This window comes from Hyperolius riggenbachi, chromosome 2 (assembly GCF_040937935.1).
Source record: "Hyperolius riggenbachi isolate aHypRig1 chromosome 2, aHypRig1.pri, whole genome shotgun sequence".
Taxonomy (NCBI): domain Eukaryota; kingdom Metazoa; phylum Chordata; class Amphibia; order Anura; family Hyperoliidae; genus Hyperolius; species Hyperolius riggenbachi.
The window spans coordinates 91,816,701-91,888,789 of NC_090647.1; the positions used below are offsets into that span (position 1 = coordinate 91,816,701).

Sequence of the window (72,089 nt, forward strand, 5' to 3'; positions counted from 1 at the left end):
GGTGTCGAAAAAAAACAGATCTAGATTGTTTTGTTGTGATAAGTAGTCATAAAGTTAAAGGCGAATGAATGGAAGGAGCACTGACAGGTGAAAATTACTCTGGTTTTTTTTAAGGGGAAAAACCCCTGGAGGTGTAGTGGTTAAGGGGAAGGTTCAAGCAAAATAAATGAGTTTCACTTACTTGAGGCTTCTACCAGCCCCATGCAGCCATCCTGTGCCCTCGTAGTCACTCACTGCTGCTCCAGTCCCCCGCTGGCAGCTTGCCGACCTCCGAGGTCGGCTGGCTGCATTGCGTACATTTTTACGCATTCCCGCTAGTGCAGGAACATTAGCACATACATTTTTACGCATTACTGGTTCAATGCGTAAAAATGTACGCATTGAACCAGTAATGCGTAAAAATGTATCTGTTAATGTTCCTGCACTAGCGGGAATGCGTAAAAATGTACGCAATGCGGCCAGCCGACTACCAGCGGGGGACTGGAGCAGCAGTGAATGACTACGAGGGCACAGGATGGCTGCATGGGGCTGGTAGAAGCCCCAGGTAAGTGAAACTCATTTTTTTATTTTGCTTGAACCGGGTGTTAGGGTGAGAATGTCCTACCAACATAACAATGTCCTCCAATCCTGGCTGCCGCTCACAATTCCAGTCAGTCACAGCCAGTCAGATAATTCCTGTTTATCTCGCCTAAATGCATAGTGTCAGGTGATTGGGGGGGGTTCCCTTGGCTGGCCATTGTGGAGAGCTTGCTGATAGACCCTTACAGTTCAGTGTACCTCTTTCCTGGCACAATGTGAAGCACTTTGCACTGCAATGCTACATTAATTACAACCCTCATAACTATGCCCCACCTGTTCTTTCATGCATAGACCTAAATCTGTACTTTTGTAAAGCACAATACAAGCTAGGGAGAATAGCTACCGAAAAGGCTGATTCCTCACAGATTTGGCTGATCCTCCTCACAACTATCCTCAATAATAAAACCTAACGGTCTCTGCGTCCCATCCCTGCGCTTCCTGTTTGTGTGTGTGTGTGTGTGTCCCGTGTTTTGCACTACTGCGCATGTGCAGGGAGGGACACGGTGAGCTGAGGGAGGACAGGCCGGTGCGCAGCGTGTGCGAGGGCGACGCATGCGCGGTGACTGCGGCGGTCATGGGGAGAGGGAGGGGATTCAACAAAGACCTAGAGCCCATTTTAAAACAGGCTTAGGTCTACTAGTTACCAAATAAAATCAGAAAGTGCAATTTTCTGCCTATTTTCACTCCTATTACCAATACAATCCCCTTATTATATACAATTAAAAGCTCTGTATCCAGTATAAAGATCAGTAACTTTACAAAGGCATGATTGTGTGGAGATGCTGGAATGTGTAGTTACCTCATGGATGTTGGAGTGCAGCAGAATTGGTGAAGCAGCATGTCATCAGTTTGATCAGATGAAAGATTTACTGTCAAACGTTCCTGATTTGCTGGTCATTCCCTGCTTTAGCCTACACAGAAGCCGGACATGATCGCCACCTGCCAATCAGAGCCTTACAAATCTATTACGTGACAAAACTGATCACATGCTTTTCCATGAGTTCTGCTACATTGGAGCAACTGTCCTGGGGCTCTCTATCTCCTGGTTGATTAGATCGTTCCCTGGTGGTAATGCAAGGCAGTGTTCTTCTTCAGAACTTTAATAAGGCTTTTCTGCATGAAGGACGCTGTGAAACGTCACATTGTGATCATAGTCCTCTTTCATTCGCTGGATCTTTTCTCTGGGCACGCCATGGCTATTCCTTCTACAATTACAGATAAAATTATTATGCAAATAAAAGCATTGTATAGGTTTCTAAATCACTTTCTTACTTGTAAAGTATATCTTAGCGATAGTACATTTTAAAAATGGGCGGGCAGGGGGGAGCAGGCATGTGTAGGAAGCACTCCTCATGCACACTTCTCCCCCATTCTCTCCCACCTCCTGTTATTTTCTAAAGGCCCCCCAAGCTAGGCCAGGACAGTGAGTAGTGCGCAGGCGCTGCCCAGCAACATGGGCCCTTGATCGCGCACCAATGGCTGGGATCGATGTGTGCATGATGTCACAACTACGTAGTGCACATGCGCAGGGCGCTACCCGCCATGGGGGGGGGGGGGGCAATTAAAGACCCGTGTTGCTAGGCAGCGCATGCGCACTACTCACCGCACTATCGGACCTGGGAAAGTAGCTTGGAAGGGCTTTAGAAGATAAAAAGGAGCGGAAGAGAATGTGGGGAGCAGTGGGCATGAGGAGTGCTTCCTACACATGCCTGCTCCCCCTGTTTTTTTTTTAAATTTACTATCGCTAAGGTATCTTATAAGTCAGTGATGGCTAACCTTGGCACTCCAGCTGTGACAAAACTACAAATCCCATCATGCTTCTGCCTCCCCGAGTTACGCTTAGAGCTGTCATATTATTGCAATGCCTCATGGGATTTGTAGTTCGACCACAGCTGGACTGCCAAGGTTAGCCATCACTGCTATAATACAATGTCTCCTTCATTGGTAAAAAATACAGTGGAATTGATTTTACATTGTGAGGTGGCTCACTTGGCCTTACTAAAAGCCTGATGTGTTCTAGAATGAAGACAAATGACCTACCTTGTTAGTTCCCTGACATTGAACTTCCAGTGTGTGTTGGGCTCCATGAATATGACCTGATAAGCATTCTCTAGTGCCTGTAAACCAAGGAGGATGGGAGATGTCACATCATGTGCCATTAACGTGAACAATATCTTTGAGCAGACTGGACCACTGATATTCATGGCGTTTGTATGACAGATGTAGCTTACAGGGTCCATTTTCCCGGGTATTTGCGATAACAGAATAACTTATTTCAGTGATGCGCCACGCTAATAGTCTAGGGGACAGTGCTCCCCTGATTGCTGTGCACTGCCTGCGCTTGTCAAAATTACCATCTTTTTGTGCACAGGCCCAATATGGCATTAAAAGGAACCCGAGGTATGAGACCTATGGAGCTGCCATGTTTCTTTCCTTTTATCCACTTCCCACTCCCCAGGACGAATATCTACGTCCCTGCTAAATTCTTATACAGCTCTCGGGGGTGTAGATACTTGTCCCTAGCCGCTGCGCACTCCCGCGCTCGCTGCTGATCGTTAGAGGGTAGATAAATGACCCATTCATTGATTTAAGTCCCCGTGTCAATGATTGCCGCCATCAATGAGATGCCTGCAGTCATTGTAACAAAGTTACACTTATACGCATTACTTCCTGTTCGCGTACTATTAGTTCATGGCAGGAAGAAAATGTGGGAGGACATCTTGGTCCATATGCAATTCACTTTTTCTCCTGAGTTTTCTCCTAGGTGATATTTTTAAATTTGTCAATAAAATGCATTTTAAGCCACCATCAAGCAAGAAAATGCTCAAAATATTTTTGATAGTCCTTTTCCATTTACATTGTGGTACTTTTTTAGTTGAAAATGCTGGAAAGTAATATTAATTTAAACATGAAAAATTATCTCCTCGGAGAAAATTCAGGTGAAAAAATGAATTGCATATGGGCCCTTGTGTGAAAAGAACAAACGACTGGGTCTCAACCTGGATTTATGAAATTATAGCATGATTTATTAGTACCACAGCCACTAGATTTACTAAAAAAAATCAAGCTATAATTGCATAAATCCAGGTTGAGACCCAGTTGTTTGTTCTTATCACATTGGATTTTGACACCTGCTGCCAGGCCCGGATTTACATCACTGGAGCCTATAGGCACAGATGTCCTGGCATGCTAAATTTCACCCTCCAGAAACCCACAAACCCCCGCTGAACTGCACCACAAGTGTGCTGGCTGACCCAGCTGTTACTTCTCCCTTATATGTCATATGTAGCTACAGGTGCCCCTTAGCATTAGGTAGCCAGCTAGTGGTGCCCCCAACTGAAGCGAGATGTCAGTTGAATGCCAAGAGCCAGGTGACTTAAACTAATTTACGCTTTGCTCAGGACTCTTCATAGGGAAGGAGGGAGGCGCTAGGGGAGGGGACTGAGCCGCCCCTCCATCATCAGGCGCCTGTAGGCGCGTGCCTACAGTGCCTTATGGTAAATCCAGCCCTGCCTGCTGCTGGGATCCGGGTGTTGGCTGGTTGACTCCCTGGTTGAAAAAAGATTTGTGGTCTGAGTGATTGGGCAAATCCATTTTCTGAGGACATCTTGTGGCCAAATAGTAAAATTACACCTACATACATTTCAATAAAAAGACCTACACAATTTAAAATTAACTCTTACCTCCCACACACTCCCGTAAATGCCCAAATAAAAATTTTGCATTAAAAAAACAAAACAAATAGTTACTTTCAGGATTGATTTTTTTTTAATATGTATGTCAAGAGGGTATATAACTTATTTTTTAAATTATGGGCTTGTAATAAGTGATGGATGCAAAACTGAAAAAATGCACCTTTATTTCCAAATAAAATATTGGCGCCATACATTGTACTAGGGAAATATTTTAAATGTTGCAATAACTGGGATCCAGAAAAGTGAGGTGAGGAGCACCTTAGCACAAAGTGGTGTGCCACGACCCCGTCCCAGTGTCTCTTGGGACCACTGCAATCCAAAGTATAGAAGGGTCGGCACCACCAAGTAGTAGATATAGCTCTTTTTTCCAGCAGTAACAGACGCTGTTTCGGGCTGACAAGCCCTTTATCAAACAGTGATGTGCTGTTGGTTACCATGGATGTTGAAAGCCTCTACACCTCCATCCCTCATGATGGGGGTGTAGAGGCTGTAGATTGGTACCTCATGATGGAGGCCGATCTTACAGTAGAACAACGGAGGTTTGCAATTACATTGTTGGAAATTGTGTTGAAGTTTAATTATTTTTCCTATGCAGGAACATTCTATATGCAGAAACGGGGCACTGCTATAGGCTTGAATGTGGCCCCCTCCTACGCAAATTTGTACATGGGGCTTTATGAAGAAGCCTTCGTGTACACGAATTCACTTTTTTACCGGCATGCCTTGTGCTGGCTACGTTTTATTGATGACATCTTTTGCGTATGGAGGGGGCCACAGAGCAGCTTGCAGGAGTTTGTTGCACAGCTCCACAGCTCCTGTCCGCAGGTGCGTCTCACTGTCCATGCTGACAAGACCAGCGTTCCTTTTTTGGACGTTATGGTCTCCCTTGGTGACTCTGGGCTAGTGACAGATCTGCATGTGAAAGGCACGGATCGGAATTCGGTGTTTCACTTTTGCAGCTTTCACCCCATGGGCACCAAGGAGAGTATACCACACAGTCAACTTTCTCGTGTGTCTAGAATTGTCAGCGATGGACCTACCAGAGAGGCACACGGCCGGGAGATGGTGGAGAAATTTAAGACACAGGGTTATCCAGACCGTTGTTTTAGACCCAGGGCCAAACGTGGTATGGGGGGTGTGAGTGTCAGATTACATTTTGTCTCCACGTATAATGTTTGCAGTGATGCTATTACTCATAGCATCCGCAAACATTGGCATGTTTTAACCACCCTGGCGTTCTGATTAAATCGCCAGGGTGGCTGCGGGAGGGTTTTTTTTAAATAAAAAAAAAACTATTTCATGCAGCCAACTGAAAGTTGGCTGCATGAAAGCCCACTAGAGGGCGCTCCGGAGGCGATCTTCCGATCGCCTCCGGCGCCCAGAATAAACAAGGAAGGCCGCAATGAGCGGCCTTCCTTGTTTTGCTTATATCGTCGCCATAGCGACGAGCGGAGTGACGTCATCGACGTCAGCCGACGTCCTGACGTCAGCCGCCTCCGATCCAGCCCTTAGCGCTGGCCGGAACTTTTTGTTCCGGCTGCGCAGGGCTCAGGCGGCTAGGGGGGCCCTCTTTCGCCGCTGCTCGCGGCGGATCGCCGCAGAGCGGCGGCGATCAGGCAGCACACGCGGCTGGCAAAGTGCCGGCTGCGTGTGCTGCTTTTTATTTGACAAAAATCGGCCCAGCAGGGCCTGAGCGGCAGCCTCTGGCGGTGTTGGACGAGCTGAGCTCGTCCAGACCGCTCAGCAGGTTAAGAGATGGGTTACCTGCGGTGCCTGAGTTTAGGTACCCTCCTCTCATGTCTTCCAAACGTGCTCCCACCATCCGTGATAAGATTACGGCGGCTATCCCCATGCGTTCGGGTGTGGGTCGGCGTGGCATGTATCCATTCCTCAGCTGCCATATGTGTAATAACGTTATTAGAGGCAAAACGTTTTCTCACCCCTCCCTTTGTACTCCTTTGCAGATTAACAGGATTTACAATTGTGATTCTACGTATGTTGTCTACATGCTTAAATGCCCATCCGGTCTTTCCTATATTGGTAAGATGACTCAGCGTCTTAAGGACCGCATATCATCGCATAAATCCAACATCCGTAATCCCCAATGTACCCTTACGGTGGCAGAACATTTTCATAATTTCCGACATGCGGTTTCCCAACTTAGGGTCACTGTCATCGATGGGGTATCTGCTGGCTTTAGGGGTGGGAGTCGGGATAAAGAACTGTTGCGTAAGGAGGTTTATTGGATACGTAGACTAGGTACTATGGGTCCAGGGGGTCTTAGCAAGGAATATGATCTTAGATTTTGCTTGTAGGTGAGAGTTGTACATTATGCTGGTCTCTAACATCTGTTTTCTTTCTTTATACTTTATATTTTAACAGGTGCTCTTGCCTTATTTTAATGTCGACACGGGAGGACCTGCTGGGAATCTGAGTTTTATGTATTTACATGTGAACTTTTTGTTTTGTTCACATGTTTATTAATGATGCCCGTAGTTAGGATTTGTACTTGATACTTTATATATCTGTTTCCTCTGTTTATATGGGCGTTGCTATGATGCCGCATGCCCTTCTGTACATGTGGAGGCATATGTTCTCTTACTTTATGTGGGCGGTGCGGCGTTGTCATGACGCCGCATGCCCCTCTATACGCGTGGAGACAACCTGTGATCTTCCAGCTTAGACGCACGTAATGTTATCGTGACGTCATGCGGGGCGGCGCTGACAGACACTTGTGATGATTGGCCAGTGTCAGTTACAGCACGCTGTGAGGTTTGCTCCATGCGTCTTCATGTTAGATTGGACGGCGGAGATTGTCTCCTATGATTGGCCGGCGGCTTTCAGCTGCTGTGATTGGGCATATTGAGTTACAGCATACGGTGTAGTTACTTCCTGGTATCTACGCGGTTTCTTCGCTCTTGGTGAGTGTTTTATGTCATTTCTAAAGTTCCCCATCAGGTCCTTCTGTGTTGCCACCCATTTTGTGGGTGGGTATATAAGGCAATAACTGGGACACATGGGCAAATAAAATGTGTGTGTTTTATCCACAGTAGAATGTTTTTTATTTTAAAACTATGGCCAAAATCTGAGAGATTTTTTTCCTTTTTTTAATTATTATTCCCATTAAAATGCAGTTAGAATAAAATAATCTCTAGTAAAAAGTACCATCCAAAGAAAGCCTAATCGGTGGTGAAAAAAAAAGCTATAGATCATTTCAGTGTGATAAGTACTGATAAGGTTATTGCCAGATGAATGGATAGTACAGGAAGAGTTAAAAAAAAAACTTCATTTATCCATGCAAAAGAGCTTCACTGGGCTATTCCACCCACTGGGTTGAATACAGTCCTGTTTTCTGAAGCACTTACACAGCCAAGAAACAGTGAGAGGCAGCTTGAGATATGGTTTTACTGCAGGAAAGTTCAAAGGGCCATTATTTCTGCTTTTTTTTATAGCTTAACTACTTGATGACTGAGGGTTTTTTCCCCTTGTGGACCAGAGCAATTTTCACCTGTCAGCGCTCCTCCCTTTCTTTCGCCAATAACTTAATTATTACTAATCACAGCGTAATGATCTATATCTTGTTTTTCTCGCCACCAATTAGGCTTTCTTTGGGAGGTACAGTATGCCAAGAATTATTTTATCCTAAATGCATTTTAACATGAATAATAAGAAAAAAAAAGAAGAAAAAATGCATTATTTTTCAGTTTTTGGCCATTATAGTGTAAAATAACAGTCTACTGTGGATAAAAACCACAAATTTTATTTGCCAGTTTGTCCCAGTTATTGCAACGTTTAAAAAATGTCCCTAGTACAATTTATGGCGCCAATATTTTATTTGGAAATAAAGGTGCATTTTTTTCAGTTTTGCGTCCATCACTAATTACAAGCCCATAAGTTAAAAATTAATAGTAATATAGTGCCTTGACATACATTTTTAAAAAGTTCAGTCCCTAAGGTAACTACTTATATTTTTATTTATATATAAAGTTTGGGTACTGTGGGAGGGAAATAGTTAATGATAAAACTCAGTGTGGGGATTTTTATTAAACAAAAATGAATTTTGATGTAATATACTATTTGGCCACAAGATGTCCTCAGTCATTATTTCCTGCGGTCCCATTCATTAACTTCCCCTGTAACGGCGGTGCGTGGGCGAACGAGTGTCGACTGCACGCCGCTGCAGACGTGTATTCACGGCCCTGGTGCATCCTGTTAAGTTTGCAGGGCCATGAATATACTGCATGGCGTGCAACAAGTAGTTAAAAGACAGAGTTGAAAAACTGTGACAGAATGATGCAATCTTCTAACAAAAAAAAAGCTATATAGCTGAAAATAACTTTTTTTTTCTTTGTTACTAATGTTCTATTCATTATCTGTACTACACATACAATTCATGGGGCTTGATTCACAAAGCCGTGCAAACTGTTTAGCACGGGTGTGCTAAACAGTTAGCATGTGAAGTGCCGTTCGTGGACTTTTGCGCGCGCAAAGTGCCGCGATTCGCGCGATCACGGACTTTTGCGCGCGCAATTTCGCGCGATTTGCGTGCTAAACAGTTTGCACGGCTTTGTGAATCAAGCCCATTATATCCTAAGGGTTTTTTTCGCTTCAGGTTTGCTTTAACCATCCTATAATTTGGTGCTTGAGACAAGCGGTAAGTGTGAACACTGATGGAAAGCTAAGAATCAGTCAGTATACTGTAACTTTGGAGCTGTAATCATTGCAGAAATGATGTGCTCTAAATATGTTCACTACAATTCACAGTTGCTAGAGACTTGTGGTAAGATTACAGCAATGTGAAGTAGGTCATGTGACATTTAGGCCTCATTCACACTTTATGCGCTTTTTTTTCAGCTCATAAACAGATACATGTTGCTGAAAAAAGCGCACAGAAGCACACTGGTGTAAATGAGCCCTTATGGATTGTCTGCCAGCTGTGCATGAACAATTTAGAAATTATCTGAATTGTGTACTCATAGGGCTTGATTCACTAAGACAAATAACATGCCTTATCCGAGTCAACGCGCCTTATCAGAGATAACACGCCTTATCAAAGTGAACACACCTTGTCAGAGTAGCATAGCGAGCGCTACGAACCTTATGCCTGCTAATTGGCAATGACGAGAGCTCCACCCGTCCTGCCCTGAGCCCCTGCGGGTTTGTAGAGCTCGCTATGCTACTCTGGAAAGGCATGCTAACTTTGATAAGGCCTGTTAACTCTGATAAGGCTGTGACGCTCACACGGTTCCCGAGAAAACCGTGTGTGCGCCATTTACATCACAAACGCAAGTTCTATTGCAAAATAGTAAAAATGTCATTTTTTTTTTTAAATCAACTTTTTTTCTTCCCTACTCCCTGGCTGCCAGCAATCCCTGATAACTTCCAATTATGGAACCTCTCACCTAAGTGTGAAATCTGTTCTCAAGCATTCCTGGAAAGTATATGGCTCATCCATCAGATGAAGTCAGATATGCGCTTGACAGAACCAATTTAAAGGAGAGAGAGCTGGGACTACTTGGCACCGATCTCAGCAGGGAAGCTGACACTCAGCTCTGCTTTCTCAGCTTCAAAGACCCCCAGCTGAGTTCTTCAGTTAGAACTGACCTGCTGTAAACCTCTAATCCACAGACTTCTGTATTTGTAATATTTCTGGTGTTACCAAGATACCAGGTCCTTCAAATTTGCAGAGTGTGTTGGACTTCACGTGACACTGGTGATTTTCAACCATCTGGATCTTCCAGAACCAATACTATAAAGGGTGGAAGTAACAAACGGTGTTATTTGTCCCCCATGTTCCTCATGTATAGTATCAAATGAATTGCAAAATTATGCTGAGTGTGAAAATGCATTCTGTTTCCTGGTGTGACCTACGGGCACGGAGAAAGCGGGCAAAATATGAATTGGGCCAAAATCTCTCCCTGTCTAAAGGGGCACTGCCCTATTCCAATCTCACAAGGCCGGACTTGTACGTGTCATGACCCCTCCCATCTGCAGTGAGGATTAATAACCCAATGACACAGCTGTCCGAGGTCCAAAGTCCTCTATCTGAAATCTTTGTCTAATAACATCGGACAGCCAGCTGGACACTGGCAAAGCACTTGGATTATTTCTCACAAAGGCGTGGCAATCGCCATCTTGGACTTTCCGCCAAAGACTTGAGATTGCCGCATGGACTACCAATAATGGTATATGAACTGTACATTAAGATATTCTGTTTCTTTTCATCTCCACTCTCTATCAAACCAATCTTTTCTGCCGGACAGGCATATTTACCTGTGGGCTAAAGTATGCTGTGTGTATGTAGTTTTAGAATAAAACTAACGATTTTATCGTTCAGTCTTGTGCCTGTTCTGGTCATCTGATTGCTGCTACAACGAATCTGCCCTCTGGAGAATCATACTACCGCATTGTTTTATTATTTTCTTAAATTGTTGATTTGCTAGCTAGGTTGTAAATAAGTTTCTTCCTTCTAGGATTAGCTAGTACCCGATTTCCTGTGCAAAATCGATAACTTTAGTTTATCGATTGGACATACAATTGAGATTGCATCATATATGAACCCAGTAACCTTTCTTTAAGTGTCACACTGCTCACAGTCTTTAAGCCTTCAGAAGTGACTATTCCCCGAACGGTGACTGGAGCATGCTGAATGTGATTGGGCTGGCTACCATATTATAATAGCGTTGGGGTCTCTTCGCCCTAGCAAATCGGAGAGTGGTGGCAGTGAAATTACCAGATTTCCAGCATGAAATAGATATTTTTAGTTTACAGATTGTACATGTATGGGCACCTCCAACCAATCTTAACTGTTTACTATGCACACAGTGAATCTGCCTCCAGAAGTGCATGAGACCTGCATGGCAACAGTGGCCTAGTAATACGGGATTGGTGAGTGATTGTCACATTACATATTGTCGGCAGCTGCGCGATCAATCTTCATTGTCAGTCTGCTCACCGTACTTCCTGCTAATGCTAACGGGAGCAGATTAGACAGGATTGGCACGCTCTGTCACCTTACTACCTTCTTCTGAGGATCCAGCAACCGGTCTTTTAATTCCTGGTGGTAAGCCCGAGCTGAGCTCGGGCTATGCCGCGCAGGAAAATATCTCAGCCCCTGGTGGGGTAATTTGCTCCATTTAAAATGCTGTACGCGCAGCTAGCACTTTGCTAGCCGCGCGTACAGCTTGATCGCCGCCGCTCTGCGGCGATCGCCTGTGCGCAGCGGTGCAAGAGGACCCCCCCGCCAGAGCCCTGCGCTGCCCGGACCAATGAGTTCCGGGCAGCGCTACGGGCTGGATCGCCTCAGGACGTCGGCTGATGTCCATGACGTCATTCCGATCGTCGCCATGGCGACAGGAGAAGCCAAACAGGGGAGCGCGTTATATACGCGTTCCCCTGTTTGCTATTGATGTCGGCGACGATCGCACTAGAGGGACACATGCGCCCTCTTGTGGTGTTTCATGTAGCTACCACTCTGGTAGCTTTACATGAAACAAAAAAAAAATTATAAAAAAAAAAAAGGATTTTTGCCTTTATGGCAAAAAAAAATAACCGCCAGGAGGGTTAACGTCTTGGAGACGGGATCGCGGGGCTGGATTGTCACAAAGGCATGCTATTTGTCTTCGTGTATCAAGCCCATAGAATCTTGTCTGTCACACAATTGCCTCTACTGGCTGCAACAAAAATATATGAATGTATTATAGCTCCTATGTGCTTATGTTGCGCTCACCATGACTGCATAGGGCTTCATATGCCAGGCCACAATGTTGGTGTTATCAATGATGATTGGAGTCTTCCCCCTGTTCATTGCTTTGCGTGCTGTAGGGAGAAAAGCTATGGTAGTTTTCAATCAAACCATAAAAATTACTAATTGCAATAAAATCATTACAGGCCATCTGAGCTGAAAAAGAAAGGCTGTGCATGCGCAAGTGTGTCCGCTCGCCCTCTCGATTGTGCTGCAGTTGTTGGGAGCGTTTTGCGCATGCACTGTTTGTCTTTGTGACCTGTGCAAATGCAGAATGCTCCTGGCCAAAGAGGCGCGATCAAGAGAGGCTTGCGCACGTCCCTGTGAATGCACATAAGCCCACAATCACAGTTCTGGTCGGTGATCTTCTGGAGTGGCTAGCGGCGCACTGGAGGGCAGCAGACCTACAATTAGGGAACACATAGACTAACGGGCTGAAAGAAGCCCAGGTAAGTAAACGTTAAAGAGGAACTCCAGTGAAAATAATGTAATAAAAAAGTGCTTCATTTTTACAATAATTATGTATAAATGATTGTCAATGTTTGCCCATTGTAAAATCTTTTAAATCCCTGATTTACATTCTGACATTTATTACATGGTGAAATTTTTACTGTTGGCAGGTGATGTAGCTGCTGCATGCTTTTTTGGCAGTTGGAAACAGCTGTAAACCGCTATTTCCCACAATGCAGCAAGGTTCACAGACAGGAAACTGCCCCAGTACGTACTCAATTTCTTGTGGGCTGGGTTTCACCACAATATCAGTCATACAGCGCCCCCCGATGGTCTGTTTGTGAAAAGGAATAGATTTCTCATGTAAAAGGGGGTATCAGCTACTGATTGGGATGAAGTTCAATTCTTGGTTGGAGTTTCTCTTTAACGTTTCCTTTTCAGCTCAGATGTCTTTAAACAATAAAAGCACTGATACACAAGCCTTATGCTGGCCAATCACGTTTCAGTTGCTATCAGAACACAGAGAAATAAAAAATGATTAATTGGAAACACCCAAAGTTAAATGTTGGCATTTTCTAGGGGTTATAGCGTGGTACTGGGGGACACAGAGGCATGTCACTTGCTACTTATACTAGGAGCACCTATACTGGGGGCACCTATAGCTGGCTACCTATTCTGGGGGCCCCTATAGATGGCTACCTATACTGGGGGCAACTATACTCTGGCTCCAGGGCCCACATAAGGCACGCGTACTCTGCCTCTCATTGTACACACATAAGAGTTTGGTGCTGAGTGATGTACAGACACACTACGCTTCAGGCTAGCAACGTGTTCTGAGTGGGAGGGTTAAAGTGAGATAAAACTCTGAAATAACATTCAATAAAAATGTGTTTTCCTACCTTTTATTACTCATACTGTTATCGTATTTGCTTTTGTGAACAAGTAATATTGTATGTCTACAAATTCCCAAAGTACAATTTATCTGCTCTTAAAGCTGCCATTGCAGTTTATTGCAAAGCTGCTGTATTTATAGCTCAGTACAGCTCATTTTTATTTTATGCTGTAAATAATCTTTTAGAGCAATGATGAATTTCATACCCCTGGAAGGCATTGTGTGCGTAGTATATCAACAATAGTGTTTTGTGTTATACCTATAATGCAGCACATTCTCCATTTTGCAGCATGTTGTATATTTCTGGACCCCTGCATGACAAATGGCATCTGATTTGCTGCAGCGGATGAAGCCTTTGGTTATCGTATACCAGGCATTTTATTTTAACAGATCGTTTGGTATTCTTCCATCAGGTGTGAAGTCAGTCCTTCTGCTGTTTTCCATGGGAATGGCAGTAGTCTGCTGCTCTTCAGATGTGTAAATGACACAGAGGATACATCACACCAGTGACTTACCTCTCTTCTGGTTCCACCTGTGAGCCTCTTGTAGAAGGTCCGGATTGTAGATGTAGGTTCCATCTTCCATCAGGAAATAATCATCAGTGCTAAGCACCACAGCTGTGGCAAACTCTCGCTTCAGCTTCCTGGAAGAAGACAGAACTGAGCTGAAGAAACGTTTCACTTCTCTATTGCTGCTGGCACAGAATCATGGCAGCACAGTGCTGTATTACGTTAGCTAGTGGCGTAGCAATAGGGGATGCAGTGGTTGTGACCACATCAGGGCTCTTGGCCTCATTTCCCATACTGGTGATAGTGAACATGTCAACTTGGGACCCCGTCTGGTGATTTTATGTCATTCGTCGTCATTCCCCACCCTATAGATTGTAAGCCCCTGACTCGGCCCTCCTCTCTAGTGTTTCCAGCTTGATTATGCAATCTGAGGGCCCATTCTCACTATAGCAATTAGCAGGTGATTCCCGTTTATTGCCAAAGCGCTACTGCAATAGAAACCTTATGGCAGTGATCTCCCTGCCACGATTGCCGCAGATTGCGGGAGTTTCACAATTAACGGCAATCACAAAACGTGCAACATGCAGCATTTTGCCACGATTCTCGAACAATTGCGGTACAGTGCTTTTACGAGCGCTGATCGCGATTGTCGGGAATCTAGGAAATGTACAGTGATTTTACTATGCTAATTGTGGTAAAATCACACACCCCCTTGTTTTTAGTGTGAATGGGGCCCTGACACCCCTCTGGTGGACTAGAACAGACTGAACTATCTTTATCCAACCACATTTGCATGATCTTGTTTTGTTGTGAGCTCCTTGTATGTCCTACCAGTATGTTAACCCATTCATCTATATTGTGCAGCGCTGTGTAATATGTTAGCACTTTATAAATACAATAAATAAATAAATTAATAATCCCATTAATGATGGTGGAGACCTGCGCTGTTTCCTTTTGATATAACCTATTTGAACTTTGGACACTGTTCTCTCACAGCAGCAGTCATTTTTGATAACCTGTTGGCGCCGATTGTTTTTATATTAAGTAACTAAGGCAGGGAACACACTTGTCTTTCAGTTTTCTGCTTGTGTTTTTGTGCATGTGTTTTCTTCACACCAAGTGTGTTTCTATACAGGAAAGCCGCGTGCGTTTTTTCACAACAGCTAATGTAATTGATAGAGAAAACTGTCAAAATGTGCAGAATCATCATGCAGAATGTCAGTTTTTTTTTTCTGCGTGAGAAAAACACATTAAAGGGAACCTAAACTGAGAGGCATATGGATATTTCCTTTTAAACAATACCAGTTGCCTGGCAGCACTGCTCATTAGAGCTGCTCAAATCCGGAACCGGGAGATACTTGGATAGTTGCTATCCGGATATCTCCCAGTAAACCTGGGCCGGGGGGGTCAATATTACCTGTCTGATGTCTTCTTCGTCCGTCCCTCGGCGCCTCCCACGATGCGCTCCATGCGCGTCACGTGATTACAAACACTGAGGAAGTGTTTGTAATCACGTGACCGCCACTTGGACCGCATCGTGGGAGGCGCCGAGGGACGGACCGAAGAAGACGTCAGACAGGTAAGATTGACCACCCCTGCCCAGGTTTACTGGGAGATATCTGGATAGCAACTATCCGGGTATCTCCCGATTTTAATGAAAGTGAATGGGAGCGATTTAAAAAAAAAAAAACGCTAATCAATCGCAAAACGCTCAGGAAAGCGCTTCTAGTGTGAATGGGCCCTTAGAAGCAGTGGATCAGCAGGACAGCCAGGCAATGTGCATTGTTTAATTGCTGCTGCAGCCAGCCAGTCATATTTTAGTCTACTGGGGTGTAAGAAAGAACTTCAGCTTGCTGTTGTGGATCACTATTACTTTACACAGTGCTCTTTGCATTACTGAATAGGTATCCACTACCTCCATATAAAGGAGAATGCCTCTGTAAAGAAACCTCCTTGGCAGCCTGGTTGCTGGTGGACATGTCCAGCATTACCAAAGCAATTACAAAGGCAGTAAAAGATATGAACATTTGTGTTTGAGTTATGTGCCGTTTCTCCAGCTTTCTTTTTTTATTTATTTTTTTGCAGAGAAGAGATAAACAATATAGAGATCATTTCAAAAAGCATGTGATTTATTTGATAGCAGATATTCTTGTGCACAACCTCAGAGCCAAAGTGGACCTGAACTGAGAAGGATATGGAGGCTGCCATATTTTTTTTTCCTTTTAAACAATGCATATTGCCTGGCTGTCCTGCTGATCCTCTGCCTCTAATACTTTTAGCCATAGACCCTGAACAAGCATGCAGCAGATCAGGTGCTCTGACCGAAGTCTGACTGAATTAGCTGCATGCTTGTTTCAGGTGTGATTCAGACACTACTGATGCATGAAGGATGAGCAGGACGCCAGGCAACTGGTATTGTTTATAAGGAAATAAATATGGCAGATTCCATATCCCTCTCCCTTCAAGCATCCTTTAAAGTGTACCTGACCTCACCGAAAGCTGTATCTAACCTCCCCCTACTAACCTGGACAGGGGTGATTTTCTGATTGTTCTTAATTCCATGCAAACAGATAGTACCATAAACCCCTCACCCATTTTTAATTAGGCTCCCAAATGGTCCAGGGGGTTGCAAAGAGTTCTCATGCCTATCAGCAGTGAGCAGGGGGAGGCTATGCCAATCACCTGGAATGGTGCCACTACCCACTGTTGATGGCTATAGCGAGCTGGTACAACTGTTGTGGGGATCCCTCAAATTCATGGGGTCTCCCAGAGTTGACCAAGAATTGAACTTCATCCCAATCAGCTGATACCCCCTTTCCCGTGAGAAATCTTTTCCTTTTCATAAACAGATCATTAGGGAGCTCTGTATGGTATGGCTGATATTGTGATGAAATACCTCCCCCAGTGTGATGTCAGGAACATGGTTCTGACATCACACTGTAGGAGCCTTGTTGCATTGTGGGAAATAACAGCTGTTTACAGCTGTTTCCAACTGTCAAAAAAAAAAAAGAAAGCAGCATCTCCTTCCACTGCCATCACCTGCCAGCAGTAAAAATGTCACCATGTGACAAATGTCAGAATGTAAATAAGGGAGAGGAAATATTTTACAATGGGCAAACACTGACTAAATCATTTATATATAATTATTGTAAACATGAAGCACTTTTTTATTACCGATACATCATTTTCGCTGGAGTTCCTCTTTAGCATAGTTCTTTTTGCAGTTCTTGTGATAAAATATATATATATATATATATATATATATATATATATATATATATATATTGCAATGTTCCAAAATTCTATAGTAAACACCTGTTCTAGCTTAGCTTTAGCATGACCACCTGACATGCGCAGTACAAGCATGAAGTCCATAGTCTTTAGGCTGCACTGTATAGGTGGCATAGCTTTGGTCAGCAGTGATGTGACTTATCATGAGCGCTGTGGTGCAATCCTATGTTTTAGGATGCACAATGCAAAGGCTAATGTGTGAAAAGAAGCCACAGAGGCAGAGAAACAGCAGGACAGCCAGGCAATTTTCAATGTTTAAAAGGAAATAAATATGTCACTCCTCTCACTTTCGGTGTGCTTTATCCCTGTGGGGAACCTGGAGTTCTCTGCACCTGTTAGCAGGAAGCTTATCTTAGTAAGTTTACTCTGGATAAGTTCCAGTACTACGTTGTTTACATGTATTTTGACGTCCATTTTAGATATCTATCTTGGTTTGGCAACTCTCAAATAAAAACAAAAATCAAAGCAAAGTCCAGACGCTGTAAACCCCCTAAGATACATCCTCACTGGTGCAGGATCTGGTGAGCAAGACCATAATAACAGAAAGAGGAATCGCAAGCTTCAGTAGAGTTCATAAAAGCCAGTATTCTTTATTAGAAAAAAATCCACACAAAAGACATGGACATCCTCAGGATCAAACGTACTCATGTCGGCCTATAATGTGCCCTTAGTCATGTGACTAAGGCTGGCTTTGGACTGTGGATTGGCGGCAGCTCTCGCTGGTCACATCATTCTACCAATGCCGCAGGCCCCTCTCTCTGACGTCAGAGCTCTGTGAGATGGTCAGAAGATGCTTTCATTGGGTCCTGACCCTGCCCATCAATGTGAACCAATGTGATTGGCTCACGGTGATCATGCAATCAGGCGCCTGACTGGCTCACACAGCTCTGCCGTCATATAGATGGCAGTGCAAGTGAACTGCAGCGGGTGCAGAGCGGCGAGATCTGCGGCGGGCTAGTTGGGGGGCGTCAGATGGGACACAGAGGCATGTTCCATGCTCTATGCCATGCTTCTGTGTCCTCTATGCGCCGCTCTCAGTGCCCAATGCGTTGTGCTGTGACCTCCCTGAAATTAGCGACAAGCTGCTTGTCGGCATTCTTGTGGGGGAGGGGGTCCCTTGCAAGAGAAGCACTCCTGCAAAATACCCACTCAGGTGTTAGGAACGCCCCTTCCCCAGCTCTTATTGGTCAGCTCTGCGTCTCTCAACGCCTTCTACATTCTGGCATGCCTTTCCCTCTCCTCCCCGCTCTGTGTTGTGACACCCAGAGCTGCAGCGTCATGACCCCAGGGGTCCTTCTGATCACCATTCTAGTAAATGTTTAGCAGATCTGTCAATCAAATCCATTCCCACCCCCTTATAATATTTATGTCAAATACCAGAAGGGGCAGGGCTGGTGGTCATCTGGGAAGAGGGCACTGCTAGATTATTACTGCACTGCCGGGTTGACAAGTGACCCAGAGAAAAAAGATGGTTCAGGGAGGACCTGAGGGAACCTTCCTAGGCAGGAAAGTATTTGGCTTCTCCCCAGAACATTTTTAAGAGGGTTAGCAAAATTCTACTTTAAAACAAGTCTGAGATGCAGAAGAATAAAAGATAATATAATAAAGGATTGCATACAGGGGCGTATCTAGAGATCCCCGGGCCCTCCCTGCAAAAAAAAAAAAAATCATTGTGACATGAGAGGAAAGCGAGGCTGCACATCGGTGGGGAAGGGGGACAGTCCTCCCCCCCTCACCTCGCGATCTCCTCTCAGCGCTCCCCTCCTGCAATGATCAGTGGCAGCGGGCGGGCAGGCGGCGGCAGGACACATACCTCCATCCACCCCGGAGGTCCATCTGTAAGTGCTTCATGCTACTTCCTGTTTAAACAGGAAGTAGCGTCAGACACTTAAAGGAAGCTTTGGCGGTGGAATGCAGGGAGGTATGTGATCCTGCCGCCGCCACTGATAATTGCAGGAGGGGAGCGCTGAAAGGAGAGCCCGAGGGGGGGGGTCCCCCCTCCCCGCCGATGTGCGCCCACGCTTTCCTCTCATGTTGCGACCCCTCCTGCCCTCAAACGGCCCGGTGCAGGCCCCAGGAGCAGGGGGCGGCATCCCCTATTGTTACGCCCCTGATTGAGTAGCCTGGGTGTACTGACTGATGGGGAATTAAGCTTCAGAAATCAAATCTCAGCTGTTGTGAAACATTCCTTCTTTCATCTGAGGAACGTTGCAAAAATTAAGCACCTCATACCTCCAGTAGATCTTCCAACCCTAGTTCATGCCTTCATCACATCACGGTTGGATTATATGCCCTCTATGCAGGCTTTCCAAACAAAGACCTGCACTGCATGCAAGTAGTCCTAATGGCGCTGCAAGGCTGTTAACAATCAAACCCCGCCATTGCCACAAAACAACAATCCTTTGCTCATTCCACTGGCTACCAATGGAGAATTCTTTTTAAGATCGGCTTATTTACAGTCAAATCATTTCACGATACCTGGCTACCTGAAGGATTTGTTGCAAGTGCATCACAACCCCTACAATCTTAGATCAAAAGGATCTAACATCTTGGTCACCCCCAGAGTCCACCTCAAAACCTTTGGAAACACAGCCTTCATTCATGCTGCTCCTACCCTTTGGAACTCCCTGACACTCCCAATCAGGACATCTCCATCTATGGAAGCATTTAAGTCAGAAAAAACAGAAAAACCACCTGTTTAGTCTGGCATTGATGAACACCTGACTGTTTCCTCTGTAACACAGACTAGCCTGAGACAATGCATTAATCTGAGACACATCGCTTTGGGAGAAAAGTGCTTTACGGCAAAGGTTGTTCTTCCTGCGCCAACTGAAAAAAAATTGGCATGCCACAGGAGCTGCTGACCAGCTTTTTACATCGCTACTACGGAATCCATCCTCTGCTCCTCAGTCATAGTTTGGTATGCTGGTGCAACGGCTAGCGACAGGTATAAACTGCAAAGAGTCATTAGTGATGAGGAACAGATCATCGGATCTTCCCTGCCACTTCTCAATCTCCTCCACTCTGCTAGGATGTAGAGGAGGGCAACCAGGATTTTCCACGACTCCTCCCACCCAGGCAGTCGCTTCTTCAAGCTCTTCACGTCTGGTCGCTGTTATAGGAATATCCCATTCAGAACCACCAGGTGCAGGAACGCCTTCTTCCCCCAAGCAGTTATTCTATTAAACTCCTATGTACTCTGCCTATGCCGTGTGAACCACAAACAATTCCGAGTACGACACCTGTCATACTTGGCGAATAAAAGTGATTCTGATTATTGTATTGTATAATGACAAACACCTCACATTCTTTGCAAGCCTATAACACGTCTAGAACTTCCTCCCCCACATCATCATCACTCCCATGATGCACTTCACAGAACACCTTCATAAAAGCAGATTATGATGTTTTCAAGGTCAGGTAAAACATGAAACTGCATATATGGGACTGAAACCATTTCTGCTTTTACGGTTTGTAAACATTTCCCACACACACACGTACAGCGCATTACCCATGGCATAGATAACACGCCCAGCAGAATCTACTCACCCAAAGACCATTCCCTATTTCTTAACAGATGGTCACTATAAGATTACCATATTTATAAGGGTGTGATCAGATTTTTTTTTTGGCACAGTGATCAGTGCTTAGATCGCCTACCGTAAATTGGACGGCAACCAATCCTCCACTGACTTCAATTATAGGTGCTGATCACTACCTTGTAGTGGCTATCTTGCACAATAATATTTGTTTTTATATGGGGCTGATGCACACAGCCAACTGCCAGCGGCTCATTTTGGCGTGCGATTGGTCTTATATCCCGTTGGTTTGTTGTTGCATTGTGATATGAGCCCCTAGGGGTGTTATGGAAGTAGGAACGGCACCAACACTAGAAGCTACATGCAGCATCTCGCAGATTCAAATGACTGCGGCACTTGCACAATCAACGGCAAATGCATTGAGATGAATGCTTCCATCCATCTCAATGGTAGACGCGGCCGATCTGGGTGGTAAATGACAAGGAAGGATGCCGGTAGCTGTCTGTTTGAACCAGCCATTAACTATCTCACAAAGTATACCAGGCACCATTTTTAGCAACCAGGCCATCTCAATAGCACATTAAATACGCTTGCCAACAATGTGGCTCATTAAAAAAACTTCATTCTACCTCTTCTTTTTACATTTAAAAGTTTAGTAGAGGCGTTTATTAGCCCACTTCCAGGGCCTCTCTGCCCGACCACATATGTTTCAGGCAGATAAGGACTGATGTTCATACTTTATTGCACACATTAGCCGAGAACAAACTTTCATCAGAAGGGGGGGGGGGGGGGGTTGTATAGATAGGACACTGTGCTTCAAAGAGTTTGCACAAGTCACAGATGCTAACTTCATACCTTCTCCTGGATAAATAATGGGCAGAAGAAGGGGAGAGTGGAATATGGCATCTCCTATTCCTATTGGTTGCCTTTTTAGCTGCTTTGCAATCCTGTACAACACATTTTAATGCCATTTCATACATCTAAGGGCATATCTTTATGCAGAGCAGACCACCCCAAATGGAGGGCACTCATTTTGAAAACGTCTGGAGCTGCTTTTTATACACTGCTGAGCCAAACTACATAACTTTCTAGATTTCTTGTGAAGTATGCAGCTGATACTGAACAGGGTTTGTGCTTCCTGTCTATACTGCTGTGTAGTTACGCAGCAACAAGCTTTGCATAAGATGACTGAAGGAACTCAGAGCAAAACACAATCGTTCTGTTTCTTTAGTCACAGAACACTCTTGTCAGAAGACCTTGAATCATAGAGGAAGTTTAGTTTTATTTTTTACTCTAGTCAGCAGAGACAAACCCTTTCATCACCTGCCATTGTGTAGGTCCTGATTTTTGTTGGTCCTTTGTGCTTGGAAAACTGCACTTACCAGGGGCGTAATTACAAATCATGGGGGCCCCCAGCAAAACTTTGAAGGGGCACCCCAATGTTTACACTGTTTCCCTTGCTAATCCCTGGTGACCCTCACAGCCAGGGAGCCCATCTTGAAAGAGCCATACAAGTGTGGACATCATAGTCTTCACACCCATAATAAGAGTAGCCACAAAAACACCTGATCTAAAGGATGGATCCCTTTATCGGAGGGAGTGAAGTAGTAGTTGGGGCCCCCTTACAGCTCTAGACCCCCCCTACAGTCACAGGGGCTGCTCCCCTTTGGATACGCCACTGGCGCTGACCTTTCTAAATGTGGACTCTGCGAGACCTCTGAAGGTGTCCTGTAGCATCTGGCACCAAGATATTGGCAGCAGAGCCCCTGCAAGGTGTAAGGTAGGACCCCCATGGATCAGACTTTTTGGAATTTGGAGGGCAAAGATAGCGAATGCCGTTACTTGTGTTACTTGCTGCCGGAAGTAAGGGTAATACTGCTGTGTGCGGTCTGTGCACGGCGTATTACAGTACTGCTATTTTGTGCATCAGGCCCATTGTCATTCTGGGATTCACATCTTCAGACTTCTCGCAGACTGCATCACATTTTCATCTAGTATGTTTCTGTATTCATTCTACTCTTGTTAACTTTTGAAGATCAGCTGCAGACAAGCACCCACATAGCATGTTGCAGTCACCGCCATGTTTCACAGTGGGTATGGTGCTAATATGGTGTTGTGCAGTATTTGGCTAGCCTCAAACATGGCCAAAGAAATTAATTTTAGTCTCATAAGACTTCAGATATTTCTTATAACTGACTGGATACTTGTGCTATGGTGTATTTTTTGGTTTTCTTAAGGTGCCCATACATCAGATGATGTATGGGCAGACAGACCAAGAGACAGATCACTCTCTGATTGAATTTGATTGGAGAGAGATCTGTTGTCTGCCCATACACAGCAGACCGATTACCGATCGATTTCAACATGAAATCTCTCAGGAATCGGCCTTGTGATGCTGCATCCGTTACCTCGCTTCCCCCTGCACTGCCCCCCCCCCCCCCCCAATTTAAAATGTGCCTTCCCTTCAAGTATACTTTACCTGTCCATGTCCAGGGTCTACCAGCATACACGCCCCCCATGTGGTTGCTGGCAGTGATTAACTGAGGAAGAACTAACCTGCCGGCAGTGATTAATATGTGTAATGCAAAGGCTACTACACTAACAGATATGGCAGTTTTGCTGACAGTAGCAGCCAGCTGTAATCCTCTGGATCAGAGTTGTTGTCCTGAACCCACACATCTCCTAAGTTGATCCAGAGGAAGGTGAAACAAGTTAAAGGCAACTCAGCAACTTAATATGAAAATATATAAAATTAACTTTCCCGACAGGGAGGTTCGTAATAGAGTGCGCCATGGGGGAAGCGGTAGGAGGGGTGGGTTGCAGGGGTTATTAGGGTGATTTGTATTACTTACCTATGGGGGCTGATCCTTTGCCCTCCCGACGTTGTCTGCATGGGATCTGCCATCTTTTCTAGGGAGAGACAGCAGGTGCCACAGATTCAGGCTCCCAGCAGTGTTATGCGCCTCTGACCACCTCAAATGCCTACTGGAAAAAAGTAGTCTGTCTATGTGAGCATATCTGCCCGACAGATGTACCCACAAACACGGACTACCTCTAACAGCAACCATTTCAGCGGCAAACATTGTTTAAAAATGCTGCAACTGTAGAGAGAGATCTATTGGCTGCCTATACTCCACAGGCCGATTTCTGATCAATTTCAGCGTGAAATCTTTTGGGAACCGGCCTGGTGACAGCAGATCATCGTTTTGCCGCCACCAACACTTTGCCCTCTAATGTACCCCCGTGCATTAAAATATCTCACCTGTCCGGCTGCCGAGTGTCCAGCTGCTCCTGCTTCCCCATTTTTGTACCACTTGACTTTCGTGTATTGTATAGCATTGGCGTGTGTGGTGCCACATACAATATGGATGCAGGATCAGCTGGACTAGCGGTGGCCGGACAGGTGAGATATTTTAATACACGGCCATCACATTAACATTTGGGGGCCATCTGCCTGACGTTCCATTGCATTCACCAACTTGCTTGCTCAATTGCTACATTTTGGGCTGTAATCAATCAAGTAATCGGTCTGGCAAGCTTTTTGCAGCAACAATTTTTTCTGATTCAATAATCATTTGCAGCCAATGGGCGATCGGCTGCAAAATTGCCAGATGTGTGGCCACCTTGACACATTTTTTCCAATTGCTTCTGTGGAGGACCTTATTTATCCAAGTCAGGGTGCTTCTAAACAAAAAATAAAAGACTTGGACATCCCCTTCTAAGCTGCTTCTCTCGTCCTAAGTATTTTTTTTATTAATATACATAAATATACAATATATATCATAATTCAATAATTAATGATTATTTCGTACTTTATACAACACAGTCATGCTTTGACCGTCAGTGTTGCAGGGCAGGTTCCTTGCAGTTATAGAGCTGGTATATGGAAGTAATGCTCTGTGGTGGGCGGAGTCACCGAGCACTCCATCATCACCTCTGTCACTTCAGGACTCGCACTAGGGATGTACGCGGAATGACGCCCCCCGCCCCGTACCTGGCCAGGCTGGTCTTGCCGGAGCCGGGCAGCCCCCTCAGGAGGTAGATGTGTTTGCTGAACCTGGACGGCGGGGGGCGCTGTGGAGCTTGGTTTTGCTGCGGGCGGCGGTGGTGCCTCTGCCGAGGGGGGCCATCCAGGCTCAGCTTCCCGAAGTGGCCTATAAGCTGCTCAGCCATGCTGGACGTCCGCTACTCCCCTCTTCCTGCTCTGCTGCTGTTTGTGTATCTTCTGCATGAGGGGGAGGAGCGGCAGCTGCAGGGCGGACTCATCCGCTGTATCAAGGTGGTGTACGTTGCCTGGGACAGAGGGGGAGATGGGCAGGAGAGGGCTGGATCGTCATCACCAGGGAGAGAGGAGGAGATGGGCAGGAGAGGGCTGGATCGTCATCACCAGGGAGAGAGGAGGAGATGGGCAGGAGAGGGCTGGATCGTCATCACCAGGGAGAGAGGAGGAGATGGGCAGGAGAGGGCTGGATCGTCATCACCAGGGAGAGAGGAGGAGATGGGCAGGAGAGGGCTGGATCACCAGGGAGGGACAGAGGAGGAGAGGGACACATCACGCGGGACAGAGGAGAGGGGCAGGAGAGGACTAGCATACCACCAGGGCGAGGGGAAGAGGGGCAGTGGCGTAGCTTAGGAGCTTTGGGCCCCGATGCAAGTTTTACATGGGCCCCCCCCCCAAGCGCTCTATACATAACAATTGATACAGCGCGCCAAAACTTGCCAATGGCAACTACAGTGTCAGAGGTGCAAGAAGGGGATGGGGAACAGTTTGTTAATGATTATCACTATTCAAAGTATCTATAAAAGTAATTATTATGAGCACAGGACCAATAGAGAGCTAATACTGCATTTCAGGGAGGGCCCTACGGGGCCCCTCTGGCCTAAGGGCCCCGATGCGGTCGCAACCTCTGCACCCCCTATTGCTACGCCCCTGAAGAGGGGCACATCACCAGGGACAGAGGAAGAGATGGGCAGCAGAAGACTGGTACATCTCCAGGGGCAGAGGAGAGGACTGGCACGTCACTAGGGACAGAGGAGGAGAGTGGCACATTGCCAGGGACAGAGGGGCAGGAGAGGACTGGCACGTCACCGGGGGCAGAGGAGGAGAAGGGCAGGAAAAGACTGGTACGTCCCCAGGGGTAGAGGAGAGGACTGGCACGTCACTAGGGACAGAGGAGAGTGGCACATTGCCAGGGGCAGGAGAGGACTGGCACGTCACCGGGGGCAGAGGAGAAGAAGGGCAGAAGACTAGTACATCCCCAGGGGTAGAGGACTGGCACGTCACTAGGGACAGAGGAGGAGAGTGGCACATTGCCAGGGGCAGGAGAGGACTGGCACGTCACCGGGGGAAGAGGAGGAGAAGGGCAGGAGAAGACTGGTACATCCCCAGGGGAAAAGGGGCACATTACCAGGGACAGAGGGGCAGGAGAGGACTGGCAGGTCACCAGGGACATAGGAGGAGAGGGGCAGGAGAGGACTGGGACATCGCCAGGGACAGAGAGGCAGGAGAGGACTGGCAGGTCACCAGGGACATAGGAGGAGAGGGGCAGGAGAGGACTGGGACATCACCAGGGACAGAGGAAGAGAGGGGCACATTACCAGAGACAGAGAAGGAGAGGGGCAGAAGACTGGTACATCTCTAGGGGAAAAGGGGCACATTACCAGGGACAGAGGGGCAGGAGAGGACTGGCACATCACCAGGAACAGAGGAGGAGAGGGGCACATTACCAGGGGCAGAGGAGGATAGGGGCAGGAGAAAACTGACACATCTCAAGGGACAGAGGGGCAGAAGAAGATTGGCATGTTACCTGGGACAGAGGAGGAGAGGGGCAGGAGAAGACTGGCCTTAAAATTGTACTGGGGAGTAGGCCTGAAAGATAAATCGAATTTAAATCGAAATCGCGATCACCAATATCACAATTTCGGAATCGTCAAAGCGGCAATTATCGCGATCCCGTCATTGCTGTCCGTCCTCTATCCCAGTCTGCCGGCTCTTGTGCTTGGCAAAGCTCCTGGTTCCTGTATGTTACATGACATACAGGAAGTATTTCGTGCATTAGAGCCTGCAGGAGGCAAAGTGGATAGACGGGCATCGCTTGACTCGTGCTGGAAGCTATGTCCAGAACTGATGCAGCTTGGGGGACAGAGGAGGCATAGAGAGAGACCGAGAGAACCAGAGCGGGTACAGAGACACAAAGAGGGCAAGAGAGAGACCCAGAGGAGGCATAAAGAGGCAAAGGGGGCACAAAGAGAGACTGGGGGGCAGAGAGGGAACAAACAGGCAAAGATGAGGAACAAAGCTTGATTTGAAGGAAATCGTGAATCGAATCAAAATCGCAATTTCAGACAGAAATCGCTCAATTCAATTTTTTCCTAAAATCGTTCAGGCCTACTGGGGAGGCATGAAGAGCAGTCAGATTTCTAGGAGGACCCAAAAAAGAGCTTCTTGAGTTTAAAATAGTCAAGCTAATTGAGAAATAGTGGCTGCTCAGTCAGGCTGTTCACATTATAAATCGCCAGCACTATTTCAAGCACTGAGCAGTTTTTTGCAATTTTTAAACTTTCCCTACGCTTCATAAGCACTTTTGCAGAGGTGAACTCTTTCACCCGGAAATGAATAAATACGATGTATTTATTCATGAAAGCGCTGGGGAAATCGCTATACAAAGCGCTTTTTCAAGCCCTTCGCGATTTCCCTATACCTTCCATTATAGCAAAATCGCCCGGAAAATGGTACAGGCAGCGCTTTGGGGAGCGGACCGCAATCGCGACGCGCAGATGTGAACACTCATAGGGAATCGTTGCACAAGCACTTTTAGGGCAATTTAAAAAAAAAACCTGAAAACACTCTAGGTGTGAACAAGCCCTAACAGAGCTTATTTGAGGGACTCCCAGACAGTTTTATGCAAAACAGGAAAAAAAGGGCGCCAAGAAGGGCACCGCCATTCACAGCAATGATAAAAGCTGTGATTAGCGGCAATAGGCAGAAATGTCGCCCCATAAAATAGCAGGCGCTTGGGCTACCAGCTATGCAAATTTCAGTAATATACAGAATCTTCTAAAAAATTAGCATATTGTGATAAAGTTCATTATTTTTTATAATGTACTGATAAACATTAGACTTTCATATATTTTAGATTCAAATACACATAACTGAAGTTATGTGTTTTTGAATAATTGACTGGAAGTAGTCCAAGCCTTTTATTGTTTTAATATTTATGATTTTGGCATACAGCTCATGAAAACCCAAAATTCCTATCTCAAAAAATTAGCATATTTCATTCCGACCAATAAAAGAAAAGTGTTTTTAAAACAAAAAAAGTCAACCTTCAAATAATTATGTTCAGTTATGCACTCAATACTTGGTCGGGAATCCTTTTGCAGAAATGACTGCTTCTATGCGGCGTGGCATGGAGGCAATCAGCCTGTGGCACTGCTCAGGTGTTATGGAGGCCAGGATGCTTCGATAGCGGCCTTAAGCTCATCCAGAGTGTTGGGTTTTGCGTCTCTCAACTTTCTCTTCACAATATCCCACAGATTCTCTATGGGGTTCAAGTCAGGAGAGTTGGCAGGTCAATTGAGCACAGTAATACCATGGTCAGTAAACCATTTCCCAGTGGTTTTGGCATTGTGAGCAGGTGCTATGTCGTGCTGAAAAATGAAATTTCATCTCCATAAAGCTTTTCAGCAGATGGAAGCATGAACCCACTTTTGAACCAGAAACAGCGGCAGAAGCACCTGACCTGGGCTACAGAGAAGCAGCACTGGACTGTTGCTCAGTGGTCCAAAGTACTTTTTTCGGATGAAAGCAACTTTTACATGTCATTCGGAAATCAAGGTGCCAGAGTCTGGAGGAAGACTGGGGAGAAGTAAATGCCAAAATGCCTGAAATCCAGTGTCAAGTACCCACAGTCAGTGATGTTCTGGGGTGCCATGTCAGCTGCTGGTGTTGGTCCACTGTGTTTTATCAAGGGCAGGGTCAAAGCAGCTAGCTATCAGGAGATTTTGGAGCACTTCATGCTTCCATCTGCTGAAAAGCTTTATGGAGATGAAGATTTCATTTTTCAGCATGACCTGGCACCTGCTCACAGTGCCAAAACCACTGGTAAATGGTTTACTGACCATGGTATTACTATGCTCAATTGGCCTGCCAACTCTCCTGACCTGAACCCATAGAGAATTTGTGGGATATTGTGAAGAGAAAGTTGAGAGACGCAAGACCCAACACTCTGGATGAGCTTAAGGCCGCCATCGAAGTATCCTGGGCCTCCATAACACCTGATCAGTGCCACAGGCTGATTGCCTCCATGCCACGCCGCATAGCAGTCATTTCTGCAAAAGGAATCCCGAGCAAGTATTGAGTGCATAACTGAACATAATTATTTGAAGGTTGACTTTTTTTGTTTTAAAAACACTTTTATTGGTCGGATGAAATATGCTAATTTTTTGAGATAGCAATTTTGGGTTTTCATGAGCTGTATGCCAAGATCATCAATATTAAAACAATAAAAGGCTTGAACTACTTCAGTTGTGTGTATTTGAATCTAAAATATATGAAAGTCTAATGTTTATCAGTACATTACAAAAAATAATGAACTATATCACAATATGCTAATTGAGAATATCCTGTATAACGGGAGCACAAATTTCCACCTATTGCCACTAGTTGGGGGGGGGGGGGGGGGGGTGCTAAGGGTTAGGGTGCATACACACATCAGACCATAGTCTTTGGAAAATGAAAGATCACAGACCAATTTTACCCCCTTCCATGTAGTATGAGAGCCATACCTACACAGTCTATTCTATTGAGCTGAACTCCTCATCAGATAGAAATCTTTGCAAGATGCTGCACACATTCAAAAGATCAGTAACTGCAAAAGATCTGTCCCTGCAAAATGCATTCATAGTCTATATCTGCAGATTCTCATACACACCTTGTTTAACAGACATTCATCTGCAGATCAGATCCACCAGGATGGATCTTCAGATGATTGCATTACGCATCGTTTGGGTCAATATATTGACTCCTTCCTACAACCCACGGTAAGGACTCTGCCCCAGATCCTATTAGATACGAAACATACTGTACAATTACCGGAACAACTGAAATTAGAAGGTGACATCTTAATGGCCACAGCTGATGTGGGTTCATTATATACAAACATTCTGCATGAAGAGTATAGAGGTGGTTCAATCGCTTCTGGAGACTAATATTGATTTACCAACACGGTTTATTGGGTTTCTAATGGACCTGTTGGAGTTTGCATTGAAAAATAATTATTTTTGGCACAAGGGGGACTTCTTCAGGCAGATCTTTGGATGTGCCATGGGGTCGTCTTTTGCCCCTAACCTGGCGAATATATATATGGCCCAATGGGAGGAGGAAGCTATCAGGATAGGGGGTGATAAGATACGCCTATGGCGAAGGTATATCGACGATTTGTTGATCATGTGGTCTGGTGATGAGGTAAGTTTTCATAGAGGAAATCAATCAAATTAGGCCCAATATCCAACTGACAGCAGAATGCAGCCAAAATCATATCCATTTCCTGGATCTGGACATCTATGGGGAACAATCAGGTTTTAAGTTGAAGTGCTTTTTTAAACCGACGGACTGTAACGGTTTTATTGATGTACAAAGTTGCCACCACCCACAGTGGCTAAAAGGCGTCCCTATGCTAGGTACACAACATACAATTTTCTGTTAGATTTTCTCTTAGATTTACCTGCCAGATAGCTTTTTTTCCATGTTGTAGGTAAATCTAACAGAATAATCTAACAGAAAATTGTATGGTGTGTACCTAGCATAAGGGACAATTTATGCATGTTTTAAGAAATTGTTCAGACTTATCTACATTTTTTTAACAGTCTGACATCATTAAAGATTTGTGGAAAAGGGATATGAGGAAAGCTAGCTAGATGGGTTACAGCAGGAGATGGCAAGGGCTGATCGTGATGCACTGGTGTTTGGGGACAGGAAGAATGGGGGAGAGGACCAGAAGCCCTTTGCCTTTATCACAGAGTTCTCTTCCCAGTTCAAATAGATGGAGAAAATATTCCATAAACATTGGGGCATACTACAGAGTGACCATGTTTTAAAGAACTGCCTCCCAGAGAGGCCGTCCTTTATTTATAGAAAAGCCCCGTCTTTAAAAGATCTACTAGCTCCCAGTTGCGTGTCCCCCCACAATACAAAAGCAGTTGATTGGGTGGCAGACCCCTGGCTTCTTCCCCTGTCGAAATTGTAAGGGATGTAAGGAGGCAAACAGTGGGAGGAAGAGAAGTATACAGTCCAGGTTGAATGGGAGGTTGTTTAAGATTAGACAATTTATCACGTGTGCTAGTGCCGGGGTAGTATATGTGGTGTGGTGTAACTACAGTATGTAGGCTGCACTACCTGAACCCTAAAGGAAAGAATAGGGGAGCACAAATATTAAAAAAGGGTTTGAGCAGCACAGCCTGTCCCTGCACTTCAAATTGAAACATCAGTGTGATCCAAGTCAGATGTTTTTTTGTGGGGTGGAAAAAATAACATGCTCCTGGAGAACAGAACAGAACCAGGGAAATCTCGAAAAAGGAAGTCCTATGGATCTTTCATTTGGATACACTGACGCCAGCGGTCTTAAATGTTGATTTTGACGTAAATTGCATTATAAGAAATGACTAAGATCAATGGAGGATGGATTATGTAAATTGTTGTATACTATGTATCTGTAATCTATAAGGAGGGGAGGATGGTAGGAGAATTATGGGAGTTGACTGTATACGAACGCAATGTAAGTGGCGACTCTGCTATATACTCACTAAGGTATACGGTTTTGGTAGGTTTGCCCTTTGTGGGAATTTGAATTTTTATATGAAAACATCTCTAAATAAAAAAACTTTTACCTTTTTCCTTATCCCTTGTTTAAATTTTTGCCCCCCTTTTTAATTTTTTTTTAGATTTTACACTTAGTCCGGTTTTGTAATCACTATTTTTGATCTGGAAAGCAGAGTACACTTCCTGGTTTCATTGGGAATGGAATGCACGTCACTTGCTGCTGGCACTGTGACGTAGATATGTGTGTGTTTGGTAACACATATGGGAACATGGAGGCGTGCCGTATGCATGTCACAATACGATGCGCCGTAATGGGCGCACTATTTCCAGTGTGCGTTCGGGAGGAGAGGTACAATAAAGCTTGTTGACACGCGTCACGGCCTGATGCACCGGAAAGGGCGTATTGTACTTAGAACGCATGTTGGTAGATAAGCGCAATAAAGTTTGTTGAAAGGTTTAGTATAAAAAGTGCCGACAGAGCGTCTGACGTCAGCCCCTGATGAGTCAGACCTGTGACGAAATGTGTAGGGAGGAGCTATGCTAGACGCTGTCGGCAATACCAGGAAGTACCGGCACACACGCTTGAAGACGCGGAGACGAAGGCGGCTGTTGGCAGAGTGGTCACCCGGGGACCCAACACTGTTCTAACGCTATTTGACAAGTCAGCAAAGTGTGAGTGCAATCTGGTTTTTATAATAAAAGGTTTTACACTATCAAGATTTTCTTAGTCCCACAGTTAATTAATGAAAAGGAGGCTTGTGGATCCTACCTATTAAATCCCCTATATGCTGTAAATCCTACCTCCGGAGACTGAAGGAGGTTTTCTGGGTAAGTGCAGACACGGTGGGGGTGTGTCAAGGTGCTCACTTGTGGTGTGTTTTAACCACTTCACAACTGAGGGGTTTTACCCCTTGAGCACCAGAGCAATTTTCACCTTTCATTCATTCGTCTATAACTTTATCATTACTTATCACAATGAAATGAACTATATCTTGTTTTTTCGCCACCAATTAGGCTTTCTTTAGGTGGGACATTATGTCAAGAATTATTTTATTCTAAATGTGTTTTAATGGGAAAATAGGAAAAAATGTGGGGAAAAATTTCATTTTTCAGTTTTCAGCCATTATAGTTTTTAAATAATGCATGCTACTATAATTAAAACCCATGAAATGTATTTGCCCATTTGTCCTGGTTATAAAACCTTTAAATTCTGTCCCTATCACAATGTTTGGCGCCAATATTTTATTTGGAAATAAAGGTACATTTTTTCCAGTTTTGCGTCCATCCCTAATTACAAGCCCATCGTTTATAAAGTAACAGTGTTATACCCTCTTGACATAAATATTTAAAAAATTCAGTCCCTAAGGTAACTATTTATGTATTTTTTTAATTGTAATTTTTTTTTTTAATTACAAAGAAAAAAATAATAATACTAAATTAGGGAGTGTGGGAGGTAATGAGTTAATTTTTAGTGTAAAACTAATGTATTTGTATATGAAAAATGCTTTAGGGTGTAGTTTTACTATTTGGCCACAAGATGGCCACAGTAACGCTTTGTTTATGCGACCTGCAAGCGTAGGAAATACGCTTGCAGGAAGTCTTATGAGGCTGGGAAACTTTTTTTTTTTTTCATAGAAGCAGCCGATCATTGCGGGGGCTTAGATCAACGAACGGGAACATTTTTTCCCGTTCATTAATCTCTGGGCAAGCGGGCAGCGGCGTGCACGAGCGAGCGGGAGCACGGACAGCGGTGGGAGGTGCAGATATCTCCATCCCTGGTGTTGACAGGGTGGAAAAAGGGATGGAGATATCCGCACCTGTGGGGGTAAAGTGGTTAAAGAAGAGTTTCCACAGTCATTTGTTAGAGGATACCTGAACTTAAATGTGATATAATGAGATAGACAAGTGTATGTACAGTGCCTAGCACACAAATAACTATGCCGTGTTCCTTTTTTTCTTTCTCTGTCTGAAAGAGTTAAATATAAAGGTATGCAAGTGGCTGACTCAGTCCTGACTCAGACAGGAAGTGACTAGTGTGACCCTCACTGATAAGAAATTCCCCTTTTTTTACCTCTTTCTTGCTCTCAGAAGCCATTTTCTGCTAGGAAAAAGTGTTTTATAGTTGGAATTTCTTATCAGTGAGGGTCACACTGTAGTCACTTCCTGTCTGAGTCAGGACTGAGTCAGCCACTTGCATACCTTATATTTAACGCTTTCAGGCAGAGAAAGAAAAAAAGGAACACAGCATAGTTATTTGTGTGCTAGGCAATGTACATACACAGGTCTATCTCATGTCAAATTTCAGTTCAGGTATCCTTTAAGGGAGAAGGTGGTGGTAGACACTAACTTTCATAACAGTATTACACTATCTGCCCTCTTCTTTCTCTCTTTTTTTATATGGCATGTTGACCTAAAATGGTGTCTGAACAAAGGCCCAGTGCACACCAAAACTGCTAGCAGATCCACAAAACGTTAGCAGTTTTTAGAGCAGATTTCAGAGCGATTCTAGAGTCATTTTCTAAACATACCTAGCGGTTTTGGGTGCGTTTTTGTGTAGCAGATTACCCATATTGTTACAGTAAAAGCTGTTACTGAACAGCTTATAAAAACGCCTGGCAAACCGCACTGATGTAGCGTTTTTCAGAGCGGTTTGCATTTTCCCTATTCTTTACATTGAGGCAGAAATGCTTCTGCAAAGTGCGAACGTGCAGCAGGAGGCACGTTTGCGGTTTGCTACAAACCTCCAACCGCCGGTGTGCACCATCCCATTGAAATACATTAGCCAAGCGGTTTTACAGGCGGATGTGGCCGGCGGATCGCATCCAAAACCGCTCGGTGTATACTGGGCCAAAGAGAGGATCTGAAGTACCTCTGAGGCAAAATATATGGACTTTTGCTTGCCCCATGTATGGACTTTTTGTCTGGTTCTCACAGGTTTGACTCTTAGCTTAACAGGTCTGGAGCGCTGCTTTATTTGGGTATATGTATTCAATGTATAGCCCGACTTCTATTAGCAGTAAACGCCATCCTAGTCAATGACAAAATAGCAGCACTATATCATGATACTACGCCACCTTTTCTCAAGGTTTGGACCCCATGGATTGAAAAGATGGGACCTCGAAAGTCCATTCAGTGTTTTGAATAAATCTTTTTGAGTATCTTCCACGGTATCCCAAAACCACTAACTTAGATATCATTTAATTAAGTCCACTTTGTGGAATGACTGCATGTTGTAGTCTACTATGACATCATTTACATTGTTTTCACACTCTGTAGATTATCTTTGTTATTTGTAATGTCATGTACTGTTAGATAGCTCTTTTATTATAGAGCTATGTTGTGGCCTACCTAGGCCTCTTATTCTTTAAAAACCCAATAGAAACATTTAAAGCTAAAAATAAAGTAAATATGGCAGCCTCCATATCACTCTCACCTCGGGTTCACTTTTAAGTGTACCAGAGGTGACATGATAAAAAAGACATTTGCATACAGTGGTAAGCATACAGACACTTATGCTGTAATCCTTTTCTTTTTTTTTTCCCCCTACCTAAAAGTTTATAATTATCTATGGAACTGACCCAGTCGGCTCACTGATAACAAATTATAACAAATTACAGCTATAAAAACTCGCCTAAGCAGATACCTGGGCTTTTTACTGTGATTAAGATAAAAAGGTCAATAGTTCATATATTTTCACTCTTGAGACACTGCATCTGCTTTGTAAATGTTTATACGTAAAATAAAACCGGTACTTATCCGTTAGCCGGGCGCATCCTCTAGGTGGCGACAAAACTCCACCAGAGTTACATCTTTCCCTACTATCCATGTCGGCCTGGAGGGGGAATAGTAAGTAGCGCCACCTGCCGGATGCGCCCGGCTAACGGATAAGTACCATAAAACCTTGAGGTATCTAAGAGTAGAAGGACAGATCCAGTTGTTTATCTCAGTTTATTTTCATCTCTAGTTCACTTTTAAGGGAAATCTATAACCAAACAAACACACCTTTGTGTAGAGTAAAAAAAAAAAAACACACCACCTGAACCAGGTGAGCACTAGTGCTTCCTACTAGCAAATGGGTGTGACTGCAGATGAACTGCACAGGCTCCGCTAAGGCATGTAAGGTTGTACACTATCATTGCTGCAAGCATGAGTTCAATTATTTTGCATATCTGGAAAACATAACTGGCCACAGGTTGAATACTAAAGTTATTAATTTAATAACATAAAAAATAGCATGTGTACAACTGACATGTTATATCAATTTTTTAACAAAATAGGGATATGGATGCTGCCAGATATTTGTCCGTGACTGAACAGATGTTTCTGACTGGATTAGCTGCATGCTTGTTTCAGGTGTGTGATTTAGATACTACTGATGCCAGAAAGATCAGCAGGGCTGGACTCCGAGCTCTAAATAAAAACAAACCGCACATGCACAGTACTGTCTCGCCGGCCGCCGTGATGACGACAGACATGACGTTTCAGGAAGAAAGAGCTCGACACTCGGGCCCACTGTCGCCGGGGAGCCATTTCTGGCCAGGCCCTGCGAGAAGAGCCAGATGGACGGCGAGGGACCTCCCGACCTACGGTGGGCTGCAGAAAGCTCCAGGTGAGTACCAATTTCGTTTTTATTTAGAGCTCGGAGTCCTTTTAAAATGAAATAAATATGGCAGCCTCCATATCCTTACTTTAGGTGCCCAACTTCAGATAAATGTCAAAACTGTCTAATTTGTACGTTTGTTATGGCTGAGGCAAATCTTGCAGATAAAGTGCAGAAAGGACGTTTCTGTGTGAACTTTGAGGCTGGAGCTGCCAAACAACTGGTGGGCAGGTTTCACACAGGAGGAGATGCAGGAATTTGAACTGAATAATTATGGGATTGTAATTTCTCCTCAACCACTTAAGCCCTCGGTCGTTTTCACTTTATGCATCCGAGCAATGTTCACCTCCCATTCATTAGCCTATAACTATCACTTCTTATCACAATGAACTGATCTAGATCTTGTTTTTTCCGCCACCAATTAGGCTTTCTTTGGGTGGTACTAATTGCTAAGAGCTACCTTAGTGTAAATGCATTTTAAGGCCTAGTGCGCACCAGAGCGGTTCTGCTGCGGTTTGCGATCCGCTTGCGGGTGCGGATCCGCTAGGGTAATGTATTTCAATGGGCTGGTGCACACCAGAGCGGGAGGCGTTTTGCAGAAACGCATACTCCCGGGCTGCTGCAGATTTTGGATTGCGGATGAGTTTCTGCCTCAATGTTAAGTATAGGAAAAACGCAAACCGCTCTGAAAAATGGCACTTCAGAGCGGTTTGCCAGGCGTTTTTTGTTACAGTAGCTGTTCAGTAACAGCTTTACTGTAACAATACATGAAATCTACTACACCAAAAACGCTTCACAAAACCGCAAATTGCTAGCTAAAACGCTACAGAAAAATAAAAAGCGTTTCAAAATCTGCTAGCATTTTGCGGATCTGCTAGCGATTTTTGGTGTGCACCAGGCCATACAGTACGAAAAAAACTGAAAAATGTCATTACTTCTCAGTTTTCGGCCATTATAGTTTTAAAATCATACATGCCTCCATAATTAAAATCCACGTATTGTATTTGTCCCGGTTATTTTACCGTTTAAATTATGTCCCTATCACAATGTATGGCGACAATATTTTATTTGGAAATAAAAAAAGAGCATTTTTTCCGTTTTGCATCCATCACTATTTACAAGCTTATAATAAAAAAAATTAAAAAAAAATTAGAAATATTTCATCTTTACATAGATATTTAAAAAGTTTAGACCCTTAGGTAAATTTTTTTTTTTTTTTTTTTTTTTTTATTATTAAACATTTTATGTGGGTATTTTTGGGAGGGTTTGGGGTAAATATATGTGCATTTTTTTTTACATTTCGATGTAGTTTTACTTTTTGGCCACAAGATGAAAACCTTGAGTTTGTTTACATGACGTCACTCTAAGCGTACAATGTACGCTTAGAGGGACATAGGAGTCAGAAAAAGCGAAGCTTCCGAGAGAAGCTGTCGCTTTTTCTGCGGGGGAGAGGAATAAGTGATCGGGCACCATGGCCCGATTCTAGGGCTAACGAATCCGAGGGCGGGAGCGCGCGTGCATACGCACGATCGGCCACGGGAGCACGAAGGAGCGCAAATGTCCTCCTTGACGTAGAACAACGTCAAGGAGGACAAAGTGGTTAAAACAGAAAGTGTTTGCGATAATTTGTCTTTAAGTGAGCAACTGTGGTTTCCCAAGATGCATCACTCCCGAATAAGCAAACAATCTCCTTATACCACTTAAAGCCAGGCGGCACATCCAGAAATGCTGGTGTACAGTGAGCATGTCGATATCATATGCCTGGTACACACCATGCAATTTCCCGTTACATAGACAAGTCGAATAGATTATTTCCAACAGGTCCGATCATTTTTTTCATCGATTTTGTATACAAGTTATCAGAAAAATGATCGGAAATGAGATAGGAGCGGTCGGAAATAATTGATTTGACCTGTCTGACGGGAAATTGCAAGGTGTGTACCAGGCATTATGCTGTGAATACACCATGAGATTTTTTTGGCAGATGGATGGTTTGATAGATAATTTCCGAAAGGTCTGATCTGATTTTCAACAGTTTTTTCTGATCGATTTCTCATAGGAGTGAATGGAAATCAATCAGAAAAGCAATCGGAAAATCGATCTGACAGTAAATCTGCAGAAAAATCTCATCATGTATTCCCAGCATCACAGAGCCACACCAATCCAACATACATACAGCCAGTTTCAGAATGTGCAGCCTTGCTTTCAGGGGCATAAAGAGATGCTTTGCATATTCAGTAGTGGTGCATTGTGGGGAACCACAGTTGCTCACTCAAAGCTGAATTATCACAAATACCTTCTGTTTTAAGAAGGCAAAATTAGCATTGCTTTTTATGAGAGGGCTTTGTGGTATCTTTTAGCTCTTTATACCTTCCTAGTGGTTCTGGGTCACCAGGAGCTATCTGGGTATTCCGTAATTATTAGGAGAGAGATAAGCCCCAGCCAAGTTGAAAAGAATCTTTCCGCTACTTAGTCCCGTAAGGGGCCCATACACGTAACCGTTTTCCCGCTGATATACAGTATATTTGATCACTGTGAATCTGCTGTGAAATCGCTGCGCAAACCGTCCAAAATCAATCGTTCCCGTCGATCCGTCCGTGCGGAATATTTCGCTCAATCGCCAGCGGGTCGGAGTGCGTCAATAGCAGCGTTCGACTGTCTGACGACCGACGCTAGCGGCAATACATTACCTGATCTGGCCGGCGTGTGTACCCGCTGCTCCTCCTCCACTAGGCTCCGGCAGGCTTCACTTCTTCCTGTCCCGCAAGGAAGTTTTAACAGTAGAGCACCCTGGACAGGAAGTACAGTAAAGCTGCAGCCCAAAGCAGAGAAGACAACAGCAGAGAACGGGGGACTCGCACTGGCCGGATCAGGTAATGTATAGCTGGCAGGGGCGGCGGCAGCTTCACAGATGGCAAATCGATTTCATGCTGAAATCAATTCACACTCTGTTTGCAGTAAAGGAAGCTATACGATCCCTCTTCGATCAGATGGCAAATCGACCAGTGTATGGCCACCTTTAGGAGATTTCACAGCCATTCACATAATTTTAACACATGCATGGGGTATAAAACAAGACAGATAGCATCACTAGACGCAACATAAAACTTGCAATTATTTACAAAACTGCAGAAACTGGTCCACTGATTGCTTTGAATTTGGCACTTGCAATTTCACTGCCTTCTCAGTAAGACACATATTTTGATTGGCCATTTTTACCACTTTCATGTAGTATGAGAGCTTACCTACTTAGGAAAGAGTTCTTTACAGTAAGAGTGACTAAGATGTAGAATGCATTGCCACAGGAAGTAGTTATGGCAAATTCTATGTCTGCATTTAAAGGAGCCTTAGATGCTTTCCTTGCGATGAATGACATATTACTAGGTAATGCCCAGTGGTTAAAATCCAGGGATTTTATCTGATTGCCATCTGGAGTCGGGAAGGATTTTTTTTCCCTTTTGGGGCCAATTGGACCATGCCTTGTAAGGGTTTTTCGCCTTCCTCTGGTTCACCTGGGATATGTGAGGGAGCAGGCTGGTGTTGTACTTTGTTTTCTGGTTGAACTCAATGCACGTATGTCTTTTTTCAACCCAAATAACTATGTAACTACACAGTTTGTTCATAGTATTCAAACTCTGTAGTTCCTCATACTATATGGAGGTGATAAAATTAGCAAGTAATTACCTGAACTGAGAATAACTTGAGGCTGCCATCTTTGTTCCCTTGTAGAGTACATGAGATAACAGCAAGACACCTGGGCTCCCTCGCCGTCCCTCCCAGGATTCTCCCTTGTACCACATTACGCTTTAGTAAATTCCCTAGTCACTCTCCACTGCACATGTGCAGTCCTAGCTGCTCTCCCTGCTGGTAGAATTTTCGGATTTACAGAGAGCAGGAAATAAGCCTGTTTGCTAAGCAGAGGAGAAAGCCTCTGTGTACTACCTGCACTGACCCTGAGTGGCAGACAGTTTTTTTTCCTCTTAAGCACAGCTCTTGCTACACCATATTTGACATAACCATGCAATATAACTGTTTCTAGTACTTACTGTGCTGGAATCTATTCAATTCATATACCCTTTGCATCAACCCAGATTTGTAGCACATTATTAACTATCTGTACCTCTTCCCACAATATGGGGCTAACTATGGGAGAAATATCACTATCCTACATGTAATTTTTCCCTGTAGGGGAGGGAGTGGAGGAAGTGTCAAAGGAAAAGCAAAACTAGCACAGGGAAAAACTATCCAACCCCCAATAATTTGCAAACCGGATGGGAAATAAGCTTGGAAATACAAAATAATGCTGCAGGATAAGAGCCTCTATTGGCAATAAGGTGCAGGGAGACATGTTTTATTGTAGGTTATGGTAAACTAATCTCAAACTGGATATGGTTGTAAAAATGGTAACAGTGGCATTAGTGGATTTTTTTTTTTTGAAAGTGCCAAGTTATAATTCACAGACCAAAAACACAAGAGATTTATTTCCTCCCTTGTTATCGGTCCATTGTACAGCAGGATATTCTGAAATAATATATTCCATTAATTACACACAGTAGAAATACAATATTTACAGATAAAAATTAATCTATATACTAAAACAGAAGAGAGAAAAAAAAAAAAAAAAAAAAAAAGAAGCCTTCGGCTCACATCAGAATGCAAAAAAGCAAAATTAACCTTTTGGTCACTTTTGCCGGGTTTGAGCCAATGCAAAAATTGGGATGTCAACTGATCCCATGTTAAATATCTGAGTACCTAAGCCTAAAACCACAGAGCCTGTCTTAAGGACGGATGGGAGGGAAGGGAATTAAATACTCACCTGTCCCAATGTCTCCCCTCGGCAGTATAGTCATGGCCATATTTCCGCAAACTACCAAAGCTTTTTTGAAACCACTGCCTGCACCACAGTAAGGCAGTGGCTGCTGAGCCGGGGACAGGCCTCTGGAAATTTTGAGGGAAGAGGTCAGGAGAGGTGAGTCTAACTTCATGACCGCCCCCCTCCCCATGGTCCATCATTAAGACAGGTTTAGCTTAGCTACTCTAACCAGTGAATCGGTTAAACCTCTCTGGTAATCTGGAGGCCATCGGAATGCTAAATCCCGACCTGCACGATAATCTCCTGGTGCACATGCGTCCTCCATAGACTGCAGCTATGGAAAACACCCGCTCTAGATGGAATGTGAAGGCCACCAGAGCAGCACCATGCATCTGATGCACTGTCTGCTCCAACTTCCACACGTTGTAGTGTGAACCGAGCCTTACCCTGAGATCCATCATAAAATATGCATACTAATCAATCACTTTAACTAAGACAGATGATAAAATTAGAAATCAAATAAAATGCCATAGGTTTGTCCAGGTGGCAGCTGTTCTTCAGTGTTATTTTTAAAAAGAAAAACACCATGCATGCTGGGTAAAGAATCTGCATGCAAAAAGGCAGAATGTGATTGTTCTGTACAATATAGTCCTGCTGCAGCTGCACTGACACGCTGTTCTGTGGAATATCGTGTTTTACTTGCTGGTGCAAATATGCAGGACAGCTGCTATCTGCTGTGGAATGAACTGCTGGGCTGTGGACAGTCTACAGAGGCTCCCCACCCAGATCTGGCCTCTGGAGGGGGCCGACTCGGGCGTGACGAGACGTGACGGGGCTCCACAGAGTTCATAACGGTTCCCACTGTCATACCGTACTCATAACGCTTCAACATCTGCGAGATCTTCTTCTCCGACACTTTGTGGGTGTTTCTCCTGAAATATACATCGGCATATAAATCATTTCCTTACATCAAAACTATTTAAAAAGGAATACAATTGCAGTTAATCTGCTTTCTGTAATACTCCTTTTGACATTGCAAGATGTCTGCATTTGCAACGAATGCTCCACATTTCTTTATTTGGTTTGTAACAGGTCAATTTGCCGCGTTTTACATAGCATTACACTGGGTTCACACTGCGCACAATTACGGTACATTTCATGGACAGACCACAATGAACCAACAGACATGCTATGATGAACCCTATATTAACCACTTAATGACAAGTAGACTTATAAAAACGTCCTGCGAGAGCCTCTTAACGGCTCCAGGACGTTTCCATAAGTCAAACAGTGCTGCTGTGCGTGTGCCCGCTCCAGTCAGTGCGTGTGCATTCCCGTGCGATTAGTGAGACGGGGTGGGGAAACACCATAGAGAAAAAAAAAATACACCTTTATTTTTAAATATATTGTCACCATACTTTGTACTAGGGACATAACAAGGACAAATAGGCAGATAAAATGTGTGGGTTTTATGCACAGTATCAGTGTTTATATTAAAACTATAGGGGATGAAATTGGAGAAAGTGTAGATTGTCATTTTTTTCCTTGGTTTTCCCTTTAAAATGCATAGAAAAAGTAATTACTGAAAACAAATATCAACCCTAAAAAGCCTAATTAGTGGTGAAAAAAATACAAGATATAGTTCATTTCATTGTGATTAGTAGTGATTAAGCTATTGGCAAATGAAAGGGATGAGCACTGAAAGGTGAAAATCGTTCTTGTCCGTTAGGGTAAAAACCGCTTTGGGGTGAAGTGGTTAAACAGAAGAACTATTCAGATATCTGCTGACAAGGTGGTTCTGTCTGGTCTCTCTTGCAGCAACAGGAAAACAAAACTCACTGTATACACAATTACACTGGACAGAAGTCAGACATGTCTCAATAGTAGCATGGTAGCCTAGTGGAGATCACTCTCACCACAGCTACAACAATGCAGGGCGTGATCGGCAGACACAATGCATCACTGACAGATCTGGAGCGCCAGCTCATCTGGGCTAGGCGCAGGCAGGCTTCCTCCATAGCAGCAGAATGAGTCATTAGCCTGTAGGCTAGCGATACATCTGTGTGGCACTCAGCCCTGAACTGCCACTCAGGGGATTGAGTCCTGATCCCTGCAGGCAGCAATAATTGTGCAGGTGTACACCTCTTAGGTTTACAGCATTTTTTTCCCCTCACCTGCCTACCAACAAATGTGATATAAAATGGTCATCCATTTAAAATATATATCGACACACACTGTGACAAGCACCCCTCTGATTGCACATACACAGTAAATGAAAGCAATATCTGGTTATCTAATCCTGTTGGCAATGCCATAATGTCTTACTTTTCCAATTCACGTGGGTCCAGCTTCCACCATGTATCAGGCTCCAAGAATTCAACTTCATAACAGCTGTCCAAGGCCTGAAAAATTTAAAATCGGAAAGTTAAAAGTTATTTTTTACAGTAATATTTGGGAAAAGGCAGCTCGAAGCAACTTAAAGACAACCCAAGGTGGATGAAAACAAAAAAGGGAGATATTTATCTAGGAAGAGGGAAGCTTCTGCATTCTTCCCGTGTCCTCTATGCCGGTACGGCCACACCTGCGCAGTAGCACGGAGCTGCTCATGCACAGCTTTCTGTGTAGGTGCGGACGTACTAGCACAGATGCAGCATGGCCATGCTAGTGCATAAAGAGGGGTGCGGCCACGATCTGAAATCAAACTCGTCGGATTTCTTTTGGGGGTCCACCCCGGCAACAATGGGAACCAGGAAGTGGAAAGCCTCTGCAGGATCCAGAGACTTCCCTCGTTAGACAAGTATCTCTTTTTCCCAAAACTCAAGCTTGTCTTCTTAAAACAGAAGGTATCTGTGATTGTTTAGGTTGGATTGAGCTCTGAGGTGTCCCACAATGCATCACTGCTGAATATGAAAAAACATCCCTTTGTTGTCACTGAAAGCTTAACACACCTCCAGATCCGCTGGAATGTAATGATGTGTCAGCTTGTTAATATTACAGAGCCACAATAATCAACAAGCATACAGACTGTTTTGGACTGGTTGATCCTCATCAGTGCACAGCATCGATTTATGTGGCTCTATGTGGTAGGACTCCAGAGGTGCATAGCATTTTAGTAAGAGGGCTTTTTGGTCTTTTTTAGCCCTTTACACACTCCTAGGAGTTCTGGTTCACCATGAGCTTGCTGGGCAATCTGTTACAGTTAAAGAGTAACTGTCAGGCTGCAAAAGCTAATTTAAACCTCTATTCTCCTGTGTTAAACAGTTTAGAAGGAAGCCAAAAAGGCAATACTGAAGTTAAAAATCTCTCTTAGTTTTGATGTGTGCTGAACTGTAAGGATGTTAGACCCAAGCTCTTAAGAAGCCGAGAGCCGCATACCATACAGCAAAGCATTCTGGGGCCCTCCCCTCGGCTGCTAGTGATAAGTTACAGGGCTCGTGTAACAACAGCAGCAGCTGAAAAAACACCTGGCAGAGTACACTGCAGGAGTCCGCTATTGTTCCTAGCCACATGGCTAATTAATATTCACTGCACAGTAGTGTTTTACATTACTGATCTTTTGTGTGAGTCTAATCATCAGGAAGCAGGCAGGACATGACGACACATTTGGCTTCATAGGAGACAGACAAACATGGAACCTGCCATGAGCTGTCAGGAGCATCATTCTCTGCAAATACTATATAAAGATTCTGTGAAATCCAAACGTGGACAGTGAAATGCATATGTAATGTAAGTACAGCCAACGTTTAGCTACTGATATATGTGTTTATTTTCTCTGAGACCCTTTACCTAACAGCTCCTCTTTAAGAAAACCCTGTAAACAACATAGAATTTATACTACAACACTGCTTTTCCCCCCTCCCCATGACACAGTGCCACGCAGAATACTTTCATCTGTAACTCCATAATCTTACCATTTCTACATATGGCTTCATTTCCCAACCCTGGGTATTCGTATTGTCAATTATGATTGGAGAACGCTCCTCGTCCATTGCTCTCTGGGCTATGGTACAAAAAGAAAAAAAAATACATTAAAGAGAACACACCAAAAAGGAGCCAAATCCTGCCTGGCTGAAATCAAAATAAAACCATATGCAATACAATTACACCAAATAAAACTTGTTTTTTGTAAAGCTAGGCTTTTTCAGGAGGGACCTCCGTGCGGTTCGTGCGGCCTGTACAACTTTCAACATAATCATTCTCAAAACTGGTCAGAGATCACGCTTTCACTAGTAAGTAACTGCCTACTTCACGTCCCAGACCAAGAATGTCAAACTCCAGTCCTCAAGGCATACCTATGATTCAGCGGCCGGGAGAATTGGGTGCAGGGTAAAGCCGATAAACAACTCACCCAGCTCCTGCAAAAGTCCCGATGACGTTAATTACTCTTCCCCCCTCCAGGTCTCCTTGGATGGTGGGGAAAGATGTAATTCGGCTTCCAGCTATTGCTGGTGGCCAAATTACAGTCTTTTTATAGTAATTTGTGCGCAGTCTTTTGACAGCACACAAATTACTCACGGTGCATCACTATAGTCATATTTCCTATTAAGGCCTATGGTGGCGTCGGGTGTGCCCAAAACGCCTGCGTTATTTTTACAGTGCTCCTCCTCAAGGGCTGAGGGTCCTCACACATTTTTGGCACAGTCAAAATTAAATGGATAGTACTGAATCAGGAAAGGTGTGGTTCATTAACCACTTGAGGACCAGGCAAAGAACGCTGGGCAGGGCAAAGAACGCCTGACAGCTGTTTCGTGCGTGGCACAATGTCCAAGTAAATGAATCACATACCGGTGCACTGGTGAGAGACAGTTAGCAGTGGGTGCTGGGCAAAGAATGCCTGACAGCCGTTTTGCGCGTGTGCACGCTTCTACGGAGGCCTCCGCTACATTCACACAACTGCTGTTAGGCGTCCTCTGCCCAGCACCCACCACTGTCTCTCACCAGTGCATCGGTATGTGATTCATTTACTCATTCATCCATGTTTATAATGACTGAACAGTAAAGTAGCTAAAAGCAGTGCCGACGTCCTACTCCTCTCTGATATGCACTGCTTTAAAGAGTAACTGTCAGGCTGCAGAAGCTAATTTAAACCTCTATTCTCCTGTGTTAAACAGTTTAGAAGGAAGCCAAAAAGGCATTAGTGAAGATAAAAATCTCTCACCTTTGATGTGTGCTTATCAGAAAAGCTGTTAGACCTAAGAGGACGCAAGCCGCATACTATACTGCAAAGCATTCTGGGGCCCTCCCCTCGGCTGCTAATGAGACGTTACAGCAGCTTGTAATCAGTCCAGCGCACAGCACTGATAAATCTCTGGGCAGAGTACACTGCAGGAGTCAGCTATTGTTCCTAGCCACATGGCTCATTAATATTCACTGCACACTGTGTTATTCAGTACGAGCTTTTCTGTGATCAGGAAGCAGGCAGGACATGACGACACATTTGACAGAAAAACATGGAACCTGCCATGAGCATCAATCTCTGCATATACTATATAAAAATTCTGTGAAGTACAAACGTGGACAGTGAAATGCATATGTAATGTAAGTACAGCCAATCTTTAGCTACTGATATATGTGTTTATTTTCTCTGAGACCTTATACCTAACAGCTCCTCTTTAACAACATATTGGTACATAAACAATGCATCTTTCCAGCTGATGCAAACTGGTTCCTGTGCATTTCTATATGTCCAAACTGTGTGTACTTGCATCAAACTTACCTCTGTCACGGTTCCAGTTATGTGCATCTCCCAGCAGGCTTGCATCATAAGACCATCCATTTTCCTGGGAGAAGTAATCATCAGTGCTCAGGATAATGCCATCAGGAAACTGATCGATAAGAGTACTGGAAAAGGAGGTAAATTAAATACCAGCAACAAATAAACAAAAACAAACAAAGGAAAACAGCCCTATTAGGCCCCTCTGCATCCCCTCGTTCCACCGACACCAACACCCCCCAGTATTTGACATTATGATGAAGAAGCCTTTGGGTCTCCTCGGAAGGCTGTGGAAGAATTTGGGTCTCCGAGTACTTCCGAAGATGAGCAGCTACATACTGCACTCACGCAAAGTACTCAGAGACCCAAGTACTTCTGTAGCCTTCTGAGGAGACTCAGACGCTGCTGGTGGTACATTTGAACAGGGGCCCAGTGGTGGAACAAGGGGACTCACAGAGGACTGGAACGGATTTTGTTTAAAGAGAAAAATCGTTAAATTTAAAACACATACAAATAAGAAGAAGTACATTTCTTTGAGAGTAAATTGAGCCATACATTACTTTTCTCCTATGCTGCTGTCACTTACAGTAGGTAGTAGAAATCTGACATCACCAACAGGTTTTGGGTTAGTCCATCTCTTTATGGGGGAGTCTCAGCATGGCCTCTATTCTTTATAAATACATTCCCTGAAAATGATTAATACAAAGATGCTGGCCAGCCTCCCTGCTCACTGTACACCTTTTTTTGGCAGTTTGGAGAAACTGCCATTCACCATTTGCTTTTAAAAATAAAGAAAACCCTGAGAACCCCCCATGAGAAGATAGGCTAGTCCAAAATCCACTTTGCTCCTCCAACAACCTCCTCCTAACCACCCCATGCATCTCACACTCCCATGCATGACTACAGGACCTCACTAGAGCTGCCCTCATCCTGTGGAACTCTTTCCCATTGCCCATCAGGTTTTCCCCCTCCTTCAAATAAGCCCTCAAAACTCACCTCTTCAAGGATGCCTACCCCACTTCAATGCTGCCAGCCTGCCCTAAGGCCTTGTTCACTTCAGGGACGTTTCTGTGCGCTTTTCACAGCGCATTGCCCTGTGCATTCTGCAAGGTATTGATTTTCCCATGTAATTAAATGTGCCTGGTTCACATCTATGAGCTGCGCTGATCTGCGTTACAAAAATGTAGTGCTGCATGCATTTCTGTGCGTTGAGCTGAAAAGCGCACAATAATGCAAATTAATGGGTGCACATTTTTAGAGCATAAAAAAGCATATAAGCTCATGCGTTTTTTACCCCTATTTGGAAAAAAAAATACATTTACATTTGAAAACAAAGCTTTTTTGACAACTGCTACAATAAGCAAAACATGCTTAAATGCACTACAGCAAACAAATTGTAAAATTTAAAATATGTGCAAACATACACAAATAAGTACTTTTTTCCAGAGTAAAATGAGCCATAAATTACTTTTCTCCTATGTTGCTGTCACTTACAGTAGGTAGTAGAAATCTGACAGAGAAGAGACAGGTTTTGGACTACTCCATCTCTTCATAGGGGATTCTCAGGGATTTATTTATTTTCAAAAGCACTTAGTGAATGGCAGTTGCTCTGTCCAACTGCCAAAAAACTGTGTAGTGAGCAGGGAAGCTGGCCAGCATCATTGTTTAAATCCTTTTTAGGGAATATCTTTATAAAGAATAAAAGCCTTGCTGAGAATCCCCTATGAAGACATGGACTAGTCCAAAACCTGTCACTTCTGTCAGATTTCTACTGCCTACTGTAAGTGACATCAATATAGGAGAAAAGTAATTTATGGTTCATTTTACTCTGGAAACAAAACACTTGTCTATGTTTGCACATATTTTAAAAGTTAAAATGTTTCGCCATATTGCCCCTTTAAAAAAAAAAAAAGCACACTGCAACGCACTGAAATGAGCACTAAAGCACATACTATTTTTATCCTGCGCTTTTACACGTTTTTTTCAACGCACCTAATGTGAACGAGGCCTTACTCTCCCTGCCGAGAACCTCTCAAGGCAGCCCCTCTCCTTTCGTGTCACCACCCCCTTGCTCTAGTTTGTAAGCCTTTGGCCGGGCCCTCTCCTCTTGTGTATCATACTTCATTGTGCACTCTACCCAGAATAAATGTGAACCTGTATTATTGGGACTACCACTCCAGTGTATGATCTGGCATTGCATTACTACCTGTATTGTATCTTATTGCTTATTATCTTTATTGTGTTGTCAGTCACTCGTTATTGTCTGTAATCTTATGTATTGTACAGCGCCGTGTAATATGCTGGCACTATATATATATATATATATATATATATATATATATATATATATATATATATATATATATATATATATATATATATATATATATATATATATATATATATATATATATATATATATATATATCCATCCATCCAATAATAATAATAATACTACATTTATTGGCTAACTGAAGAGGTAAATCAAAGTAAGCTTTTAGCTAATAAGCCTTCTTCAGAGGACTGGCAGGCTGCAGTGCAGGAGTCATGTGCACGAGCCTGACGTGCTGTGGGACACGAGTCGTGTGTGCCTGTGTAATAAAGGGGAAGTACAGTGTTGTATTGTGTAATCCACCTGTCTCCCACCTTGTACATCATAGCTTACCTGGCCCAAGTTTAGTCTAGCATGTGTATGAGGCTTGACTAGTCTCTCCAGACAATTGATGTGATATATACAGTATAATCTTGTTATAGTAAACTCCAAGGGACCGGGAAAAGTGGTTTACTATATTGGAAGATTACTACGGTAAATCTGAAACTGTCCAAGAAATGGCCCAGCATGCCCTGGTACATTCTCTGCTGCAAAGGACTAACTCTTTCCTCCCACTGGGGGTGAAAAAAAAAAATAGCACATTTGGTGTACTACAAGGTTAAGCATACCTTAGGGCTGCATAGCCAGGCTGGACAAATTGCTGGTACCATTATCCAGGACTCCTTACAAATTGCAGCCATCGCTGAATAGAGGCAGCCACTCGCTTCCTGCGAGTGGCTCCAATACCTCCCTGGGAGGGACTTGCAGCACATGTCCTGCAAAACTTTCCTCTCACACTTGAGCCAATCATGAAGCCTCTCTTCAAAATGCAGCCAATCATAAGCCACTCGCATCTGTAATACAAATGGCTCCGATACCGCCGTGGGCTGGACTGCGCTCCACACGCTACCAGGAGCATAATCACTAAAAAAGGGAAGAGATACCCGGGAGTGCATACAATTCCGTGGAAGGACTGAGATGATACTTTTATCAGTGATTGCATAGTGGAAGTGATAACACTGCATCTTTTGATTATGCTCATTATTTCTCATTTTCCAGAGGCTGCTTTTTTTGTACAGTACTGTGTATCCTTTCTTCTTGTCTTACAAATGTTATTAGGCATCAACTCACCTGCAACCAGCCTGAAGAAAGCAGCAGATCACAGAGTTTCACACTGACACATGACACACGCGCCACCCACTATTACTATATCCAGAGTCAGCGTCATGTAGGGGCCAAACATTTACTATAACAGAAGTCTTATATCAGATTTTACTATACCAGGCGTTGCTCCCATAGACTTATAAAGGAGATTGGCAGGGACCTGGAGATGTAGTTTACTATATCAGAGTTTATTATAACCAGATTATACTGTAATTTGCAAAATACACAGCTTAAGAGCTCAGACACACTATAAGCGCTTTTCTGAGCGCTTTTTGGCCATCATCGCTTAGAGCTTTTAAAAATGTGCACGATTTTACAGCGATTGTGAACGATCAAACTTTGCCCTACAGTTATCTAAATCAGGAAACATATTGGCATTAGATTACCATAGTTTAAAAAAAAAATGCTCAAAATAACATTTCAGAGATGCTTAATAAGCTGTTTACTAACCGTGCTAATGTGCTTTTGCCTGAGCCAGGCACACCTCTTAAAAGCACCAGCCTTCCTTTAGGCTTAGTAGATGAAGATTTATCAAGGAATCTGTGAGGATACCGTTCATTAGAACAATCACCAGCTTGGGGTAATAACTTTTCCTCCCAACGTTTCTGTCCATAGGGGCCTTCTTGATGATATTCTTGGGGGAAGGGTTCAACACCGGGTCTAGAAAACGTCCTTACATTTTCATCTTGAGGGCTAAAGCTGCTCTTGGGAGGCATATGTGACCTGTGCCATGGAGGAAGGGTTAAAGAATCTGCACTTGGATCGTTATTCCTAAACAGGTGAGTAGATTTCTCATTAGTTCTGGGTAAATTCTTCTCTGAAAAAGGTCTTTCTCGCTGTTGGTAGGTTTCAGCAGGATCACCAGGCAGTGCCTTTATATCTGGATCTGGAGGGCTGTACCTGCTGTCAGAAGGTATATGTGAACTATGCCATGGAGGTGGGATCAAAGAATCTGGGCCATTTTCATTGATTCTGTGAATATACGGTTCTTGAGGAACATTACCAGCTGTGGGAAATGACTTCTCACCAAAGCATTTCTGTCCAGATGGAGCTTCCTGTTGACATTCCTGATTAGAGGATTCAGCAGATAGTCCAGAAAATGACTTTGCATAAGATTTTCCTGAAGGACTAACCCTACCTTCGGGAGGTAAATTTGAACTATGCCATGGAGGTGGAATTAAAGAATCTGTAAATGGACCATTGTCTTTAAATCTCTGAAGTTCATGAGGAACATTACTAGTTTGAGATAATGTATTTTCCCTAAGAGATTTCTGTCCAGATGGTTGTTCTTGATGACAGTTTTGTTGAGGGGATTCAGAAGGGAGTCCAGAACGTGGATTTATGAAACTTTTATTTGGAGGGCTAAACCTACCTTCAGGAGGTACACGCAAGCTGTGCCATGGAGGTGGGGTTAAAGAATCTGTACATGGAACATTATCACTGAAACTGTGAGGATATTGTTCATGAGGAACATTACCAGTTTCGGTTACTGTCTTTTTGTCAAAATGTCCATAGGGACCTTCTTGGCGATATTCTTGTGGGGAAAGCTCAGCAGTGGGTCCAGGAAATGGCTTTATATAACCTCCGCCTGGAGGAATACTACTGTCCTCAGGGGGTGGACATGAGTGGTGCCATGGAGGTGAGGCCACAGAATCTGTACAGAGATTGTTATTCCTGAATCTGTGGGAATATTCATTAGGAGGAATAAATGTTTTATCCCCAAAAGGACTCTGTCGATACGGCTCTTCTTGCTGATATTCTTGTGTAGAAGGTTCTATAGGGGGTCCAGAAAACTGCCGTGAGGGGCTAATCCTTCCGTTAGGTGGTACACCTGAGCTGTGCCATGGAGGTGGAGCTAAAGAATCTGTACATGGATTATTATTCCTGTGGGGATACTGTTCATGAGAAACATTACCAACTTGAGGCATTGTCTTCTCACCAAATTGTCCCTGACCACATGGGCCTTTTTGCTGATATTCTTGTGGGGTGAGCTCAGCAGGGGGTCCAGGAAATGATGTTTTAGAACTGAGGCCTGGAGGGTTAATTTTGTTTTGAGGTACGTGAGAGCTGTGCCATGGAGGTCGGGCTAAATAATTGGTATATGGATATTGTTCATGAGAAGCATTACCAGCTTCTGGAAATTGACTCTTGACAAAATGAGAGCTTTCTCCCTGATATTCTTGTGGAGAAGGTTCAGCAGGGGGCGCAGGAAATGGTTTACTATAATCTTTGATCGGAAGACTAATCCTGCCATCAGGAAGTACATGTGAGCTGTGTTGTTGAGATGGGGCTAAAGGATCTGTGAATGGAACATTATCACTGAATCTGTTCAGATATGGTTCATAAGGAACATTACCAAAATGAGATGTCTTCTCGCCAAAATATTTCGGTCTACTCGGGCTTTCTTGTTGGAAGGATTGTGCAGGGGGTTCAGTAAATGGCTTGTACCTGCTCGGAGGAAGTGAGCAATACCATGGAGGGGTTATAGCTCTGGGAAAGCTATCATTTATATCATTGTATTCATCGTCTTCAGGGCATGTAAGCTTGTTGTTTTTGCTAGGACAAATCAATGAAGAGTTGGCTGATTGAGATGATGGACCACAGGGCAAGCCAGAAGAAAGTGGAGGAAAATCTGGAGGTGGAAATGTTCTTCTAAAATGATCATCAAATGACAGTGGCATTTCAATTGCATCATTGTTATAAAGAGGTAGTACAGGACCCTCTGCTGCTGATATACTAGAAGAACTTGGCTGTGTAAAAGATGGTGGTTTGTTGAAAATGGAATCTGCAGCCAATACCTGGCTAGTATCCAGAGTGATGGGTTGACTTGTTATTTCACCGCTAGGGTCAGGACTGAAATCCTGCTGATTGTCACACTCTCTCTCATTATCATCGTTGGTATCGCCAAGCTCACATAATTCTTTGTAAAACTGCTCCAACTCATTGTCTATACCCAACCCACTGTTAGACTTAATTGCAGAGTTTCCCGGCTCCACGGTGTTAATTCTAGAAGCTTGAGGTTTAATCTTGGTGTCATTTTTGGCTTTAGGTAGAGAATCTGTTTTAGCAGGTGGCTGGAAAAGTGGTCCTATAAATGCAGTACTTGTCTGTGAAAATTCCCCCTTAGAATCATTACTCTTCGATTTGTCTGTCTTAGGAAGTTCAGACTCGGACCTTTTCTTGTAGGCAACTCTATTATCACGAGAAGTTTCAGGAGTGCGATTTTTGGAAGATCTTGGTGTACTGTCATCATCCGAGTCATTGCACAAATCTATTGTGACTACTGGTTTAGCAGGTCTACCTTTGTCCGATTCACGGCGTCTGTCCTGTGACAACGTAGATGAGCCGCATTTCTTTGCTTCCGGCTTCTTCGATACACCAGCAGCTTTCTTTTTTGAAGACGCTAAGCGGTCATGTTTAGTCTTTTTCAGTTTTGGCTCATAATCTTCTTCTGAAAAATACCTTTCTGGATGTGTAAAATACCTCTGAACATGAGGCATCTAAAAGAGAAGACAAAAAGATCTTTAATACTCAACTCTGTATTAATATGCCATCAATAGTGAAATTAAACCTTTCATTGGGGGGGGGGGGGGGGGGGGGGGTGTTTCAATACCACATGAATGCAGATGATACACAACTGTAATTCTCAGGACAAGACCTTAAATCCCTCCTCACACTGTCTGCTATATATCTTTCATGACCTCATTTTATGTGATCTCATCCTCCTAGATATATTTTCCGCTTTCGACACAGTAGACTACCCTCTCCTTCTACAAATCCTTTCTTCCGTGGGCATTTAGGGTCTTGTTCTCTCCTGACTTTCCTCTTATCTCACAGATAGGACCTTTCCGAGCTGCTCACTCCGGCACCACCTCCTCACTGTCGGAGGTCCCCAAGGCTCAGTCCTCAGACCTCTCCTTTTCTCCATCTACAATTATGGCCTTGATCAACTGAAGTTCCTTTGGCATCCAATATCACCTAGACGTTGAGGAAACCCAATCTACCTTTCAGCACCTGACTTGGATGCATTAATAGATCATGTCCTTGACTGTCTCAACGTAATCTCCTCCCGTTTTCTAAAACTCAATGGGCTCTATTCATAAAAAAGTTGTTGCGAGAAAACTCCTGGAGGGAAAATACCGCAGCGGTATTTTACACTTCTGGGTGGTCATTCAAAGAAATCTTGAAAGCTGCGATGCAAGAGCGGAGATCTCCCGCTGAAAGCTGGCGGTAAGCTGTCGGAAGGCATGCGGAAACACTTCAGCCGGCAGAGTCCCTCCGTGCACTGCTCTCTCTGGGAGGTCTGTCCCATTCACTTGTATGTAATCCGCAAAATCAGTGGAAGCGGTATTTCCCGTCCACATACCGCTTCCTCTAATCTTTATGAATGGCCATTTTGTTACTTTTTTCTAGATAAATCTAGAAAAACACTGGAGAAGGCGGAAATTTCTCGCTCTGCTGGGGGATTGTAGATTTTCATGCGGGAACAGCTTTTATGAATGCCCACTTTGCTAAATGGACGGGAAAATCCGCTGTTTTGAGCGGAAAACTTGCGGTAAGGTTTTATGAATAGAGCCCAATATGGACAAGACAGAAATGGTAATCTTCCCACCTCACAATTCAATGCCCCTGCCTGACATCACTATTTTTGTTGATGGCATTTCAAGAACGCTTTCCCCCAGGCTTGCTGCCTAGGTTTAATACTGGACTTGAGTTTCTCATTCAAACCACAAATTGACAAACTATCCTCCTCTTGTCTCCACCTAAAAAAATCTCTTGTTGTCTCCATCTAAAAGAAACATCTACCGCATCCGCCCTTTTCTCACACAGGAGACTGATCTTGGGACCGCCCCAATTACACCCTTCCCATGGACTAATTCAGACTTGAATTGCTGGGTCTTTGTAAAAATCGCATGATCATGCATCTTTTACCCTGTTTGCATGTATAACCTTGTTCTAGGTTGTAGAACCTCTCTGTCTGAAACACCTTGCTACAGTGTACCCAAGGCGAATATGGACACTGGTTGGGATACAGTGGCATTTTAGTCACTTAATCACATGCCTCCGTGTCCCCACTGGCCGCTGAATTTACCACCAGAAACTGCGAATAAGAGCTTGTCACCTGCTTGCTGACAGGGCATTCTTTTTCAGTAGAAGGACTCCTACAGTACGCCCACTCAGGTGTCAGAAACATCTCTTCACTGCTCTCTGTGCCCCTTCATTGGCTACTCCCCTCCCCTTTACCACCTCTCCCCTCCTGCTTTTTTCCACACTCTATGTTCTTCAAGGAGAAGCATAAGCTGCAGCGTTGTGGACTTTTTTTTCCTTCCTAAATTCGAAACAAGCATTGTAATGCACAGGAGTGGCAATAAAGAAGTCTACCTGATCCGGCTAGCCCCCTTGATCAAGTAGTATGTTTTTTTTTTTTTTATTATTACTCCAGGCCCAGGTTCTCTTTAACATTGTATGTGCTGTATCCCTATTTATAGAGAAACTGTAGGTGAAAATCATAATGAATTAAATTGCTTTTTTTTGTTACACTATTCCTTTATTTATAGATTAGTCAGTGTTTTGTTCATTGTAAAATCTTTCCTGTCCCCGGTTTACATTCTGAAATGTATCACTGGTGGTGACATCTCTAGATCTCCCAGGTGATCTGTACGGAATGTTCGTTTACTGAGAGTTCTATCCACCGAGGAAGATACTGTTTGACAGTTGGAAACAGACTTTTATTTCCCACATTGGGCTCTATTCTCAAAGACTTCCCGCATGCGGTAAAGTACATGCGGGAAGTTTGCACCCAAAATACCGGCAAGTTGGGATTCTCAAAATGTTCCGCATGTTTTTTCCGCATGCGGAAAAAGTGTGATAAAAGTGCGGGATTCATGCGGTAAAATTTCCGCAAAAGTCGGTATTTTCCGCAATAAAAGATCAATTCTCAAAGATGTTCAGGCGCATCATTTCTTCGTTAATTACCGAATTTTTATCACCTACAAGTAGTAGGTGATATATTCCGCATCCCATTGACTTTAATGAAGTGTGGAGGCTTAAGGGCTGTGCTTGGTGGACTTTAACTTTTTTTTTTTAAACACTTTTTCATGCGACCTTTTTACCGCATGATTCCCGCATGAATAATGCCTGTTTCCGCATCTTTTTTCCCGCATGCGGAAAACATGCGGAAAATATTAGTGAATGTGGAAAAAATGCGGAGTTTACCGCTGGCGGGAATATAGCGGTAACATTTTGCGGAAAATTTGGCTCTTTGAGAATAGAGCCCAATGTAGCAAGGTTCACAGAGAGTAAACTGTCAGGACCATGGTCATGTCATTACATGTGGGAGGGGTTTCACCACATTATCAGCCACACAGATCCCACTGGCGAACTATTTGAGAAAAGGTAATGATTTCTCATAGAAAGGGGGGTAGTAATCAGCTACTGTTTGGGATGACATTAAATCCTGGGTTAAACTTCAGCTTTATTGTCCAGCACCACTTAATATGTTGGTGCTTTATAAATACAATGCATAATAATATTGTTAATAGGCACCTTTAGAGTATAAGCAGTATAATAAGTACCCTTACTCTAGCTTGTCTTCTCCCCTTCCCTTCTCAGAACAGGCTAACATACATTAATACCAGTATCTGTAGAACAAAAAACTACAGGAAAGACTATTAGCTCATCTCTGCTTACTAGTACTTTAATCAATATAATACTAATACTGGGCTGCATGGAAACTGGATGCAGTTTAGCACTAAGCCAATCAAAACCCACATCTCATGGACAAAAAAACTGGCGGGGCCCAACCAAGACTTGTTGACAAGTCGCTATGACAGATTAGTTCCCCTTATCTTTCAGCTTTCAAGCAGCCATCCCTCTGCGCACAGAGGCCACTTATCAGGCAAGGAAGGCCAACAGTTCATGCTTAAAAACATGACTGACAGCATTTATATATATCTCTGAGCCTAACCGCCATTGCTCACAGTCAGCGCCACCGAAGCACAGCACAATGCTCCGCCATCCGCCTACACACAGCCCACCCGTCCACATTACCTCCAGGGACGAGTCCAGAGAAGAGCCCCGGACAGGCCGCTACGTCCATACAGGAAACACAAGGCCCAACACCTTTCTACTCCATTTCCCAGTCGCACTCTGACGTCATCAGTAATGTCACTCTGTGAGGATGCCGGGAAACGTAGTCTAGTAGTTCAGCTGACCGCAAGGCGCGCAGAGACGTCACTGCCACTACTGAAATTCCCGACATGCTCCTTGCTAGTTGCTACCCCTGCAGCTTCTATGGAGGCGAGTGCTACTGCTGTACTGTGTGCGTTACTGTGCGCGTTATTAGCCACTTGTCTCCAGGTAGGAACACTGCTATTGCATGTCTCTGCGTTATCCTTGCTGCAGTGACCATTACTTTTATTATTATTAAAGTAAAAATTCACATTCATTTGGCCCTTTTTTTTGTTTTTTTACCCAACAGCATTCTTCTGAGTAGAGAACTTGTTCAATTGAAGCTCAATTACACAAATGTTTTCCTAGATAAGCCCTGCTGTGCTGGTAGTTGGGCAGAGGGCCTTGTTCTTGTGGCCTCATACAGTGCTGCCCATAAATATTCATACTCCTGGTTCAGGCTCCCCTGTCCCAGGCTGCAATGTGTCCCAGGTTATGTCCCACTTCTGGCCGCCGGGTGTCCCTGCCGTGGGACTCTGACCGCATGAGCTGTTTGCCTCATTTACCGTTTATGGAGTCAAAGTAATTGTTTTCTGCTGCATTTCGTGTGTCAGAGGTAACTGTAGTTGCATTTCATGTGTCAGAGGAAACGGTTATTGCAATTCGTGTGTCAGAAGTAATGGTTGCTGCAGTTATTATTTGATGAGACTGCATTTTCTACTTTGGGGTTATTGTGGCATTTTGGGGGCTCATAATTATTAAATGGTGTGCTAATACTGTAGCATCAGCAGCTTCTGCAGATTTTGCCCACAATCCAATCCCACCATAATCCTAGTCTCATGTCCTACAATATTATTATGTATTTACATACCTCCCAACTTTTTGAGATGAGAAACCGGGACACTTAAGCCACGCCTCTGACCATGCCCCCAACCACACCCCCTGACACACCCCTAGTCAAAAATGTATGTGTATATATATATATATATATATATATATATATATGTATATGAATGGTGGGGAGAAGGGTGAGGGTGCCCAGGTAAAAAGAAGGATCGAGGCGCCAGCCGCGGCTGTGGTGTGCGGGATGCGGGCCAAGCTTGTCCCCCTTCCCTCCGAATGTGCCCCCCAGTGTCCCCCTGTATGGCGAGATACGAGCGCAGCAGAGCGGCAGTCTTACCATTCCTCTTCACATATGGGCATCTCGTCTTCTCCGCTTCCTGTGACGTCACAGGAAGTAGTTGGAAGACGAGATGCCAGTACGCGAGGAAGATGGTAAGACTGCCGCTCTGCTGCGCTCGTATCTCGCCATACTGGGGGGCACATTCGGAGGGAGGGGGGACAAGCTTGGCCCGCATCCCGCACACCACAGCCGCGGCTGGCGCCTCGATCCTTCTTTTTTCCTCCGCTGCCTCCTCTGCTGCCTGCCGGGACACAAGGGGGGCTATCCCGGGACAGCGGGACCCCTCCCCCAACCCGTGACGGTCCCGGCGAAAACGGGACGGTTGGGGCCCCTGTATTTATATAGCACTGGCATCTAAGGCAGCATTTTACAGAGAATGTAGTCATGTCCTTGGCAGAGCTCTTAATCTAATCCCGGCCACAGTCAAAGTCTAATGTCCTGCCAAATCATTATGTATTTTTTGTAGCACTTGCATCTTCTGCAGCACTTTACAGAGTACATAGTCATGTCATGGACCGACATCCATGATGCAAATCTCCCATTTCCCCACATTATTGTGGGAACACTGCTTTCTTATGCATTTGGGGAACATTGCCTAATTACTTTTAGGGTCACTTTGTCTATCTGTGTTTTGGGAGGAAACTCTGGCCCACTGCCTCAGAGTTCCATTACAGTTCGCTCCGCCCACACCATGTCATGGACATGCCCATTTTTCCTCCATGATCATGGACACGCCCATTTCCCATCCCAGGTTGAGCCTAGAAAAATCTGGTCACTGTACAGTAGAGATGGGAAGTTCGGATCTTTTCAATGATCCGGATGATTCGAATCGGATCATTGAAGAGATCCGGATCTTTGATCCGAATCTCGGATCATTTTACTACCGAAGCATTCGGGGGTGAAATTATTAGCAGGACAGGTCTTTCCCTGCTGTGGACAGGAGAAGGGGAGGGGGGTGGGCACACAAAGAAGGGGAGAAGATGGACAGAGGGCAGGGAGTGGACAGAGATGGGAGGAGGGACGAGCAGAGAGTAGAAATGTTTGCACACGGGGCGTGGCTTGACGCTGATCGAGGATGGCTGCTTAAGGCTCTCACTCCCGCTCACTGCCCGCTAAAGCACATGAAATAACCTATTCTGGTCGGCCTTCGGAGCGATGCCAGGAACCAGAAGCCAGCAGAACACTACGGCAACCCCCAAAATCACTCAGACCCAGCAGGGGAAGACGGTACCCGAGCTATTTAAGACACAGAAGACGAGCAAGCAGGCCTCCAAGATGGCGCCGACGGGAGACGGGCGCTCCTCCTCCTCCACGGACAGCACAAACGAAAGCGGAGGTCAGCAAAGAGCTATCACCTTAGCTGACATGCAGCACTTCGCCGAAGATATTAAAACGTCGCTACATACCGCCATCGCAGAGGTTAGAGCAGAGGTAGCGGCTATAGGCCCAAGACTTCAAGTCTTGGAAGAAGCAGACAATAGGCGGGCAGCTCAGCTGAAATCCCTCCGCACAGCCTCATCTGACCATGAAACAAGGCTCCTTGATCACGCAAGACACCTGGAGGACCTAGACAATCGTGGCCGTAGATGCAACATCAGAGTGAAGGGGGTCCCAGAGTCGGTAGGCGCTGAGAGCGTGAAAGAGGTGCTGACTACTATTTTCAACAATCTCCTGGAGAGACCACCCGAGACGATGATTACCTTTGTCCGGGCACATCGTGCACTCCGTCCACGCACCTTTGACACGGAAAAAGCTCGAGACATTATATGCTGCCTGGAGTCCTTTCAGCTGAAGGAGGACATCATGCGTGCTGCACGCCTACAAGATGAGATACTTTTCAACGAAGTACCTATCCAGCTTTTTCAGGATCTATCCGCCATAACCCTGGCTAAACGCCGAATGCTGAAACCTCTGTTACAAGCTCTAAAGGACAAAGGTTTAACATACAGATGGCGGTTTCCGTTCTCTCTATCAGTGACTACTGGTAGCAAAACATTCACTTTACGTTCTGCGGCTGGCACAAAGAAATTCTGCAAGGATCTGGGCCTACCTACGATGGACATTCCGAATTGGGATAAAGCATCCCCGTTCCAGATTCCAGTACCTACAGATCAAACAGGTAGCAACAATTCAAGAAAGACCAAAGAAAACTTCAGAGAGAGATCCGAGAGCAGAGAATCGGTGAGCCAAGACAACCCTGAAAGAACGCAACAGGACTCGGACTCTACTGAAGATGAAGACTGAGCATATGATAACTGCACCGGTCTCATCAAGGGGTAACTATACCTGGGGTAACTTTTATTTTTCACCTGCTCTTACCCATATTCATGACTAGCTACAAGGCCTAGACTTTCAACGCCTCAATATTAGGCCCACTTTCTGCAGGAACAGTAAAACTTATTGTGAGGACTGGTTTCGCATACTCAACAAGTGCAGCTTAGATTTGATCACCCTGACCATCAGGGGTATCCAAACAGAGATTACCAGATTGGAATCTCTGGCACTCACCTTACGAGATAAGCTTAAGGCAATTCTCAGTAAGGACGATTTTGAGGTGTATATTGAATTCAACGACTCATACCTTTCGAGTTACAAACAGGAGGTTTTGACAAAGAAGTTAGACAAGTTTCGTAGGGATACGCTCGATTATCAGGAGGATCGAGTATATTCTTGGCGCCCAGAGAGACGTCCCAGGAGACGGCCTTATCAGACTCCCAGTAACCCCCAGTCAGAGAGTTCAGGTGAGGGCTCCTCAGGCTCCACTGATTTTTTAGGCCAACAACAATCCAAAAGAGGAAGAGGACGAGGAGGGGCAGGAAGCGTGAAAATCGACCCCAGGGCCACACGCAGCAAAACGCAAACGAGGACTTAGTAGTCAATTTATCATCCAGGACACTTACAGATACCGAATTACAGGTACTTAGACGAGGCTTGAGCTTCGTACCCACACATTCTGGTAGCTCCTTGGAACTTGACTGTGATCTCTTTAACTTTTTCAGGACCCTTAGGTTGAAGGCTTTCTTTTCTGGACGACCGACTACCTCTACACCCTCCTCAGACTCCAACCTTTTCCCACCCGAGGTCAACTTGACCATGTGCCGGGCCAAAAGTAAGTGGCTACCACCCAATACCTCACATGCGGTGGAGACATTTATAGCTATGGTCAAGCGTGACGTCCGCCTTGTCGGCAGTAATCGCGGCCAATCACACCCTAATCTCACAGTCGAGGAACATACAGCACTCAGATCCCTATGTGATGATCCTGAGTTGGTTGTGAAGCCTGCTGACAAGGGGGGCGCCACGGTGATCATGAATCGACTTGACTACAGACGGGAGGTTTTGAGACAATTGAATGATACTGACGTCTATATTAAACTTACAGGAAACCCCACAATGACTATCAAAAGGGACGTGGACACACTGTTGTCTTCCGCTCTCGAGGCTGGCATCATTTCTAAACGCATTCATGACTTTTTGATCACTCCTTTTCCACTTACACCTCTTTTTTACGTACTTCCTAAAATTCACAAATCCCTGGTGAATCCCCCCGGGAGACCTATAGTGGCGGGCACCGGGTCTGTCTTTCAATCATTGGCTGTTTTTCTTGATCAGGTTCTCCGCCCTAGGGTATCAGGTATGCGCTCCTTCCTACTGGACACCACTGACTTCCTCTCCAAGATCTCCGGTTTTGGAACTTTCAATTCCCCCATCTTTCTATGCACTATGGATGTGGTAAGCCTTTACACCTCTATTCCGCATGCAGAGGGCATTGCTGTCATTCGCAACACGTTTATTAAAATGGATTTGAGTCCACCCCTCTCCGAGTTCCTCCTGGAACTGCTCAGCATGGTTCTGACTAGGAATTTCTTTTGTTTTGAGGAGGTATTTTACCAACAGCAGCGTGGGACAGCCATGGGTAGCAATGTAGCGCCAAGCTACGCAAATCTATTCATGGACTGGTTTGAACAATCGTTCGTGTACCCTCATCCTATGTACCTTGGCCATGCACTCTGCTGGCTTAGGTACATAGATGACATCTTTTTCATCTGGTCTGGCACAGAGGATTCATTGCTCCAGTTTAAAAACGATCTGGACGGGTTTTTCCCGACCATCTCGTTTACTCTCGAGCATAGTCGGACTGATGTACACTTTTTGGACGTACTCGTCAAAAGTCAAGATGGGGTGTTACAGACTTCGCCGTATCGCAAACCCACCGACAGAAATACCTACCTGTCAGCCAGAAGCTATCATCCTCAGAGGCTCAAGAAAGGCCTTCCTTATGGGCAGTTCTTGCGCCTCAGAAGGATATCTTCTGATGACTCATCCTTTTATAAGGAGGCAGGCACCATGTACGAGCACTTCTTGGAGCGTGGTTATGATCCAGTGCATCTGGACAGAGCCTTGCAAAGAGCAGCAAAGAGGGACAGGTCATCTCTTCTGCAATTTAATCCCCGACAGGACACATCTCGACTTCCAATGGTTTTAACCTATTCCCCCCTTTCTTTACAGGCACAGAAAATAGTCAGGAAACACTGGCACATCCTCGGCAGTGACCCCACATTACCCACCGCTTTCCGGGAACAACCAATCTGCGCGTTTAAACGTTCCAATAATCTACGAGACGCCCTCGTACATGCCAGGAGTACCATACCACCAGCAGAAAGAGGTAATTGGCTTTCCAATCGGCCTCCCCCTTTGGGTATGTTTCCTTGTGGGCATTGTACACAGTGTGGATTCGTCCAGAGAGGCGCTTCTCTCCCACACCCACGCTCGGGTAAACGTTTCCCGCTTAGATGCTTTGCTAGTTGTTCCACAAAAAATGTGGTGTACTGCCTGATTTGCCCTTGTGGCCTGCTGTACGTAGGCCAAACAACCCGTGAGATTCGCTCGAGAATTAGTGAGCACCGGAGCAATATACGGGGGGGTGAGATGGAGTCTCCTGTTGCTAGGCACTTCATAACAGCAGGGCACAATGTGTCCCAGCTGCGTTTTAGGGTGATTGAGGTGGTTACACCCCCGCATCGTGGCGGGGACTTGGAACAGAAGCTCCTACAGAGGGAGCTGTACTGGATGTACAAATTAGATTCCATTGCACCTCATGGTATGAATGAGGATGTAGATTTGTCTCCATTTCTTCGTTAATTATCTGGCATACTTTGCTGTCGCAGTCCTGTTGTCTTTCCCTGTGGTGTAGTATTGCATCCAGCGTAATTTTAAGTACTTTTTAACATTAGGGTATGTCCCTTTAAGAATTTCTGCTGCACACTAATTTCCCTTATTTTTGTTTTGTTTTAGGCTTTCATCTTATCAACCACCTGGACACTGCTATCGGACACTGAATTTGCTCAAGAATCTCCACTTTGTGTATTTTTGTTTGTGTCACTAGCTTAGCTTCTGTTTCCTGGTCGGCAGGCATCACTGCACATGTGCGGCGGCCATCTTGGGAGTGGCCTTTTGGCTGCCTGGTTGGCCTGCCTCACTATGTGATGCCAGCCGGAACCGGAAGTGACATCATGATGCCGAGACGCATGCCTCGTATCATCATTGATGCCAGAGGGCCGGCCCCGGTGTCCAGGTGGCTCACATTAGGCATAGGAAGCAGTATATAAGGTGCGTTCAAGCACCCAACAGCTCAGCACTCACTGCAGCAGTACCTGGCTACCCTCTGAGGAAGGAGTATTCACTCCGAAACAGCGCTGTCAGGGTAAATGGATCTCTGAGCACTTTTTGTTTCTTGGCATCCCCTGCATCCCTGTAGCTCTACTTGCTCTTTTTGAACTCTGATGCTTTTTTCTCATTGTAAACTATGCAGGGTGATTTTCTGTGCAGTTAACTGTGTGTACATTTTGGATTGTTAGCCTTTTGTTCAAATACTATATTATACACATCACTTGCTGCTACTTGTCTAGCAACCTAAACTTTGTACATATGTTTCCTGCGTCTGTTTTGTGCTCTCACTGGATTGCATAAGGTTTCAGTCATTCCAGTTTAACTGCTATGCTGTGTGCTTCAACTTTTTCTGCTAATGCTGTATGTATTTTTGCCTTTGTCAATATATATATTCACTAAGCAAAATTGGTGTGCTGGTATTTTTCTAGTTACACTAGACTTTCAACCTCCCCAGCATACTTATATTTTGTAAACCTATCAGGCGGAAATGGATTATGATGGTGTGGTTTATTTTTTTTTTCCCTCTGAACTTGATGATACGGCGCATTCTTCTAGGGGTACTCATTGGGTTATGCTGGAGGGTGGGAGACGGAGTGGAGCGAGGGAGGGAGGGGTGATAATTCTAATAATTGATATGAGCTATTACCTGAATGTTTATTAGAGCTGAAATGAAGCATCAATATCTGCATTTATGTGATATTTCCTATATAGATATTTCTGTGACACAACACAATGGCAAACACTAGTCCACTACCGATAGCTTTTACATCTCACAGCAATGCCCAGGTTTTGCTATTTACATCTCCGCATCTCTCTTTCCCCCTTGCTTCCGCTCCTTCCATCTGGTAGCTCACCCCTGGTGTAGGGATCCCCCGACCCTTTCTGATCTTGCTTTGTTTTAACCTCCTTATGAATGCGCTGCCTTTTTTCTCCATCGTGCTCAGGGTCATACCCAGAGTAAGGAGATATAGAAAACATACCGAAGGTAATTTTCAATCCTTTCCCCATACAGACTTAGCTATATCCTTAGATGTGAATTGGGTATATATACACATGAGAGTACTTGCTTTAAAGAATAGAACGGGAAGATTTAGAACACCCAGTTATAGATAGACAGTCTGCCTAGGTACCTTGTTAGCTAAAATGAAGGTGCTTTTAGATACACTCATACTAATAGAAGACCGACCCGAACTTATACCTGTTTAATAATAGCGGGCATAGCGGACTTTTTATGATCCCTTTCTGATAGATCAGTAGTATTATTTTTACTAGTTACAACGTACATAATTGAGTGGTTTTACTCTTCGACACGTTTTCCAACCCCCCCCACAGTGTGTTGAAAGATACACTGAATAGATACAACCCACGAAGGTCGTGGGCACGTCCCTCCAGGGCGTGCGCACGTGGGATAGTCTCTAACTCTTTAACAGTCAATTTTGATTCGTGCTTTATGGTTAGGGGGGTTCTCTCCCACACCAGGACCTTTCCTCACCTTTCTTTTCCTTTCTTTCTCCTTCCCCTGGTGCATATAGTCCTCTCTCTTATAGTGGGGCCTCTGTGCACGCGGGGTCGCTCTAACGGTCTCACAGATATGGTTTTTGAAACCCATAGTGGGTCTGGAAATGATCCACCCAATCTGGCGTGGAAGATGGTCTCCCTCAATATAAATGGCATGAATTCACCAGAGAAAAGATCCATTATTTTTGATTTTTTTACGCAAAGAAAAGGTCCATATTGCCTTGTTGCAGGAGACCCACTTCCAAGCTAACCACATGCCTAGTAAATTTGACCAAAGGTATCCAATTTCATTCCACGCCACGTCGCCAATATCTAAAACTAAAGGTGTTTCTATCTTCTGTGGCCGAGGGGTCCCGTTTACACTCGAGGAAGTGCTGAGAGACCCAGAAGGGCGCTTCCTGTTTGTTAGAGGAAGAATCGCTGAGAAGGAAATCACAATAGCAAACATCTATGTACCCAATAAGCAGCAACCATCATTTATAGCAGCGGTCTAATCTAAATTAGCAATTTTCACAAAAGGCATGCTTATTTTGGGTGGTGATTTCAATGTTCCACTAAATCCTACCCAAGACTGCTCTAATGGCTCCTCTGCCATCTCATATAGAGCCCTACGGTTCATCAAAACTAAACTACAGAATTTGTCCCTTATGGATCCATGGAGAATATCACACTCACTCGAGAAAGACTATACTCATTATTCTGCTATCCACAACAAATATTCAAGAATAGATTATTTTTTTGTAGCTCAGAGAGACTTGCCCTGTGTCAGAGAGACTTCAATAGGTTCCAAGACCCTCTCAGACCATGCTCCGGTATTCCTCTCCCTCACAATTTCTGCCAGGCCACCCAACATGTGGACATGGAAATTGAATCCAAACCTCTTATCAGATAAAGACAGATGTAGAACAATTTCAGAAGCCTTAGATGATTATTTCCATTTAAACAATACACAATCGACATCAAAAATCTCTATTTGGGAAGCACACAAGGCCGTAATTAGAGGACATTTTATTAAAATAGGGTCTAGATTAAAGAAGGAAAGAGAGGAGGGTGTACTGAAACTGTCCACGGAAATTAAAAGGCTAGAGAGGCTCCATAAACAATCTTTAGCGGTTGCTAACTTAACGGAGCTACACAATGCCAGAGTAGCACTTGACAAGCTGCTATACTCGGAAGCCAGACGCAAATTGATGACCTCTAAAAAAATATTCTACGAACATGGAAATAAAAGTGGGAAATTGTTAGCTCGGGCCCTACGACAACAATCCTCACACTCTAATATTCACTGCCTCCAAAATAATAAACAAGAAAAACTGTACAAAACTGAGGAAATAGCAGAAGAATTTAGGAAATACTATGACATATTATATAATTTACAGGGACCAACCTCCAAAACTAATCTAGCTCCTCACAGAGATGGTATAATCACAGATTTCCTACTTAAACATGCCTCCTCATTCCAACTGGAAAACTCAGATCGTGAAGATCTCGAATCTCCTCTCAAGGAAGATGAATTTCTGGCAGCTGTAAAGGCCCTGAAACCTGGTAAAGCTCCTGGCCCAGATGGGTACACGAGCCAATACTACAAGGCTTTCTCTAACAAATTGGCACCGGAATTTGTAAAAGCTTTTAATTCAGTAACGCCAGACACAATCCCATCTAGTCAATTTCTAGAGGCACATATTGCGGTCATTCCGAAGCCTGGCAAAGATCCTCAGTTTTGTACTAACTACCGCCCCATTTCCCTACTAAATTTAGACGCAAAAATTCTGGCCAAAATTTTGGCTAACCGCCTGCTCCCGTTTGTTGCAGGACATGTGAAACATGACCAAGTTGGTTTTATACCAGAGAGGGAAGCAAAAGACAACGTTATGCGAACTATTGGCTTAATGGCCTATGCAAGAAAAAAGGGAATGAAAACCTTTCTACTTTCTACTGACGCAGAGAAAGCGTTTGACAGGGTGGCTTGGGACTATATCCGGGCCACCCTGTCACGCTTGGGTGTGGGAGACCCCATGTGTACATGGATAGGTCTTTTATACACAAACCCCACGGCTCGTGTAAAGGTCAATGGCTCCCTCTCTGGTAGAGTTCATATTACAAACGGGACTAGGCAAGGATGCCCCTTATCCCCTCTAATTTATATACTTACTCTTGAACCCTTTCTCAATGTAGTTAGGTCAGACCCTAATATCAAAGGACTGATGGTAGGCAATACCCACCATGTGGTTGCTGCATTTGCAGACGACTTACTATTCTTCCTCGGTGACCCTTTAACTTCTCTTCCCAACTTGATGCAGAGATTTAAAGAATTTGGCAACATCTCCAATTTGAAAATAAATTTCCACAAGTCCCAAGCGTTAAACGTCTCACTGGACCCGGCTACAGTACAAGTATGTAAGACCAATTTTGCATTTCAATGGTCAAATGACCACCTCAGATACTTAGGGATTAACATTACAGGTGACTTGAGGGGATTGTTCGCAGCCAACTTTCAAAAGATTGGCATTACTTTACAATCTGACCTACAGACCTGGGGGAAACAAAATCATATCTCGTGGTTTGGCAGAATGGCATCAATCAAAATGAACATCCTCCCGAGAATCCTGTACATTAGCCAATGTATCCCAATCGATCTTCCCCCAAGTTATTTGAAATCTCTGCAAGCTCAAATTAACAAATTTATATGGGGCAATAAGCCCCCCAGGATTGCAAGAACTACATTATCCATACCCAGAACTTTGGGAGGCATGGGTTTACCGGACTTGCAGAAATACCACATGGCAGCTCAACTATGCAGAATTGTAGAATGGGCCTCGCCTATCACACGTAAACTATGGGTGGAGATTGAGCAGGTAACAGCAGATTGTAAAATTGCAACTCTGGGTTGGGTGGATTACCCACATGCCAAACAACTTGCCTGGAATAATCCCCTCATGATCGCTTCAGTGAAGTGCATGAGACGCCAATTACAAACACTAGGCCTATTCCACACCTCTGGCCCAATGACGCCCCTATGCTGCAACCCTGCATTTGAACCAGCAAAAGATATTCCATTCTTATCCTCTTGGGATGGGGGGGGAGTGCCGAGGGCCGGGGACTTTCTGACACGGGGCAAGGTTAAATCCCTACAGGAGATAGCTTCAATGAGGCGAGACATTCCTCTATCCAATTGGCAGTATTTCCAATTGAGACACTTTTTGCACTCACTGATGAAGGGAGCCAAATGGTCATCAGATTTGTCAGTTTTCGAAAAGCTGCTCCTATGCCAAGAACCACATAGGCACCTAGTATCCCAAATTTACCAGATGCTAGTGGCGACATCAACACCTCATAAAATCAAATACCAGATGTCATGGGAGAAGGATCTGGGGGCGGAAATTGACGAGGAGCAGTGGCAGAAGATTTTCTTGTTTAATCATAAAGGTTCACTAAATGTTAACATACAAGAACTTGGTTTTAAGATTTTATCAAGATGGTACAAAACACCCCAGGTACTACACAAGATCTTTCCGTCGTCTCCAGATACGTGCTGGAGATGCGGTGCCCCTGATGGAGATATGTTTCATATCTTCTGGTCCTGCCCTAAAATTGTCCCATATTGGACTGAAATTCATCGCTTGGTGGAAAAGATCTCATGTGAAAAGATTGCCTTTGCTCCTGGTCGTTTCTTACTCCATGACACTCCTGATACAATTAAAGCCTACAAAAAATCGATTATCATTCACTTAATCAATGCAGCAAGAGCTATGATCCCTCTACACTGGAAATCTCCACAGATCCCCAGCATTAAATCTTGGCTGAAAAGAGTAGATGGAATAGAAGCGATGGAACATATGATTCTCCTATCCCAGGATAGAACAGAACAATATACCATAATTTGGTCAGTTTGGAACGAATTTCAATGTTCAGAGGAATACAAACGACTTATCTCGGAGGGCTGAGAACGATCTTATTTACTTTCTTTTTCTCCTCTTACTTTTGTTTTCTCCCTGTCTACCCGTCCTGGTGTGGTGGGAGAACCCCACATAAGATTCACTATTATGGGCATACAACACAGACTAGCGTCCAAAGCTTACTAAATAATTGGGTATACTTAAGTAAAGCTCAAACGTGCTACTCTGTTAGGCTTCATCCACCATAGGCACAGCCAGTGGCAACAGCACAATAACAGTGAGACTATTATGATGATATCACAATATTGGATGTTGTTATATGCTAATTTTGTATCCTGTATTACTGAAGATGCATGTTACACATTTTATGTTATCTGTTCTGTTGAGTTTTTCTTTAATAAACTTAATTGTGAGAAAAAAAAGAAATGTTTGCACACAATACCCACATGCTGCAATCATATGCTTTACATATATTTCACCTATATGCTCATCTGTATACTTTGAAAGCAAACGTCGCAGTGAAAGAAAGCATTCCCAGAAGTGAAGTGCAGCTATTTAGTGCCGAGTGCAGGAGGATCATATTGCGCTGCACAGTGCCTGCAAAGTTACTGAGCTGTGCTGAGCCAAAAGCTTCCCATGTGTTCACTGTGCACAACTACGGAACAGCCAGCCTATAATGAGCAGCACATTTCAGCCAGTATGTGTGCTCTACACATATCTGGCAGTGGCACCCATGTCCCCTCTTTCTCAGCTACCTTTGGCTGCAAGGCTGCCTCCTCTCCAACTCAGCGATCCATCCCTGCTCTGCTTCCAGGACCCCGCTGCCCGCTGAGAGGGGGCGTGTCACTCCTTGCCCCGCCCCTTTTTCGATCCGAATCACTCATTTTCATGATTCAGATGATTCGACTCACAAAATAGATTCGGATCAAAGATCCGAATCGTTCATGATCCGGACAACACTAGTGCTGTACTGTGCGCGTTATTAGCCACTTGTCTCCAGGTAGGAACACTGCTATTGCATGTCTCTGCGTTATCCTTGCTGCAGTGACCATTACTTTTATTATTATTAAAGTAAAAATTCACATTCATTTGGCCCTTTTTTTTGTTTTTGTTTTTTTACCCAACAGCATTCTTCTGAGTAGAGAACTTGTTCAATTGAAGCTCAATTACACAAATGTTTTCCTAGATCAGCCCTGCTGTGCTGGTAGTTGGGCAGAGGGCCTTGTTCTTGTGGCCTCATACAGTGCTGCCCATAATTATTCATACTCCTGGTTCAGGCTCCCCTGTCCCAGGCTGCAATGTGTCCCAGGTTATGTCCCACTTCTGGCCGCCGGGTGTCCCTGCCGTGGGACTCTGGCCGCATGAGCTGTTTGCCTCATTTACCGTTTATGGAGTCAAAGTAATTGTTTTCTGCTGCATTTCGTGTGTCAGAGGTAACGGTAGTTGCATTTCATGTGTCAGAGGAAACGGTTATTGCAATTCGTGTGTCAGAAGTAATGGTTGCTGCAGTTATTATTTGATGAGACTGCATTTTCTACTTTGGGGTTATTGTGGCATTTTAGGGGCTCATAATTATTAAATGGTGTGCTAATACTGTAGCATCAGCAGCTTCTGCAGATTTTGCCCACAATCCAATCCCACCATAATCCTAGTCTCATGTCCTACAATATTATTATGTATTTATATAGCACTGGCATCTAACGCAGCACTTTACAGAGAATGTAGTCATGTCCTTGGCAGAGCTCTTAATCTAATCCCGGCCACAGTCAAAGTCTAATGTCCTGCCAAATCATTATTATGTATTTTTTGTAGCACTTGCATCTTCTGCAGCACTTTACAGAGTACATAGTCATGTCATGGACCGACATCCATGATGCAAATCTCCCATTTCCCCACATCATTGTGGGAACACTGCTTTCTTATGCGTTTGGGGAACATTGCCTAATTACTTTTAGGGTCACTTTGTCTATCTGTGTTTTGGGAGGAAACTCTGGCCCACTGCCTCAGAGTTCCATTACAGTTCGCTCCGCCCACACCATGTCATGGACATGCCCATTTTTCCTCCATGATCATGGACACGCCCATTTCCCATCCCAGGTTGAGCCTAGAAAAATCTGGTCACTGTACAGTTACTTTTATTCAACCAGCAAGTAATTCTTTGATGGGAAATTACATAGGTGTCTCCCAAAAGATAATAAGGCAATATACAAGAGGCATTATTATCTTTATTATAAAGAAAAGACATGGAAAGCCAAAATAGAGTTTTGAATTTATAACTTTCATTACTTCTGGGAAAGGCCCTTTGAGTCGCATCAGCTGTATGTCCACAAAGAACACCATACCTACTGTGAAACAAGGCCCGGGGCTGCTGTGCTGTGACTGACACAGGGTTCCTTGAGGCTTTGCAGGAAACCTCAAGATGAGATCTCAAGACTATCAAGCAAAATATACTGTCCAGTGTCAGAAAGAATGACTAAGTGCAAAACCTTTACTAATGAAGGGGAAGGGGGACATCTGAGTACCTATACTACGT

General features: G+C 44.3%; 2 protein-coding genes across 2 annotated transcripts; both read right to left on the reverse strand.

The window, feature by feature from the left end:
* Positions 1-1,663: 1,663 nt before the first annotated feature.
* Positions 1,664-25,101, reverse strand: N4BP2L1 (NEDD4 binding protein 2 like 1). Its single transcript, XM_068267053.1, has 5 exons — positions 24,694-25,101; positions 13,876-14,003; positions 12,004-12,092; positions 2,620-2,696; positions 1,664-1,784 (listed from the first exon to the last, which is right to left on the reverse strand). Exons 1-5 carry the CDS (start codon positions 24,870-24,872, stop codon positions 1,679-1,681), a joined length of 579 nt encoding a protein of 192 aa, XP_068123154.1. The 5' UTR covers positions 24,873-25,101; the 3' UTR covers positions 1,664-1,678.
* A 15,340-nt stretch (positions 25,102-40,441) lies between these two features.
* LOC137545623 (YLP motif-containing protein 1-like) lies at positions 40,442-57,377 on the reverse strand. Its single transcript, XM_068267051.1, has 6 exons — positions 57,170-57,377; positions 50,570-53,619; positions 46,648-46,772; positions 44,843-44,931; positions 43,257-43,333; positions 40,442-41,863 (listed from the first exon to the last, which is right to left on the reverse strand). Exons 2-6 carry the CDS (start codon positions 53,617-53,619, stop codon positions 41,659-41,661), a joined length of 3,546 nt encoding a protein of 1,181 aa, XP_068123152.1. The 5' UTR covers positions 57,170-57,377; the 3' UTR covers positions 40,442-41,658.
* Positions 57,378-72,089: the final 14,712 nt, after the last annotated feature.

Bases quoted from the DNA above. Each gene is read 5' to 3' on its own strand.
- N4BP2L1 (XM_068267053.1), bottom strand. From the start codon at position 24,872: ATGGCTGAGCAGCTTATAGGCCACTTCGGGAAGCTGAGCCTGGATGGC. The intron at 14,004-24,693 runs GTACGGGGCGGG...GTCTTCTTCCAG, and splicing joins GGCAAGACCAGCCTGGCCAG to GAAGCTGAAGCGAGAGTTTG. The intron at 2,697-12,003 runs GTGAGCGCAACA...CTTGGTTTACAG, and splicing joins TGAAGCCCTATGCAGTCATG to GCACTAGAGAATGCTTATCA.
- LOC137545623 (XM_068267051.1), bottom strand. From the start codon at position 53,619: ATGCCTCATGTTCAGAGGTATTTTACACATCCAGAAAGGTATTTTTCA. The intron at 46,773-50,569 runs GTTAGTAAACAG...CTCCTTTTCCAG, and splicing joins GGCAAAAGCACATTAGCACG to TACTCTTATCGATCAGTTTC. The intron at 44,932-46,647 runs GTAAGTTTGATG...TTTGTACCATAG, and splicing joins TAACTGGAACCGTGACAGAG to CCCAGAGAGCAATGGACGAG.